The sequence below is a fragment of the Nicotiana tabacum genome, chromosome 4 (genome assembly GCF_000715075.1).
Source record: "Nicotiana tabacum cultivar K326 chromosome 4, ASM71507v2, whole genome shotgun sequence".
In the NCBI taxonomy this organism is placed as follows: domain Eukaryota; kingdom Viridiplantae; phylum Streptophyta; class Magnoliopsida; order Solanales; family Solanaceae; genus Nicotiana; species Nicotiana tabacum.
Window position 1 is genome coordinate 676778 of NC_134083.1, and position 72089 is coordinate 748866.

The following is a 72089-nucleotide window of genomic DNA, read 5'->3' on the forward strand; positions in this document are numbered from 1 at the left end:
TTACTCAGTCAAAGGCCCAAACGTCATCCTTTATCTATCACAATCACACCCGTATTCCACTACCAGGGCAGCATTCTATTTTTTTCTAGATATTATTAGTCCTAAACTCCTTTGAGTTCATTCAGGCTATACTGAACTTTCTATAACTTAGAGAAACCATTAGCTTTCTTGTTTTCATGGGCTTAATCCCGAGGACTTATCCATTTTTGTCACCTTCTCACTCGCCATTTCTCGTTCTTACTCTTGTAATAAAACTTTGTCGCTTTACTATACTTTAGCTTGGGACCTATACATTATTCTCGGCCTTCCTTCAACTTGCTTGCACCATAGATTTCCTTATGTTATTCTGGAACAACAAGCGAGACATCGCATCGTCTCTAACTCTTCTTTACTCTCTTAACTAGATCTCTCGTTACTTAGAAACCATAGGCTGGAAGGTATGCCACTGACGACGCTACTATCATTCCTAGATATTGAACCCTAGTGCTTCTAGCCTTCTATCTGAAGCATGGACTATTCACGATCTTCTGCCTTTGAGTATATTGTACGTTGTTCACCTTTACCTTACTTACCTTAAAATCTCGCATCGTATCTTCTATCTCTTTCATGACCTCCCTTTCATCTAGGTGTAATTCACGTCATAACTTGAAGCTCTATTATAGTACTTGCACCTCTGGTGCATACACAATCCGGTAGGAGCTTCGTACTGACTTCTTAGGAGGCCGGTACTTTTCTAACCGGCTTTATCGTATGGCCGTTATAGAATATGGTTGTTGTACTATCCCTCTTAAACCTCTGACATTAAGAGTGACCCTGTAATGTGCTCAATCACGATTTCTATAATTTTTCGGGTCCAATAATTAGATTCCTGATTTACTTCGTTGATGTAACTCTTTAATTTCCTCCTTCTTCTGATCAGCCTTTATGTAGGCTTAAGCTATCTCCTGATCTGCGGTTCATAGTATTAGTTATTATGTTTAGCCTTTCATGGGTGCTGTGGAATATCCATGATATAATCCTTTAAAAATTCGATCTATGACCTGGGCTCAATTCTTTCTTTTAACTTATACCGGAATCTTCCACGGTTGTATATGGTACATGTATAAAACTCCAACTCTTAAGTGCATCCATAACGTAACTAACTTCGGATCATTGATCGAATAATTCCTTTTGTTCCTTCTTAGCTTTCTTTAAACGTAGGCTTTTACTTTTCCTGGTCTTCCTTCCCCCTTTCGTGTGCATACTTAGCTTATCCTAGTGCCCACGCATATTGGAATTCCATACAACTCATATGATCTTGGATATCACTTCTGATTTTACTTTCCGTTTATTAGCCACGGTAGGTGCCATTTTCTTATGGAGTGCATACAATGTTGTTGTGAGACTGTTGTTATAAGACCATTCCCTCCTTAGGTTACTGAGCTTAGGTTGAAGCCTTCTTCCTTACTTTCTCAACTAGTCTTTCATTGTAGTACTTAGGGAGGACCCTCTGACTCTTGTAAAGTTGCGAGCTTATTACATCGTATACCCGATAGAATATTTGATGTTCGTACTCACATATAATTATCCTTAGTTGCTTTCCTCCACGCTCACGTGCTCGTACGGTATCTTCTAAACTGAAGTTTTGATTGTTTTCCCAGTGGGACTCTCTTTTATTTCCATAACACTCACACGGTATCTTTAACTACCCTAACTCTTATCTGAATATTTCTCAAGGTCGCGATGTCATATCTGCGAGACTGAATTCCCGATGTTGGGGTTCACTTTGTTTATCTTGCATGATCTATTGATTTGTCTGTATCCTCTCGTCTAGCCATAACTAGGCTCTTCCTTAATCAACTACTAACTAATCGTTGGCCCACTCTCATATCAATATTCCGCGTAATCTGTCTTGGGTTATTTCATTTGTCTTAACTTACGTCTCGTACTGGCTCCTTATTTATCAATAACATCTTGAGCAGGAACCCTAACTTCCTCTCTTTGACGTCGTATTTGCATAATGTTCTGGAATCGTAGCCTATATGTAGGTTTTGAATAAGTGCAATCTCATCCTTTTTTCATTTTTGTCGCATTCTTCCTTTACCATACCATAATTACTAGAACCACTTAATTCTGACTTAATGCCACATCACTGCATATTCCCCTCTTTAGGGGAGTACTAAGAGTTGGAGCTATGACGATCTACCTATAGATGTTTTACCTTTTCATCTTTGGCGTCCTTTCACATCATCGATGACCCTTACTTGCCTTGCGGTAATCCTTATGTAACAAGGATAAAAAAATTCCTTACTCACGAGGAAGGCACCTAGTATAACTGGCACATACAGTCCCTTAAACTTAACTTTGCTCACATTGCTTGCTTTAGGGAAGCGTCTTCCTGAACGACCATTCTCTGAATTTCTCATGAATCTTCTTCTGTTGTCCATTCTATTATCGCTGGAATGAAATCTGAAACTCTCATGATGCCGACTATTATCCAATCACTCAGTCCCTAATTCATGTTTAGTTTATCTTGTTCACCAGCCCATACTGATTCCTATTATTCTGGGGTCTAACTTTTTCTTCCGGTAGTTGCGTTGGAGTCATGAACTTATATATCGAAGTGAGGATATGACTTTATGGCCTATACTCTTTTGTTGTCTTAAGGCATGTCACCTCTCGTCTCTTCCTTCACTTGACTATAGATTTTATAATACTGTCATCTTTTGATCTACTGTTGTCATCCATGTATCATATCTTACTCTTAATGCTTCATTAGCTCTCTTCTTATTTCCTGCTAACATTTCTGTCTATCACTTTATTCTGAAAACTTCAACAAGATATTCTTTTGCTTTTAGCTCCCCTTTGCTCCATCCACTGGCTCTTCGGGTTGCCTAGCATTATCTCTCTACTAGGGACGGGAGCCATACTAAGATAATATTTATCCTTTCCAGGCTTCCAATGCCTATCTTTGTAGCACTCATATCTAGCTGTACTATTTTAGAGTGCGCCATTTGGGTGTCTCATAAGGAGACCTGTTAGCACATTTGCAATATCCTTCGGAAATGTCAACTAACGCAAACAATCAATTCACCATTTTGGGTTACTCTAACCCCAGCCAGATTCTGATATCCTGTCCTTTTCTTAATCTACACATGTTAGCCCCCAATAAGGTATAACTGAGATGGGTGTGGCCAATTATACATACCTCTGTTACTGTTGAGGGTAACTCACAATGCTTATATTTTTCTGCCGGAACTGTAATACTGATAATATTCATTAACTGGGTGCCTCGTACCCTTCTTCACCTTGCTTCTTTTACTTGCTGAAACTTGTGTCTCCATCCTTATTCCTTTTTACCGTAAGAGTGGATTGGCATTCTTGCCTTAGAGATCCTTATCAAGAAGCTTACACATCTTAGTATACACATGATTTGCTAAATACCTCATATTTATCCATCATAAGCATGATGCAAAATTTGAGTTCCTATGACTCAACTCTTCCACAGCTATATCTCTTACCAACCGTCTTTATGGATGTAGGCATCGTCGTATTATGAATAAGATAGAGTTAGGAAATTGAGCTCTATGACACGATCTAGAATAAGAAGAAAGAGTGACAGTCCCAAATACCCTGTAGCCTCCTGCTTATAAGTGTAGTGCACGACACACCCACAACCAAATATAGATGAACCCGGAGGACCAGGAAAAGACCTCATTTACGTCACGACCCGAACCGATAGGCCGATGGGCGCCTGGTACCTTACTCAACCGAGTACCAACATAACGTATCTTTCTTATTACATCATCATATACACGTGACATACGGGCCAAATAGGTCAACATCATCATTTATAAAATCAAAACATAGGCCGACAAGGCCGTACAATCTTTCACGTACACGACATATATCTACAAGCCTCTAAGAGTACATAAATGTCATAAAGGTCGGGACAGGGCCCCGCCATACTAGTCAGTATATATCCTAATCATACTGACCACATAAGCAACTCCGAAACAAATGGAGTGTACCAACATCTTCCGTTGAGTTGATCGCCTACTTGGAGGACTCTCGACCTGTCTATCGAGACCTGCGGGCATGAAACGCAGCGTCCCCAGGCAAAAGGGACGTCAGTACAAATAATGTACCGAGTATGTAAGGAATAAAAATTAGTAAATAATAGACATGAGAGAAACATGGAGTAAAAGACTCGACAAGTACGTGTGCATAGCTCTGTAAGTCATTTCATTTTTATAATGTCATGCATATGTATATAAATGTCATACCATGCATAGGTATATGCGTTCATATCATCATCAAGCCTCTGAGGGTATCTCATCATATCATTTCGGCCACTGTGGGCAAATCATCAACGTATACCAGCTGATCAGGTGGTGGTGCGTATATAACGCCATAACCTTTTCCCATATTCCATATACATATAATATACATATATACACGTATATAACGTCATCTGGTCATGGGTCAATGTATATGTATAAATGCATAAAATGCATAAGAAATACGTTAATAATATTTTCTCGGAATGTCATAAAAATAATATGCTTGTCGGATAAATTTTATCAAATACGTATTTTTCTGAGACCCATAAACAGAAGATATAATAATAATTTACATAGGGAATCAAGAATATAGACACCCCTAATATTTCTATGAATAGAGTCATTTATGGAAATTGTGCATTTGCTCATTTCATTCGTGTCATATAGATCATGCCAAAAGGAAAGAGGGGATAGCCTTAACATACCTGGAGTAGGGAAAAATCAGTATGATGTTCTTGAAAAAGGTTGCACCGTACTCCTTTAGAATTGCAAAATTTTACGTTGCTAATAATTCTCGTTGGATTATTTTTGATTGCAAGAATTCACGTTTTTTTTTTTGTGGGAATTTGCAGAAAATAGGTAAGAAGTCACGTTGCTAATGTGCTAACTCTCACATCTGGTTGGAGTGAGATTAACTTTTGTTCTTGCAAATGTTTGAGTTTATGAAGAAAGCTATAAGCTTACCTTGATTATTTTAAGGCTAATGAAGCCCAAGATGCCAAACTTTTAATATACCCACGTAAGTGTCATGTGTATGACATTTAAGATAGCCACCTTCCATTTTAAGTTGTGAGTCACTTGGTTTGCATGGGCGGATGCCACCTCATGCTCTTTAATACTTATCCAATATATCCCCAATTAATTAAGTAATATCTCATTACCCAATAATTAACCAACTACCCAAATAATTAAAAATTATCTCAATTTATTTAAAATACTACTCAATTTTAACATACCTTATATACCTTACTATCATGGCCATGTGGTACCTTGTATGGTACTAGTCCATAAATATCGGGTATTTTAGCTCGGGCCGTATTTTATCCCAAAATGTCAAATTTTGACGAAATTTATTTTCTTCGATTTGCTTACCCTCTCACCTTCACGAATTTACTCATCACTTGTTTGAAATAGAATAATACTTATAATCTCACAATAATCTCATTCCCGAACTTACGTCGATTACCTTACGACAAAACTTTAACATACGAAAATACGGAATGTAACATCTCATTTCCGACCTTATATCAATTTACTTATGGCGTACTTCCATGTACGAAAACATTGGGTGTAACATTTTGGCCTCCCTCTCAACCCTCTCCTGACTGCGAACCATCTCAATCTGACGAGCAATGTCGACAACCTCATCAAAAGTAGCACCAGACACTCCCTCTCTGGTCATAAGCAACCGCAGCTGATAAGTGGGGCCATCTATGAACCTCCTTATCCTCTCCATGTCTTTGCGAACCAACCAGATAGCATGACGGGCCAACTCCGATAATCACATCTCGTACTGCATCACAGACATATCACCCTGACGAAGCTGCTCAAACTGTCTGCGCAGCTCCTCTCTGCGGGATTGAGGCACGAACTACTCCCGTAAGCCTCCCACCAACTGAATGCAGCCCCAGAGAACTGAAAGATAGTGAACGAGACCCCACTGCTCTCCGGAATACCTGCTGTACGGAGTATCCTCTGACACCTGTCCAAGAAACCCTGTGCATCCTCTCCCTCTACACCACTGAAAGATGGAGGCTGGAGTCTCCCAAACCTCTCCAATCTACGCTGCTCATCCTCAGGCATAGCAGGAACCACATAGTCCTGAGCAGCTGTAGCCGGCTGGGTTGGTGGTGCCCCCGGTGTCTGGAATCCATGTACCACCTGCTCTGGTGTGCGGGTAGCGGGACTCTGAGCACCTCCCCCGGCCTGAGAAGTGGCTGCTATGGCCGGGACATAGACCGCCTGAGCAAGACTAGTACACGTGGTCAGAATCTGAGCTAAGGCCTCCTGAAAGCCTGGAATCACAATCAGGTAGTGCCTGAGCTGGTGCATCAACAACTGGAATCTGGTCCTGATCGGGGCAACTGGTGGATCTGTAGGTACTGCCCCAGCTGTTGTGCGGGATGCACCTCTACCCCTACCGCGGCCTTTACCGCGACCTCCACTTCTCGCGGCCCTGGCTGGTGGTACTGGTGGCTGTCCATCCTGCCCGGTAGTGCGAGTCCTCACCATCTGTAAGAGAATGAAACAACAGATGTTTAGTTACTAGAATCAACAGATTCGCACGATAAGAATTCAAGAATGTGGAGTTTCCTAAGGGTTCTGTAGCCTCTCGAAGATAAGTACAGACGTCTCCATACCGATCCGCAAGACTACTAAACCTGCTCATGACTCGTAAGACCTATGTAACTTAAGCTCTGATACCAACTTGTCACGACCCAAATACCTAACCAGTCGTGATGGCGCCTATCGTGGAACTAGGCAACCCGACATTCTCAATATGCTTTCAATATATAACAGAAGTGAGCTAAAGCAATTAAACTAACGGAAGGTTTACATAATAACGGGGTAAAAATCCAAAACACAAGTGCAGAATGATAGCTCGATATCGGGGTGTCACTAAGTCATGAGCATTTAATAACCAATCTAGAAATAGAGTCTACTACAGTTTGTGCCAAATGCCAATACAAGAGAGAAAAGATAACAAGAAAGGAGAAACAAGGACTGCGGACGTCGGCAGCTACCTCGTAAATCTCCAATAAATAGCTCGCGCACGAACTCAGTGACCGCCAGAACCGTACACACCTGGATCTGCACATGAAGTGCAGGGTGTAACATGAGTACAACCAACTCAGCAAGTAACAGAATTAAATAAGGAACTGAGAAGAAGTGACGAACTATAAATAAAATACAGATCATTTCAAAAGTTTTCAGTAAAGAGTGAACATGCTTTCAAATCCGGTGGTATGAGTCAAATCAGTTCGAGCTCAAGTAAAACAGATATGAATCTTCCAGAAATTTTACAACAATAACAGATAATAACTAAGTGCAACAATAAATAAAAGCAAGTACAGCCTCTCAAGGCAACAGTCACTCAACTTATCTCAACAGCTCATACTCTCGGCTCTCAGCCCTCAATACACACTCTCAATAGGTACCTGCGCTCACTGGGGGTGTACAGACTCCGGAGGGGCTCCTTCAGCCCAATCGTTATATTGCTGCGGCGCGCAGTCCGATCTAATATTATTGTGGCATGCAACCCGATCCAATATTGTTGCGGCGTGCAACCCGATCCAATAATATATATATATATATATATATATAAAGCCCGAAGGCTTGTTGTGGCGTGCAACCCGATCCATATACCTCACAGCTCGCAGCTCAGCACTTAGGCCCTATCTTAGTCACTAACCTCTCCAGCCCCCTCGAGCTCACAGAATATTATAATAATTAGCCCAACAGAGAATACAACAAGTATCAACAAGAAATGAGAGGGAACGGAGATATAACACACAAGTAAGACTGTGACTGAGTACAAGACAACAATTAGCGGTCAATTCAACAAGTATACGACCGTTGCGGGTCCCAATAGTGATATCATATGGCCTAAGCATGGTTTCTAACATGAAAGGCAGTCAATTGCTCAAAGACAAGGAAAAACAAGTAATAACAATGGCTACTCGACTTTACAGTTTCACGGGACGGACCAAGTCACAATCCCTCATGGTGCACGCTCGCACGCCTGTCACCTAGCATGTGCATCACCTCCAAATATTCACATCATACCAATTTTTCAGGGTTTCATACCCTCAAAACCAGATTTAAGACTGTTACTTACCTCAACCGCGCAGAAATCCTACTCTGAAAAGCCTTTGCCTCTCGAATCGGCCTCCAAATACCCCGAATCTAGCCACAAACCGTATGAAATAATCAATATTTGCTAAAATGATCAATTCCACAAGAAAACTACTAAAATATAGTCCAAAATCCGTAATCGGCTCAACTCGGGGCCCCGGGCCCACGTCTTGAAACCCGACGAAAGTCACAAAATCCGAAAGTCCATTCACTCACGAGTCTAATCATACCAAATTTATCAAAATTCGACCTCAATTGCCCCTCCAAAACCCCAAAATTCACTTTCTAATTCCCCAGCCCTAATCTCCCAAATCTCACCTCAAACACTCACCAACTAGGTGTAAAATCAGTGGGAAAATACCATTATTGAAGATAAATAGGCACAAGGAACTTACCTCAGTAATTACTCCGAAATCTCTCTCAAAATCCCCAAAATTCGAGCTCAAAAATGATAAAAATGGTGAAAAATCTCAAAGTGTTCTATTTATAGGTTCTGCCCAGACTTCTCGCACCTGCGGCTCCATTTCCGCATATGCGAGCAAAGCCCCGCTTCTGCGGAAAAATCCCTAAACACCGCCTCCGCTCTTGCGATCAAGTGACCGCATCTGCACTCTTCGCGGGTGCGGGAACTACATCGCACCTGCGGTCCAAACTCGCACATACACCCCTAAATCTGCTTCTGCGACCATCGCAGGTGCGGGAATTCCATTGCACATGCGTCCTCTGCCCAGATACTCCTTAGCCGCATCTGCGGCTCCTCCTTCGCTTCTGCGGGCTTGCACCTACGGTTCCTACTCCGCAGGTGCGGTTACACCAGTAGCAGCAGCTTCAGCTGCAATTCCTCAACTCTCATCAAGCCGTTAACCATCCGAAATCACCCCGAGGCCTCCGGGACCTCAACCAATCATACCAACAAGTCATATAACCCCATGCGAATTTAGTCGAACCTTCGAATCACTCAAGACAACATCAAAACACCAATTACACCCGGATTCAAGCCTAAAGAACTTCTAAACATTCAAACTCCACAAACGACGCCGAAACCTACCAAACTACGTCTGATTGACCTCAAATTTTATACATAAGTCAAAAATGACACCACGAACCTATTCTAACTTCCGAAAATCCAATCTGACCCCGATATCAAAATTTTCACTACCGGCCAAAATCGCCAAAATTTTAACTTTCGCCAATTCAATCCTAATTCTACTACGGACCTCCAAATCACATTCCAGACGCGCTCTTAAGTCCAAAATCACCTAACGAAACTAACGGAACCATAAAAATTCAAATCCGAGGTCGTTTTTCTACAAGTCGATATCCGGTCGACTTTTCCAATTTAAGCTTCCAATTAAGAGACTAAGTGTCTCAATTCACTCCAAAATCACTCCGGACCCGAACCAACCAACCCGGTAAGATATAATACAGTTGTAAAGCACAAAAGAAGCAGAAATGGGAGAAACGGGGCTATAACTCTCGAAACGACCGGCTGGGTCGTTACAGTAGTGAAGCGATACAAGGAGTCTTGGCCGGAAAATGCCATCTCCGACAAACTTTCTTCTCTTCTTTGCTATTTAATCACATGCAATGATATAAATACATTGTATTCTGTACAAATTCACTCAAACACATTGTATTTTTGTATAAATATATTTTCTTTTGCCTGTGTTTACGTATTTCGAAGGTCTGTATTTTTTTAATACATATTCATGCATATTGTACATATAATATGCATGAACACAGGATATAAACATTGAAAGACACTAAATACAAACATTAAACAAGAACAGAATATAAACAGTGAATACATTTAATTTTAAAATACAGTAAAATACACTAAATACAAATAGAAATACAGTGAATACAACCAATGAAATATACTGAATACAACAGTAATAACATATATTAGGAATTACTAAATTACTGTTAATACAATATATTTGAATACACTGAATATAAAATAGCGAATATAGTAAATACAAACATTGAATCTAATGAATGCAATAGTAAAACAAATTGAAACACACTAAATACAAAAGTTATATACAACTGAAAAATCATTCTAATTAATTGGGTTGATAATGAGGCATGTTAAAATTAATTTTGTTGAGTTATATTAGGAGTGTATGACGTTAATTGATATTATTTCCGTTATTAGACAGCTGGACATACTTATTTTTAAGGTGATTGTCGTTATTGTATTCATAAATGCATGACGCAAATATATATGAATACATGCACGTACAACTGGACTGCCCAGATTTTAGGCGTTTTTCGCTGCTATATTTATGAATACAGCAGCGCGAATACATGTGAATACATTCGCGTACATCAGGATTGCCCTGATTTTAGGCGCTTTTTGCTGTTGTACTCATGAATACATGGTGCGAATACATGTGAATACATGCGCGTACAGCTGGACTGCCCTAATTTTTAGGCTCTTTTTGCTGTTGTATTCATGAATACAAACAGCACGAATACAGCGAATACACTACCGTAACCAGTGGCGGAGCCACATGCACCAAAGGGGTGCGACACCCCTTCGTCGGAAAATTACACTGTATAGCTCGATAATGTTTTTTAAAATTTGTATATATACTATATAATTGCACCCATTGACTTCTTGGTGAGTTTGTTTCTTTATATTTTGACTCCTCTTAATTAAAATTTTGGCTCCGCTACTGACCGTAACAACTGAATAATAGCTATAGAAAATAATTATGTATATGATAGATATAGGAAGTTAATAGCCACTAAACAATAGTAGTTTCTGAAAATTCATCCTATTTCAATTGTGAATCTAATTCTTTGTCCATAAAACAGTCACATTTTCAAGCTTTCATTATATCCTTAAGAGCATACCCGCAATACTCTTTTTGCACGTCAGTCGGGGTGAATTTAGAATCAAAAATATTGCGACTCAACTTGAAGGCACCATTTTGTTCCTCGAACGCTTTGCTGCTGCACCACATTTCTTTATTCCAACAGATTACCCATTGCGCTTTATCCCTTAATAAGCAACTTTACCTTTCATTCCTGTTAATGTTTTGGTACAAACCAATAATTTGATTAAATAAGATAGACTGACTGAGGGTCATCAAAAGGTAAGACTTTAGATTACCCAATGAGAATCTTAAGAGCCAACATACATGTTTTGCTGGAAAGATAAATTTTTACATACAACTGAATATGTTTTTTTTATTATGAAATAATATTAAATATATTTTTGTGAAAGATATTTCAAATATGTATATTCCATAAAGAAGTTTTGTAGATGTTTGATTACTAGAAAGTGACTTCTCTCACTATAGCAGTAGTCACTGATTCACTTCGGCTGAATACATAGACAGCCCCTTAAACTTGTCCATTTTTTCCATCTAAACACTTAAACTAACCTCATGACCCATTAGGCACTCCATTTTACACAAATTGTGCCTATCAGACACAAGAAGCTGACATGGCATAGAAAGTGAATCTCACCTATTTTGAGCGCGTCAAACAGTTTTAAAAAAAACACTGATATGGTTTTCTGCTTCACCAATGTAGCCACCGCCATTACCTCATACCTCATTGTACTCTCCCTCATTGTTTACAGGAAAACTCCATTTCTTCATCCATAAAACCAGCCTAGTCACCCTCCTGATCTTCCTTTTCACAACCAAATTCCCTCATCTCAATTTCTGTTAAGAAGCACGACTAGTCCCATTGATTTTTCTCTTCTTGCTCTCATTTTATTTTCCTCAAAACTTACAAACCAACATGAGTATGACCATGAGTCCTCACTCTTCAATACCTTAACTTCACCAAAACAAACACACAAACAGAAGCCCAGCACACAAAGTTGCAAAGAGAATGCGAAGTATACACCTAGCAATAAAGAAAGAAAAATTTTCAGCTCATCACACTTTTAAATTTTCGTTTTACTTTCACAATTGTTGATAAATTCTTGTTGTTCTCTTTGGGGCTGGTGATGTGAGGTTTGTTGGTTTATTCCCAAAAAACTAACTCCCAAAAGTGTTTCTCTTAATTAGTTGTTTGTTATTCCATAACACGGTATTGTTAATTGAGTTAGAAGATGAAAACTTTGGCCAGAATCTATAGAACTTGATCATAATTTGGTGAATAACACACAACGATCCCGGCGGAGATAATCTTCAATCTGGTCTAATAGAGGAAAGTCTTAAAAAGTGAAAGAAATTTGTGTGGGAAAGATGACGATAGAAAAACAAATTATAAGCTAACAGAATAAGCTATAAACTAATTTGAGATTTGAGAGCAACTAAGGAAGAAGATGAACAGGGGAATAGAGTTGGAAAAAAAATACAGAATTACTCTCCTTTTTAATGCTCAATAGTTAAAAAGGACATTGCTTCAAAGTTTTTTCTGGGAAAGAGCCACAAGTCGGTTTTTCATTGGTTTTTTGCCATGTCACCGAAGGTTGAACGACACGCATACTCCTTCTTGTACTATTTTAGCTTCTTGTGCCTGATAGGCACACTTTGTGTAAAGATGGAGTGCCTAATGGGTCATGAGGTTAGTTTAAGGATCTAGATGAAAAAAAAAAGAGTAAATGATCAAAATGGTTCTTAATGTATAGGGGCTGGATTGTTTTGGTCTTTGATATATGACACTTAACTGAAATAGTCCTTAATGTATGTAAAAGATGGACCGTTTTGGTCCCTTACCCTAAAACTAACGGTGGAAAGTTAAAAAACTGTTCAACTTAACGGTACAATTCAATTTGACAACAACACTAGCTTTGTCCCACAAACTCCATTTCTTCTTCTTTCTTCACTTACGTACTGCCACCCCTCCCTTCATTTTCTTGATTTTCTTATCCTCTTCTTACTCTAGACACCGCACGCTAAATTAAAAAACCAACCCCCACTCTCCATTAGAGCTTTGACTAAGCTTGAAATAGATTACCTTTTTTATTTTTATTTTTTATAAGAAAACTTAAATGTCAAAGTTGAATTACATTTGAGTAATAACAACCTCCATTAAAGTAATCTCCTAGTGATTTTCACTAATACAGTGTAACCGAATACCAAGAATCAAATGGAGAAGATAAATTGGTGTATGTACGAATACAAAAATAATTGGGTGAAAAAGAAAATCCACAACCAGAAAAATGAAAAAAAAAAAACATAGCTGTAGATGCAATTTGTCTCGTGTTGTTGACAATTGCTAAGAAGTGAATAAACACCATTTCTTAGAACCAACAGTCCCGCATAATTTTTTTAGCCATCGAAAAAGTGGCAAAAAATTGGGAACGAGGAACCTTCAGTTCCAAAAAAGGACAAAAGGATCAGGATGGGATGTTTATCCAAAATCAACTTTGGAAAAATTTCAGGTGGGATTTGGGTTTATGATACCGGTATCAAAATTGGGCACTAACGCCGGTGATTTTTCAGCAATAGAACTGAACTTTAACCGCGAAAAATGGATCGGAGTATATGAGTCTCAACCTTCTGAGAACCGAACTTGGGAGCTCTCGTGCTTTGAAATCCATTAAGTTTGACAGATACATGTGGAGGAATCGTTAGTTCTAGGGTATGGGACCAACAGGATCCACTTTTTACATACATTAAAGGACTATTTCGATTAAAGGGTATATATCAAGGACCAAAACAGTCCAACCCCTATATCTTTATGTCCATGTATTCAGCCATTCACTTCCCATCCAAATATCTTTAAGTTTTAATTTCATATAACTTGCTTCAACCAACACTTTGACATTATTATCAATCTTTAATACTCAAAAAAATTCCAAAACACTATTCAATATGCTAATATTATTATTATTATTATTATTATTATTATTATATATTATTCCCCACAAATATTTTTCACTCTCCAACCAAGTACCAAAAAACCTTTTCTAGGAAAATGACTTGGCATACCAACAGCGAGTCTATTTCCATTCACCAAAATGATTGGTGTCATTTTTTAGGAGGGGGCATCAGGAAAGGAGTTATCTTTCGCAGTGACTAACCAACTGCAGAATAAATCCAAAGACGGTAGAAAAATAGGGAATCTTACCAAAACTAACCAAGCACATAAAAATTAAAAACCTAATTAAATAAGGTTATTTTTCTCCAAAAATTACACGCAAAGATCTCCTTCCATATTTTTAAGCGTGATCAACAACATTAGATGCAAGACGGAAAGAAAATTTCATGGATGAGGTAGCAAACAAGGTGATGAAATACAAAAAAATATAAACACAAGATTCCAAAAATCTAAGCAAAAAAGGATCTTTTTCAATGGATATGGTTGAAAATCATGAAAAACATATAAATGAGTCAATATACAAATTTTGAGTAAGATTGGAGGTGATTTGGTATCAAAATTCGTAGTTAAAATCGAGTTCAAAAAATATTTCTGCAACACATGTATCAAACATATATCACGCATGTATCACACACATGTATACATGGATATACATGTGATACACATTTGATACATATGTGATACATAAATGATACACAATGTGATACATATTATTTTTTCATGTTTCATCTTCTGTTTCGAATTTTCAATTCAAACCACTTCAAAACTCCACCAAATCATCTCAAAACTGAGATTCAAACTCCTTAAGATGTACCAATCTATTCTAATAACACTCACTCAAAAGAGCAAAAATTTGACCCTTTTTTTTGCTACAAATAGCTAATTGGCTATTATTTGTAACATTTGGCTAATCGTAGTAATATTTAATGAATTGGCCAATTTTTGTAATAAGCTACTTATAAATGGACATAGCTGGTAGTTTCCCAAAAAATACACAGTTCAGCCCATTCATGTACCAAAAACAACTAATAACAAGGAATCGGAGTAATTTGCAGCTATCAACTTTTTGATTCACAGTTCTATACGAACTTTATCTGGAGAGAAAACAATCAAAGCCACCAGACGCCAGTTTCAGGGCACACTACCTCAAAAGAGCAGAAACATGAAAAGGAAGCACATCCAGGATGATCAATTTTGAACAATTTTCCAACATCACACCTTCAATTGTTGAAGATTTCTTAGGGAGCACTTAACCTTGTTGAAACAAAACAGAAAAAGGAACTCCTTTATCTTCATTGACTGGGAACTCTGAAGAAGGAAAACTACTCTAACCTGCACATCTCAAATGTTTCAACTGATGACTCTGGAATGCACATCTCTCTCATAACGACCTTGATGAATCGGACTGTCCTTGCATAAGAAGAAGTTGCAGCTAGTTCTATAAAAGTAAAATGTTTTGATTAGATGTAGAAAGAACCAAGGACACTACTGCTTACAGACACTAAAAAAAAATTCATCAGCCTACTATAGTGAGTCAAAGCAAGTATGTGCAACCAAACAGTCCAACTGCATCAGAAAATTGGGCCTGGGCAGAGGGCATAATTATTGAATATTCTAAAATCAGAATGCTAGTCAATGACTAGGTTTATGGGATGTTTTTGAATGTTGAACATCCACAGAGGTAGTATCAACAAATGCTACCATACTTGGAAAGACACAGATAGTATCAGTGTATCAAAATTCCCAAGGCTAAATTGAAGTGCAACCTCCATTTAATAGGAATAGAGTTCCCAGCTTAACTGTAAAAAAAGATACTTCTCTAACAGTCGAAAGTAACATAATACCTTCAGCATAATAAACCAAATGCATTGGTAAAGTTCTAGATGTGCCTAAAGGCCTAGAACCTCAACCACAAGAATCATTGTGGTGGAATAAGTACAAAGAGCTATTGTGGTATAGGAAGTTACGGAAAGCAAAAGATGGTAAAATCTTTAAGAGTGCAACAAAGTTAAGAGAGAACCTAAGAAGGTTGCTACCAATGCCTTAGGTAAGACTCTAGATGACTTGTACCAAAAGTTAGGGACATGGAACAAGGAGAAAGAAACATAAAGCTAGCACGAATGATAGAGAAAGGTGTACAAACTTAAAGATGTGCCTAAAGGCCTAGAACCTCAACCACAAGAATCATTGTGGTGGAATAAGTACAAAGAGCTATTGTGGTATAGGAAGTTACGGAAAGCAAAAGATGGTAAAATCTTTAAGAGTGCAACAAAGTTAAGAGAGAACCTAAGAAGGTTGCTACCAACGCCTTAGGTAAGACTCTAGATGACTTGTACCAAAAGTTAGGGACATGGAACAAGGAGAAAGAAACATAAAGCTAGCACGAATGATAGAGAAAGGTGTACAAACTTAAACTATGATAAGTGTATTAAAGACAATTCCCCAAGTTTTGACTGAAAAAAGTGAGAGCAGAGAGAGAAGATATTATTATGATAAATTGCTCCACTCAAATCTTGGAGGATAACTTTAAAGATCTGCATACATCCACAGAAAAACTTTAAGCAGTGGTTGGAGTAGTTGGAGCAGCATGGCACCAAGCTATTCAACCATATATTACGCAGTGGAAATGGGCCAAACATGTGGAGAAAGAGTACTTTGAGTGCAATATAAGAACGACGAAGTCGTGCAACGTGTTATTATACCTATGACGTCATATGATGAAACCTTCGTACAGAATGATAGAGCATATGCCTATAACACTACAAGGATGATAGTGAACAATTCAGATTTATACTTGGTAGATCTATAACAGGGATTGCATCTTTGCAAAAAAGAGAAATTTAGAATAAAAAGTATCTCCACTTGATATTCATTCACCAACAGCAAACATATGATCCAGCACATGAATGTCTTTTGGGGTGTACTAGAGAAGAAAGGACTCATATTCTTTATATAATATTTATGCCATAATATAGATGCACAAAGGATCCATCACAAGGGTTAGAAAGTTAAGGAAATGCACAGGAATTTTCCGTGATTGTAGATTTAAATCAAAGCTCTGGCTTGAGCCCTCATTTGTTTATGGATAAGCTAACCAATGTATAAGGATAAGATATCATAGCGCAAGCTAGTTGCAGACAGTGTTTAAAAAAGCGATCGCTTCGTCGCTTTAAGCGAGAATCAAAGCGAAGCGAAGCGACAGCTCATCGCTTTTCTGAAGCTGAGGTGACTCGACCATCAAAAGCGATCGCTTCAACACCTGAAGCGAGAAGCGACGCAGAAGCGAGAAGCGATCGCTTCAGTCAAAAGGGGTCAATTTTTTTTAAAAAAAAATATTGGGTCTTTTTTATATTATACAAATCATAGACCCCAAAGTGACATTTCTTCTCTTCTTCTATTCCATCGAGCATCGATGTTGTTGCTAGGTTTCCAGAAGTTCGTCTAGCCTCTAGGTAATTTCTTCTTCTTCTTCTTCTTCTCCTTTTTTCTTCTCCTATTTTTCTCTCTTCTTTCTTCTTCTTCCTGCCGACTGCTGCTAAGTGCTAGGGCAGGCAGCGGTCCTTTTTTTTTTCCCTTTTATTCTTCTTATTTAGCCTTTATTTATTCATTTTTGTGTGTATTTCAGTTTATAAGCTTAATTATTATATTTTGAAATGTTGCTGCTTTGCTGATTTTAGTATATTAAACATAATTATTATTATTTTTTCCAGTTTTTTCCCTTTTTATTTGAAATGTTATTGATTTCAGTTATTAAATTTAATTTAATTAAGGTGTTGCTGATTTCAGTTATATATATATATATGTGAGAAGGCACGGGAGAAAATATGTTATTGATATTGGATGAACAATACAATACAAGAGGTCCTTATTTATAGCTATACTATACAAGGACATACTACTCTTCTACCAATGTGGGACAATACTACACTATATACATGCTGTAAACTAACACTCCCCCTCAAGCAGGTGCATACAAATCATATGTACCGAGCTTGTTACATATATAACCAATACGAGGACCAGTGAGGGACTTGGTGAAAATATCTGCAAGTTGATCATTCGACCTCACAAACTTTGTAGCAATCTCTCCTGAAAGTATCTTTTCTCTGACGAAGTGACAATCAATCTCAATGTGTTTAGTTCTCTCATGGAACACCGGATTTGATGCAATATGAAGTGCAGCTTGATTATCGCACACAAGTTCCATCCGACTGATTTCACCAAATTTCAACTCCTTGAGCAAATGTTTGGTCCAAACTAGCTCACATGTTGCCATAGCCATTGCTCGATATTCTGCTTCTGCACTGGACCGAGCAACTACATTCTGTTTCTTGCTCTTCCAGGACACCAAATTTCCTCCTACTAAAACACAATATCCAGACGTAGAACGTCTATCAGAAGGTGATCCTACCCAATCAGCATCTGAGTATCCAATGATCTGCTCATGACCTCGATCCTCAAAGAGTAACTCTTTGCCTGGAGCCAATTTTATATATCGAATAATGCGGACAACTGCATCCCAATGACTATCACAGGGAGAATTCATAAACTGACTTACAACACTCACAGGATAAGAAATGTCGGGTCTAGTCACTGTGAGATAATTTAATTTTCCAACCAGCCGCCTATAGCTTGCAGGATCGCTAAGCGGCTCCCCTTGTCCTGGCATAAGTTTAGAATTCGGATCCATCGGAGTGTCAACAGGTCTGCAACCTATCATCCCCGTCTCCTCAAGAATGTCTAAAGCATATTTTCTTTGAGAAATAACAATACCTGAGCTAGACTGGGCAACCTCAATACCTAGAAAGTACTTCAATCTGCCTAGATCCTTAGTTTGGAAGTGCTGGAAGAGATGCTGCTTCAGATTGGTAATACCATCCTGATCATTGCCAGTAATAACAATATCATCAACATAGACTATCAGATAAATACAGAGACTTGAAGCAGAGTGCCGATAAAACACAGAGTGATCAGCTTCACTACGAATCATGCCAAACTCCTGGATAACCGTGCTGAACTTACCAAACCAGGCTCGAGGAGACTACTTTAGACCATAAAGTGACCGACGCAAGCGACATACAAGGCCACGAGACTCCCCCTGAGCAACAAAACCAGGTGGTTGCTCCATATAAACCTCATCCTCAAGATCACCGTAAAGAAAGGCATTTTTAATGTTCAGCTGATAGAGGGGCCAATGACGAACCGCAGCCATGGATAGAAAAAGGCGGACTGAAGCCACTTTAGCCACGGGAGAGAAGGTATCACTGTAATCGAGCCCAAATATCTGAGTATATCCTTTGGCAACAAGACGGGCCTTAAGTCGATCAATCTGTCCATCGGGACCAACTTTGACTGCATAAACCCAACGACAACCAACAGTAGATTTACCTGAGGGAAGAGGAACAAGCTCCCAAGTACCACTTGTATGTAAAGCAGACATCTCGTCACTCATAGCATGTCGCCATCCTGGATGAGACAACGCTTCACCTGTAGACTTAGGGATGGAAACCAAGGACAAAGAAGATATAAAAGCATAATGGGAAGATGACAGACGATGATAGCTCAAACTGACATAATGAGGATTAGGGTTAAGTGTGGTCCATATACCTTTCCGAAGTGCAATCGGTGTACTAGGAGCAGGGTCCGCAGCAGGAGCAGGGTCAGGTGCAGGACGAGAACCAGTTGGGCCTGATGGAAGACGCAAACGACGATGATAAGTCAAGAGTGGTGTTCCTGTGGCTGGGGAACTAGGGGGAACAACACTAGACTCTTCAACGGTTGGTATGGATGAAACCTCTATGGTCGAAGGTGGAGGAGGAGCTATAGTAAATTCCTCAAAGGTCGGTATAGGTAAGACCTCAGATATATCATGGTGGTCAGCAGAGGTAAAGAAAGGTTTAGACTCAAAAAATGTGACGTCAGCTGACATAAGGTACCTACGAAGATCTGGAGAATAACAACGATATCCCTTCTGAACACGAGAATAACCAAGGAAGACACACTTGAGAGCACGAGGAGCTAATTTATCTTTCCCAGGGGCTATGTTATGAACAAAACACGTGCTCCCAAAAACACGAGGTGGAAGAGAGTATAAGGGCGACTGGGGAAACAATACTGAATGCGGAATCTGATTCTTGATAAGAGATGAAGGCATCCGATTAATCAAATAACAAGCTGTGAGAACTGCATCGCCCCAAAAACGCAACGGAACACGAGATTCAATTAGAAGTGTGCGAGCAGTCTCAATAAGGTGCCTATTCTTTCTCTCAGCAACCCCATTTTACTGAGGGGTATAAGGACAAGATGTCTGATGAATAATTCCCTGAGAAGTCATAAACTGCTGAAATTGAGAAGATAAATATTCTAAGGCATTATCACTACGAAAAATGCGAATAGAAACACCAAATTGGTTTTTGATTTCATTTTTGATTTCAGCACAGAAATTCTGGAATATAGAAAATAACTCAGTAGATCTTTCATTAAGAAAAACCAAGTACATCTTGTGGAAGGACTGAGTGAGTTAAGGTAGTAAAGGCCTTCTGATTCACGTCCTGTACCAATTGTCTGTCCCGTACTGCGGTCCTGCATAATAAAAGAATCGTCAATAAAATATATACCACAATGGAGGGCACGAGTCAAACGACTAACAGATGCAAGACTAAAAGGACAGCCAGGGACATAAAGAACGGAATCTAGGGTGATAGAAGACAAGGGATTAGCTTGTCCAACTCCTTTTGCCTTAGTTTGACATCCATTGGCTAAAGTAACAGTGGGAAGAGACTGTGAATATACAATATTTGACAAAAGTGATATATTACCAGAGATGTGATCAGAAGCGCCGGAGTCCATGACCCATAGGCCAAGAGTGCTAGACTGGGAAACACAAGCAAAAGAATTACCAGAAACAGAAGTATCAGTCTGAGCAACTGAGGCTACTTGTGGAGATGTCTGCTTACTTGCTCGATACTGAAGGAGCTCATTATATTCTTCTTTAGATAAAGAAAATCCTTGGTTACCTGGAGTCTCGGTCTGAGCAATGTAAGCATTTTTGGGTGGACGACCATGTAAGGAATAGCACATTTCATGAGTGTGTCCAAGTTTGTGACAATAAGAACACTTGGGTCTAGATCTTCCAAAACGACCTCCTCCTCGTCTATGCTCCATAGTTTGAGATGCCCGAACATCCATTGTCTGGGATGCAAGAACAGAGGAATCAAGTATCTGTGATGAGATCACTGGTGGACTTGGTGCTGCAGCAAGGCGGAGTAATCGAGAGAATAATTCATCAACTGTCGGGACAGACGGACTAGCCAAAATCTGGTCGCGTACTGAATCAAGATCATTAGGAAGTCCAGCGAGGGTAAGAACGAGAAACATCTTCTGCCGCTGCTCTTGTTGTTTTTCCACACTAGCAGAAACTGGCATCAACTTCTCAAATTACTCCATGACTGCCTGTACTTGACCCAAGTAAGTAGACATATCCAATTCCTGCTTCTTTAAGTTTGTCATCCGTGATATCACATCATAGAAGCGAGATATGTCATTAGTGTATAAGGTGCGTGCCTTTGCCCAAACCAAATAACATGTCTGGAATAGACGAAACAAGGGCATCAACTTGGAATCAATAGATCGCCACAAGATGCTACATAACTGAGCATCGATTTTTGCCCAAAGTGCTATTGCCTTTTCATCTCCATCGCTAGACTGTTTGATTAGATGATCTTGAACACCTTGACCTCTACACCATAATTCGACAGATGAAGCCCAAGCTAAGTAGTTTGAACCTCTCATTAAAGGTTCCGAGGTAATAATAGCACTAGAGCTTCCAGAACTCATGTTTCTAGACCCAAAAGCATCAAATCCCAAAGACATTGTTGCAAATTATTACCAAATAGGAGAAAGAATCAATTGTAATCCACTGAAACAGTGTACGGAAACACAGAAACAGAATACTGAAAAACTGTAGCTGCCGGAATCTACTGTAGCTGTCGGAATAGTATTGTAGCTGCCGGAAAAAGCTCTAAGTTGTCGGAATGAAATGAAAACAGTAGGGGTAGGATCGGAATTACCAGGCGACCCAACTGTTCTGAAGGAAGATTTTCAAAAAATGGCCGGAAGTGGTCGTACGCGCCGGCGCGTGAGCTTCTGGTGGCGCGTGGAGGCGCGTGAGGAGGAGGCTGCCGGAGTTTTTCACTGGGGTTTGGTCGCCGGACAGTGACGACTCTCGTGATAGTGTTGGATTTTGCACAACACTGACAGAAATGAAGCAGATAGAAAACAGCCTTAAAAAATACTGATTTCTCTTTCCCGGAATCGCTGGAATTTATGCACAGCGATTTCTCTTTCCCGGAATCGCTGGAATTTATGCACAGCGATAAGTCTCTCACAATTGCTCTGATACCATGTGAGAAGGCACGGGAGAAAATATGTTATTGATATTGGATGAACAATACAATACAAGAGGTCATTATTTATAGCTATACTATACAAGGACATACTACTCTTCTGCCAATGTGGGACAATACTACACTATATACATGTTGTAAACTAACAATACATATGTTATATTTTCAGTTTATTTCATTATGTTTGTCTCTTTGCAAGGTTTACTTTATATTTTTTAAGAATTGCGCTTCACTTCAATGAAGCGTGCGCTTCGCTTTTGAAGCGAGGCGAGCCCCTGTCGCTTTTTTGCGCTTCTCGCTCTCAAAAACACTGGTTGTAGATAGTACTGTGTTAATTGATGAAACCAGCTACCGACTCAAGCAAAATTAAACTATGAAGAACCACGCTAGAGAATAATAATTTTGCAATTAGTATTATCTGCACTCTAGTAGAAGAACCACGCTAAAGAATAATAATTTTACAATTAGTATTATCTGCACTCTAGTAGAAGAACCACGCTAGAGAACAATAGACAAGATCGTGATACCTAAATATATACTCCCTCCGTTTCAATTTATGTGAACCTATTTCCTTTTTAGTCCGTGCCAAAAAGAATGACCTATTTCCCTATTTGGAAACAATTTACCTTTATGCAATGATTTATAGCCACACAAAATATATGTGCCTCATTTTACACCACAAGTTCAAAAATCTTCTCTCTTTTCTTAAACTCCGTGCCCAGTCAAATGGGTTCACATAAATTGAAACGGAGGGAGTACAATTTTGGTATCTAGGCTCCGTACTCTAGTAAAATGGTTGGATAGATAAAGATGTTACGCAGGATAAAAATAGAAGGGCTAAAATGAAGGAATCCTATGGCAGTGCTATGCAATAGGAAATACCTATCAGAGTGAAAAGCAAGCTTTATAGAAAGGTTCTGAGACTAGCAATGTTATATAGAAGAAAGTGTTAGCCCTCTAAGGTCCAACATATAAACTAGATGAGTGCCACAGAAATGCAAATGTTTGGATTTGCAGTAATACAAGATTAGACAGATTGAAAATGATCATAGGCGACAGAAGGTACAAGTAGCACATATAGAGTAGAAGGTACAACTACCATACAAAGAATAAAACGAGGTTGTCACCGATCAATAAGTATGACACTAGTGACTGAAGATATTAAAATGGAACTAGATAGACCTAAAATCACATGAAAAGAGGTAGTATCAGAAAACCGGCAATCTAGATTTCATGTGGGCTTAACGAAATAGGAGATATCAACTAATTAGGATTGAAGCTTAGATAGTTGGTACCCTCAATCTAGGTCTGGTTTGGTAAGCGTCTTTTGGTCTATTTAGCTATTAGTTTGGTAGAGAAAAATGTCAAGAACTTTTAGTTTTAAGTTTTAAGAAACCCTAGTATTGGGATGAAATGGGTCCAAATAGAGAAACGAATTTGACTATTCGTATAGTTGGCCCTACTAGCTTGGGATTGAGGTGTAATCGTTGTTGTTATTGGTAAAAATTAAAATGATACTCCCTCCATCTTAGGCTGAATGACCTATTACTCTTTCAAGAATCCAACTTAATTAGTTATAAATAACGGTTCTTTTAAATATTTTAACATTTTAAAATGTGTGAAATTTGAAAAACTCGCATTTATCATAGTTAACGAACATCTAAACTTATGTCGAAATTTAACTTCACCGCATAGTGACTTTAACTCGTCAGATAGTCATATTAACCGTTGATAGTGCACAAGGACTTCCGTCATGGGAAGGAAGGAGCAAAACGTAACTTTACCTTATTTTGTTTAGGTGGTCTAATTGGAGGGCCACTAGCATTTGGTGAACTCATCCTTTTGGCAGGCACAGATCTTAGTGAGGACCTAGACTTGTTTGAAGATATTAGTGCTGAAGAAAGAAGAGCATCAACGGCATCACGTTGTTGTTTCCTCTCTGATATTGTATGATTAAGTTTTTTAACCTGATTACAAGCTCCAACTCCATCTTCTGCGTCCTTCTGCATAAGAGTTGCCTTAGCAGGCTTCTTCCAACCTCTGGTATCCCGCTGTTTGTCATCGCGTACCAAAGGTTCTTGACATCTTTCAGATGCAACTGATATTGAATGTTTATGGTTATCACTCCCTGACTTTTTTGAATGCCCCAAGTTACTCTCTAATGTTTCACATTGTTTTCCGCGAAGCCCATGAGCGTTCCTCTCTTTCCGGTGCTTTTTACTGATCTTTTCACAACTTTCACTTGATTCTGATTGATTTTCCCCGTGCTTTGTATTTTTTCCATCATAATTATCGAGATCCTTTTTCAACAAAAGACTGCTTTCATCTTTAGCTATTTGTTTTCCCTCAACATTTTTTCCAGACAGATCAGCACATATTAGAGTGTCAATTGGAGCTCCAGAGCTCGTGTTTTTTCTTTTCCTTTCCATCACATGCTTTACATTCTTATTTTGTCTATCAGCACGCTTACATGTGACTTCATTTCCTTTAACATGCTTCAACTTCCTTGAACAATTTTCTGGGTTATCTAAAGTCAAATGTTTCTCCAGATCAACTGAGTTAAAAGTAGAATTATATGGTCTTTTAAGTGCCATCACCAATTCTCTTTCTTTTGCATCCTTCACTAGAGCTGCCCAGCTTTGGTTCGTCTGCAATGTCCTTGTGTTCCCCATGATCCACAAAGAAAGTTTTGCCCTAGTCAAAGCAACATTCATCCGCCTTACATCAGCCACAAAACCAATACGGCCAGCATTAACCTGTGCTGCAGTCGAGCATGCCTCGAGTGCCCTCACTGTGGAGAGTATAACTATATCAATTTCTCGACCTTGAAAACCATCAACTGTATTGAACTCCATGTCAGCGGTGATAGAAGATCCAAATGCACTTGAAAATCGTGAGCGTAATAGAGAAAGCTGGCGCCGGTAAGGAGTTATAATACCAATTCTTCCACCAACAAACTCAGACGGGAACCTAAATATGGCACAAGATGTACAGCTTAAAAACAATGAAAGTGGAATTTTAGAACAGAAAACCAAAAGAAATGTACCTATTCTTGAAAAATCTTAACACTTCAACTGCAGCATCAGCCTCACACTCGTTGTAGAGCGACAATGTGCCAGATTTTTTATCATGGAGCTCCTTGCCATCAACAACATCAAAGAATACATAGGGACCAAGGCCCTTAGTCCCATGAAATGATGCAACTTTGCTGGACAACTTGTCTCCATTAACCAACTTACCATCATAAAAATGGAAAGAAGGAAAGCGGCATATCTCATGGTGCATCCTATACTGCCATTTACAGAAACCATTAGATGACCGATATTTTCTAGGTGCTGATAAAACAAAAACCAAAAAACCTGTACAACAACCAGGCACCATATATTCCTTATTTTTGTCATTTTGATAGACACGAAGATAACCGCATCTGTTAACACTTTGGGGATCGAAAAAAGTACAGACACCATATCCTTTTTTAAAGACAAACGATGCAATGCTTAACGGTTAGTGCTGACCAAGAGCAAACAATTTAACCAGCAGATAGCTGATCAAGAAAACTGCAACATGAAATTATTGGAAGCACCATCACAGCAATAGTTCTTTCATTTCACATCAATTGGCTGCTGTCTCATGCAACCTATAGTCATCTCAAAATCTTGGAGGTATATTTTGAAACTAAAATATATACGAATTACGAAGTTTGAGTGTACACTACCTGCTGCGTGAGCATGTTAACAGGATAACCAGCCCTTTGCAAGCGTTCAAACATGCTACATTGGAAGGAAAATTTGCTGGCGATGTTAGAGAGAACTGTGGCTGGAAGCTGCTTTGGATCACCCACCTTCAACACCAAAATTACTCTTCAGTTAATATTATTAACCTTCATTACAATTTATATCTGTCCTAAGCTTACCATGACACATCTAGTCCCCTTTGATTTTAAGAGCTGAAGTGGAATGAGGGAAGCAGGTTCCAGAGCCTGAAAGTTGCAAAAGGCAAATTACTAGGTAAACATGAATGGTAATCCATCCTATAAACATCAAATGGAGAAAGAAAAAGAAACCAGAGAAAAAGAAAGAAATAAACGAAAAACAATTCCATACTTGAGCAGCTTCATCAATCACAACTGCATCAAATAGGACACCCTCGGATGAACTGCTAAATCTCTGGCCGGACACAGATGCTGCACAAACCCCATAAAGATCTCCACCACAGCCACTCAGTGTAGTCACCACAATCTCAGCCTCTTTCAGTATAGCCTTCCGTAATTTATGTCTAAGAGCTTTTGCTTCTTCATTAGCTTTCTTCTCCCGTGCCTGAGCAGCAGCGAGATCCATGTATATTGATTTCTTTTTTTCATATAATATTCTCAGCTTTGCTTCTACTTCTGCATCAGACAATTCCTTTGCATTATCTGCTTTATCAGTGTCTCCCTCCAATAAACAGTTGGAATCAGAATTTCCATCCCGTAAACTAGCTCTTTTAGCTTCATAACATCTGATAGTATCAACCAACTTCTCAAGATTAGACCGCAAGAATGTTAAAGTATCCTTGTCGGCATCATTCTTTGAATCACTTGCATTCATTTTCTCCTCAGCTATGCGGTGATCAACAAGTGTATCAATGAAGAACGGCAATGAATTAGCATGAACTGTTTTTGCATTACCTACTCTAACGATATAAGGCTTGTACATCATCCCATCACTACCATAAAGACCTTCACTGGTTATTCTTGAAACTAGTTCATCTACTGCAGCATTTGATTGTGCACAGATGAGTATTCTTCTCTTAATACTGTTTCCCATTGGTTTATCATTCTCTAAATCCTCGTTAAGTTGTCTAGCCAAGGCTGCGTCCTGCCATGCCCTAGCAACAGCTGCAGCTTGACAAATCCGCTGTCTTGAAGCAGTGCAAGACATTCCAGTAGACTTTGGACCTTCACTTGATGATCTCCTGGTGTCCACTTGAGAGAAAGCAAGCAACGCACTGACAATGGCTACAATCACTCTGGTTTTCCCCGTACCTAATAGAAGTTGTCCAACAATGAACAGAAGAAAAAAAATTTGCATAGCACAATGAATAAAAAGAAATAGATAACAATAACACACCTGGAGGACCCTGTATTAGGGACAACTGAAATTCCTTTTTAGGATCAAAAGGTCCAATAGCAGCACTAATAGCTTCCAGTTGACTGCCATTATATGCCGATTTGAGGACTTGCTGCAAGGGTCTAGATAGTTTATTGAAACTCTCACTGTGATGTTTACAGAGATCGTAACTGCTGGGATTCAAGATAACAGGAAGCAAAGGGATTCCCCTAATAGCCGACAATGCTTGAAATTCTCTTACTTGAGAAGTTATGGTCATTAGACGACTAATGCACCATTTGCTTCGCTCAACGAGAAGCTTTCGAGCTCGGATCAGATGAGGTCTATTTTGCAAGTACACCCTGATGAGTAGGATACTTGATCTCTTCTTACAATCTTTTTCACGCTTTTCCACCTGCAAACAATCAGGATGCTTCAATACCACAGCATCCAGACATTCACATCTAAATGTCTAATTGATGGTACACGGTTTTCAAAGAACAGTCGAACAAACAAATGAAGGAAGAGGGGGGGGAGGTAGGATTTAAAAGGAGTTAATGCACTCATTAATAGTGATCAACAACAATACACCCCCCCCGGCCCCCCAATGTCCTAAAGACAGAAAACATATACTGAGTTTATGCACTGAAAAAAAAATCAACAGGTGTCATACCAAAAGCAACGAATTTCCTCCAGAATAGATAATGTAAACATCCACCAATAACTGGTCATAACGTAATGAAGTTCAACTACAGAAGCCTATGCAAATAAGAAAACGGTTCACCTTTCCAACCATGTGAATATCATGAGAAGAATTCCTCAGGGGCTGCCTTGTAAGCAAAATAAGATCATTTTCGGAGCAGCTTTTAGAACCAGCTGAATCAACATCCTCGTGAACACAGCGAATGAAGTGAAAATCATCAATTCTTTCGACTGACATAACAGAAAGACTGCCACAAGACATCTCTTCTAGAGAAGTTATCTCCTGAAAGGAACTCTGCAGTTGTGCTTTGAACTCCTCCAGTACAAGTGGTCGAAAAATTTCAACATAATCATCAGCAGATTGGAAACAAACAGGAACCTGCTTTAAATTACTCAAACTATCATTCTTTCCTTCACCTGCAGTTTTTAATCCAACCGTTACGAAGTAATCGAACTCTAAAATAGGTCTATACCAGTCATCAAGCCTCACAGCTTTAAATCTTTTCACTCCATCCAATCTCAAAACGTTAGACCTATTTTCAACTGGTAAGCTGAGTTGAATGACTTTCCGTTTTGGACCAGAGAGACTTGATTTTATGGAGAACGATTGTTGACGCCTAGCTGAAGTGAGGAAAGCTAACTCCCGATCACTTTTGTTTTCACTTACAAGCTCTTTCAGGACTGTATTATTAGTTTTCATAACCCGATCACCTTCCCCGTCATTTTCTTTGATACTCACACCTCCATCAGATGAGCTCCCTAGAGCAGAATGAAGCTGAGAGGCGATAGAACTATCTTCTTTCGAAATCAAATTTGTATAATTCAAACGGCACTTGATATCAGTTTCCTTGCTCTTAGGCTCTACAGCTTTTGATTTGACGAGAGAAGATTCCTTCCCCGCCTGAAGTGCATCTAATTCAAGTGGTATATCCAGATCCAAACAAAGATCAACTGGCTGAGAAATCTTCTTGGAGTCAATTCCTTTCACAGGATCAGAATACAAACCTCTTCCAGCAATATGGCCAACAGGTTTAGGATTAACGCTGACACAAGAATTAATATCTGCACTGGCAGAAATATCTGTTTCTCTTTCATCACCTGAATGAACTACCAAATTAACTCTTTCCTCACCAACTAATGTTTTCAAGTCCGGAACATGAACTTTTTTAACCTCCCCACTAAAAGGCTTGGCTGTTTCAAATAAATAGTTGTCAGCAAGCACAGATTCTACACCAGATAAACCTTTGGAAACAACGCTAGCTTTTTTCAAGTCAGTGGAACTCCCATCCACAAGTGAAACAGAAAGCCGAGCAGCTTGTCTGGTCAACTCATTCATTGGAATATTATCTGCAATCCAGCAACGTGGTAAAAGAAATTTTATCTAAGAAACTCATTATCATAATGGCACAACAGACAAGAACCCCCAGGATAACTTTACAAACAGAGTAACAAACTCACCACATGAAATAAGTTTCTCAATATCTGCAGCTAATGAGGCAGGGACACCACTGCATGATGCTTTAATTAGAATCAGCAATGAAATTAACGCATCTTTCCAATATCTGACCACTACTGCAAGTGGTGAATGCCCCCAATCTATCAGATTACGAAGACATTGTGTCACTGCAATATTAAGCACTGTAGTTGGATCATTGCAAAGCCTTCTGAAAACCACAGGAAGGGTCTCTAATAATCTGATGCAGGTCATCTGGAATAAGAAGAAAGTATGCTTCGTTTTAAAATTGCAGAAAAACTTTGGTTCAGAATTGCACATCAAAGTTTTTAGTCGTGAATAAAAGAAGATTTCTACATCCTCAGCATTCACATTTTCCAACAAAGTAGTCAGCTATTGGCCAAATGCATCTGGAAATCTTTCAAAAGTCTGTACACCACATTATTTTTTAATGAGATAAGTTGTTTCATTACTGGCATCAAGAAGATGCAATGTATACAGTCTGTAGGCCACATTTTAACACTTCAAATTCAACAAAATCAATCATTTTTTATCAGTACAGTAAAAATTCAACAAAATCAATCATCCCTTGTTTAATCTTTCTTTTGGTACTAACGAGTAATGAGATCTCATTTTCATAAAAATGAAGTGATACTTCGATAGAACTCAACATATAATTCAAATGTCGGACCACATCGAGGATAAGAGAGAGCATGGACAATAACACCAGTGTTATCAGAGGCGAAAAGCGCAAAAAACCTCTAAGGTCTGGTGGGACTTTAAGCGCAAAAAGCAAATAAAGCGTTGGCTTTAATGAAGAAAGCGCAAATGGAGAATAACTACAAATATATATGTGTAGTCCAAGACTAATATCTATAAGCATGAATACCAAATATATGGACAAAGAAATTGAAGAAAATTTACGATAAAGTAAAATATCAATTGTTTAGTGCCGCCTCTTTAGGATTACGCTCATTGGTAAGCAAAAGTATGTCTTAGAGTCTTAATGATAACACTGAAACGCCCGCTAAGCGAGGCGAAGCGCTCAACATGTTTTGAGCCCCAGTTTAGGGCTTAAGCACGGTTTAAGCGCGCCTTTGATAACACTGCAATACACTTCCACATATGTGACAGAAATTCATCCTCCACTATCCACAAAATAAGAGAGAACAGGGACAATACACTTCCATATATGTGACAGAAATTCATACTCAGCTATCCACAAAATAAGAAGAAAAAAAGCAGATCTAGACAAGTGTATGAAGCTGATGACTTAGGAGGTGGAGAAGGCTAAGAGCCACCCTGTGGTTTAGAAAACAATGCATTATCACCGCAGGACACTCGTGAAAATTTTGCACTTGTTATCCTTCAAACTTGTAGAAATAGTAAATATCGTTCCTTACCAAATCCCGGCTATATGAACCGTAAATGCTAAAAGAATAAACTCATTTTTTCCTTCAATCGAGAACTGCAATATTTAACGATTTTACTTTTTAAGCAAATATCTTCTTTTCATAAGTCAAATAAATTTATTGATATGCACCAAGATGGTGTTAAAAATACAACGCTCTTAAACACGAAAACGTTAGAATCCAAAAAAATCCTTCCTACTTCAGTACAACATGGTATTTCCTCTCTACACCAAAAAAATCAAATGAAATAAAAGAGAATTTTTAACATCTTGAGTTGAACTCTCCACTTCTTTAAAAGTTATTTTGTTCCTCTCTCCATATTAGCCAAAAGGACATAAAGTTGCAATTTTCAAGTCTTTCTTCTCTCTGCATCCAGCTGATTCATTCCAACATTCCATTTTCTCAACCACAGTTCCTTTGAGAACACCAACTAGAAGTTGAAGACAGAGAAGATAATGACCATAATTCTGAGGCAAAGCTGCAACGCATTAGGAGGTGATTCACTTCTTCCCCTTGGCTTTTGCACAATCAACACCAACTAACAACAATGTGACCTCCCCTTCTTAAGTCACCAGCAGTAAGAGTTACTCCCAACATTGCACACCACATGATAAAGCTACTTTTTTGTGCTTTTGTTTACCATTTCGACTTCCATCATCAGTTTGTTTAGATAATTCTAGATTCTGCGATAATGCCGTAAAGTTTAATTGCAATGTAGAGTACTCCCTCCGTCCCAATTTATGTGGCGGGTATTTAAGAAAGAAAGAAAGAAAGACTGACTTTTGAAACTTGTGGTCTAAAACAAGCCATAAATATTGTGGTTGTACAGCATCTCATTAAGGGTGAAAAAAAGGAAAGTGTAAAGTTAAGTTGTTTCTAAATAAAAAAAGTTATCTTTCTTTTTGGGAGAAATTAGCAAGCGAAGAGAAAGGGATACATGGAATATAACATTCAGCAAATCTTGCAAAGACTTGGATATTGAAAGGATGTTGAGTTGAGCATCCTAACTAAAATAGGTTTAATACATAGTTTACCCCCTAAGGTTGTACATGGATCCCCTTTAGACACCCCTCCACCACAAGAATCATTTTACAGAATGTATCTAAGACACCACTTTTTCTATGTGGCACTCACGTATTTTACACACCAACTGAGCGCGTGAAGAGGTAAAAATCTTGTGTCTGATGCCTTATTTAAGCGCCACAGGTCCAAATTTTTTTCCAAATTTTATTTTATTTATTTTAGTTTGGAAAATAGACCAATTTCTACCTTTAGAAAGTCACCACCATACATCTTCTCTTTCTTACTTTCATATTTTGCTCTTCTTTTACGTTTTTCTTTTTTTTTCTCTTTCTCTCTTTCTCTTTCTCTTTCTCTTTCTTTTTTCACATTCACCAAAATCCCATATGGGTTTCCACACCAAGAACGGACTCACCGTCGAAGATCATGAAATGGGTATTGAGAGCTAAAGCTCGGTGTATAATAAATTGAGGTTATTGGGAGTTTGTGGTTAATATTTCAGACGATTTGGTGAATTTGAGGTTGTCTGTTTCTATTGTTGGTTGGGTTTCGTTTAGAGTGTTATTGGGAGTTTGTGGTTAAAATTTCAGACGATTTGGTGAATCAAACATTGTGAGACCATTACATACACATGTTTTGAGAAATTGGTCAAGCACAAAAGAGGTGTGCTTAAGACACGCGTTGAAAAGATTTGGTGTGTAAAATGATTCCCGTGGTGGAGCGGTGTATAAAGGGGATTTGGGTAAAGAACTCAGGGGGTAAACTATGTATTATGCCGCTAAAATACAAAATGTTCACATCAACAAAAGTTTCCAGTGAAGGAGTGTTATGGTAAATTAATTAGGGGCAGTACAGTATTAATGATTAGCATTTGAAATTAATTTGGAGGATAAAAAGTTCTGACAAAAGTGGTATGTTTTGTTTGGTTGACAATGTGTTGTGGGGGAAGGAGGGGGAGGCAATGTTTAACTCAAGACAATTTTTAAAAAGACAGGTATATCAGTCTCTAAAATGTGTTTTCTATGTTTGACAGGAAATGACAATATAGATTAGTATTAGGGAGTATTATGAAGGGGTGAGGAGACTTCATAGAACATATTTCTTTTAGGGTAGCGAATGAAAACAGGATTAGTTTTTGGGCGCATAAGTGGTACGGTGAGAATGCATTTAGGGAAGCATTTCCTAATATCCATAGAGTATCTTGCCAAAAAGAGATGATAGTTCAACAAATTTGTAGGTCTCGTGAGGGGGTAGTTCATTGGGATTTGAGATTCAGGAGGAACTTATAGGAATGGGAGATGGAAGAATTCCACAAGTTGGTGGAGATATTGTATGGGTTGGATACACCGAACATTATATTTGATGTATGGAGATGGCGAGAAAGTAGAGATGGATTATTCACTGTTACATCTTTCTAATATAGGATATTAGGAAGAGAACGAATATATTTTCCCTCATTGCTCTATTTGAATTCCTAGAGCACTAAGAAAGATGTGTTTCTTTGCCTGGTTGGTATCGAGGGGAGTGCTTTTAACAGCAAAAATTTGAGAAAGAGGAGGATTTATGTTAGTTGGTACTTCACGTGCAAAAGCCCGGGTGAAAATGTAGACATCTCATATTGCATTGTCAATTGGTAAGTCGTTTGTGGAGAGTGGTCCTTAATTTGTTTGAGGAGCAATGGGTGATACCGGGCATAGTGAAGGAGGCGTTGCATAGTTGGGCTCATAGGAAGGGAAACAGAAGTCCAAGGGCATAGAGTGTTGCCCCCTGGCAATTATGTGGGTTATTTGGAAAGGAAAAAATAGAAGGGCATTTGAAGGGGTGAAATAAGATTTTGTGAAGTTGCAATGTAATCTTTTGTTTTTAGTTTCTTTTCTTTTTTTGGGTGTACTCATGAGGTTCCTATTTGTAACTGGTAAAGTTGTTACCATTTAACCAGGAGGTCACGGGTTCAAGCCGTGGAAACAATCTCTTGCAGAAATGTAGGGTAAGGTTGCGTACAATAGACCCTTGTGGTTACCCCGACCCCGCGCATAGCGGGAGCTTAGTGCACTCAGCTGCCCTTTGTGAGATTCCTATTTGTACAAAGGATTGGGCCTCTTTTGTTGAGACCATGCTAGTGTAGGTTCTCTTTTTTTGGTATACGACTTGTACACGGGGTTCTCCCTAATTATTAATAAAATCATTTACCTTATCAAAAACAGACAATATAGATCATTTGTGTTTGCAATGTCCTATAACATTAAAGGTTTGGGACATATATTTGTGCATCTTCGGGTACAATGGGTATTACTAGACTGTATGAAAGAAGCATTTGTTAGCTAGGAAAGGTGGAAAGTTGGGAAGTACAGAAATACCTGGAAAATTGTGCCACTTTCTGCTATTTTGAGCATTTGGAAGGATAGGAATCAGAGGTGTTTCGATGGAGTCCAACTCCAATTCATGTACTAAAGACTAGATGCTTATTGAACCTTTTCGCTTGGTGTAACCATTGTAATGTAAATAACGCAGTTATAAGCCTTACCTTATTAAAAAAAAAAATGTAAATAATGCGATTATGTTTTTGGATTTGTTAAGCTCCCTGAGTTTTAGTTAGGAGAAGAAGGATAATATAGGAGCCCCTTATTTTTGGTACCGCGATTGCATCTTCTGAATGAAAGGGAGTAACGGTAAAGTTGTCTCCGTGTAACATATAGGTTACGGGTTCGAACTGTGAAAGCAACCACCAATGCTTGCATTAGGGTAGGTTGTTTACATCACACCCTTGGGGTGCGGCCTTTCCCCAAAACCTACGTGAACGCGGGATGCTTCATGCATCGGAATGTTCTTTAATTGCATCCTTTGAATGCTAATCAATGAAATTTCAACTTTTGCCTTATCAGAAAAAAAGGGAAGCATGCCACATAAAATAGTACAGCAGAGTAACTCAAATTTCAATGGAGCGTAGTTTATCCATATTGAGCCCTATAAATGCCACTGTGTCAAAATTACCCAAACTTATTTACACCTTTAGCACTGCTCAAGTAGTAATCACATGTTGAATTGCTCCAATAAGCTTCATATATCAGCTCTTCAACCATCTCAACATGTAGGCCATTGTTCCTATGCTGCGCTTTTAGAAATCCTATAAATAACTAAACCTTCAATTTAAAACTCTAATATGAAGCACATATAAGCTTTCTTTGTTTGATGCCGCGGATATTTCTGGGGCTTTTTTATTTTCTTTAATTTATGACCAAGAAATCTGTTTGGGCCCAACCCTTCGGACCAATTGCAACCTCCGAGACTCGAGGCTAATGGGCTCGCCTTCACCATTTACATACTAGACTTAGTTTTCCATGCTTATTGATAGGGATGAGAAAATTAGAATTCCAAATCATATATGATTATGTTAGAATTTGGACAGACAACAAATGTATGGTTTTGAATAAGGTGAAAATCTTCAACCCATTAGGATGATTATTTTAAGGATATGGGGCCTTTTCTCTTTCATTTTACATAGAGTTGTATATGCTTGAGAGTTTAAATAATTTGTTAGGATTAGTTTCTGAAAACCTTTATGCTATATAAACAATTAATGGTCTTTTTCAAAAAATTCAACAACAACAATGACCCAGTGAAATCCCACTAGTAGGGTCTGGGAGGGTAGTGTGTACACAGATCTTACCCCTACCCCGAGGGGTAGAGAGGCTGTTTCCGAAAGACCCTCGGCTCAAGAAGACGAAAATAAGACGAAAAGAGGTAATATATCAGTACCATCAATAGAAACCATGAAACAAATAACAGCATCACCAGAACCAAAAAATAGATGAACAACAAAATAATAACCAGCAGATAAAGCCCGGCACTAAAAGGAACGAAAGAGTAGTGTGACTCAACATTAACCACTAACAGTAGTCTAAGACTAAGTCTTAATAGACTAGTCTCACCCTGGTGCGCCATAAAAAAATGCACAACTACCTCCTGCCCTACAACCTTAATGCTCGACCTCCACAACTTCCTGTCTAGGTTCATGTCCTCGGTAATCTCAAGTCACGCCATGTCCTGCCTGATCACCTCTCCCCAATACTTCTTAGGCCGCCCTCTACCTCTCCTCGTACCCACCAAAGTCAGCCGCTCACACCTCCTCACCGGCGCATCTGGGTTTCTCCTTTGAACGTGCCCGAACCATCTGAGCTTGCTTCCCGCAGCTTGTCATCCATGGGGGCCATTGTGGGTTTTCTATCCTTTCGAAAGTTTATTCATTGATCTCAGTCTTGTATTTAATCTTCTTTGACCACAAAGCATTGAATCAGTACTGAAAAACTGAAATTTGGATAATTTCAAAATGTTATCTTTATTTCATGTTTCTCCATCGAAGCACTGTGAGAACGGGAGGAAAGGCCATTGAAGAGAGAAGGGAGAAATGGGGGAAAGAAGGGGAAGTCAACGTGGCATCGAAATGGCTCCATTATGGATAAAATGAGTTCTGTTAAATAATAAGGGCATATGTGACACAATCCATTAATGGCAACATTGTTTTTAAGCAAGCTATTAACAGAGGGCATATGGTACTAATTTCACAAAGTTCAGGTGTATATTTGGACTTTTTGGCTTTTCTTATATAAGGAAAAGTTACTAAAAACAACGCACTCTTATACTAGATAAATATTTTGATACAAACTGCAATTAACAAGATAAAGTGATGAATATTTAATCATATAGTACTTTATACATGAGAATAGGTGGTATTCTAATCTTTCATGAGGTTTTTGGAGGCAAGAGGAACTCAAGAAGCATTTGACTGGTAGAAGGGGATGATTTTCTTTTTTTATCGGAAGCCTCCTATTTTATTATTAGTATCATGGTTTTCAAACAACAGAGGCACTCTCGGCCTATTCTGCACAACAAGAAGGTAACATACAATTCTTGAAATCATACAGCTGTAGACAATATATGTATCCAGGAAAGAAAGAAATGTCACGAGATAGTAGATAAACACGCTAAGATCCATACCTGAGATGGTTTTTGACCTATAAACACCTTCCCAGCTGCCAAGCACTTCTGAACAGAGATCCAAGCCATTTCTGAGAGTAGGCAACAAAATTTTTCCCATACAATGAAACTGACAACTGATTTATGTGCATCCATGTGTTCAGTTTGAGTTTGAAGCACTGGCTGCTTTAAGAATCCACCTTGGGAAGAAAATTTTGAGATACTAGAGTCCTCGGATGATTTTCTCACTAGAGGCTGGGTACATGAACTCCCTTCTTTCAGTAGTTTGCACAATACAAAAAAGAAATGATGTAAAGTCTGAAATTCTGATAGAACACAGTCCAACTGAACCTGGAAAAGAGGCAAGCAGAATTATGCCAGACAAGTATAACTGGAAGACAATTTGGCAGTTTTAGAAGACATGCAGCCAGAAGAAAAGGAAATCAAAGACAGTACAGGAATTGCACAAAAGAAATAGAGAATGGGTGCTATAAATTCCAATGCTGGCTAACACTCAAAAAGAGCAATTCCCTTCAGTATTAAATCTTACCAGCTTAAGAGCATGTCTGAACCCTGTAAAGGTAGCTGAGAGTGAAGATGGACTAGAGCAAAGAAACTGCAGTCCACTTGTTAGGCCTCGTGTGTTTGAAACTTGTTCAAGAATACACCGACCAACATGTCTAGCATTCTGCAGCAACCAGATAAGTTGGATACAGCATCAATCCAGAGGCAAAAGTTGGTAGGTAAATACACGAAAACTAACTCAGTTGTTCAAAATGGAACATTTTGAATGAAAATATTACATCATTGGGATCCACAAGCAGAAGAATCAAACTGTCACTCATCATGGGCTCCCAGGTCCACTGCTTCCTTAGCTCTCCTTGATCCATTCTGATGATGAAATGAGCAGTCAACCTGTAATAACCTCCAGAATAATCAAGAAAAAGTGTTTATATGAACATGAAATTCTTCCGATCACTAGCAAAACCTCATAATCAACAGCATTTAGCCATAGGATCAACTGCAAACCTCTTGAAAAGCCTAATTAGAGGTATACACTTTGTTGAGACCTTAATGGAGTTCTTAGATTCCACTCCCTCGACACCATCATTTGAACCAGATGGAACCTTCCAATTGAAAACATGAGAGATATCTGAAGCACAGGTTCTCAACCAATGACCAAGTGAAGGTGTCAAATCAGTGTCATTAACAGATTCTAGTAAAGAGAGGCGTGACAAAGCCCAGAAAACAGCCTTAGCAAATGATACTGGAAGAACCAAGGGATCAATTTCAACTAAAACCTCAAACCACAACATTGGGATGCACATCCAATCCCCACATACATCTGATGATATATCAGCTTGAGAACTAAATTGCTTCCAACAACTGTCATCATTTTCTTCAAAATCACAACCAAACAAATTTTCTTGGCCATCTTCTTCATCAAGCTGAAACGGCAAGCATCTTTCATCACTTGAAGCAAGTCCATACTTCAGAATTGAAGTTACCAGAGCTACAGCATCAGAAACTATAATAGTTTGAACAACATCAAATGCAGGTTGACGGAGAGAACTGTGAAGCGATGAATCCTTCAGAGAGGACACAAGAGAAGGTCCCCTGCAAAATTAAGTAGGACAATGCAAAGGTATGTATCAGGATCCAACATTTCATCAATTATTTTGGGTATATGGCTGCTTTGAGATAGCACTTTAGAATATATGTATATCGAATGATGCGAATTCCAACAAAGTAATACAATGAACTAGAAGAGAGGTTCATGAAAACACTATACTCAAGTACGCAATCGTTCAAGAATATGTCTAGATCCATTGCCCGGAATCAAAAAGATTTTTTTTTTTTTTTTTTTGATAAGGTAATAAGATTACATTACTGAAGGGCATAAGTAACCTGCATACAAGAAAATACCAAAAAAATGAGAAATCTCACAAAAAAATATGGTTCTCTACGAAAGACCCCCAATTTCTATGCTTAAAGGAATCCCATGGGTGCATCAAAACATAATAAGGGAAAAGAGGCTGCTCCTCAAATGTACAAAATTCTTCTTTATTCCTTCAAAAGATCTCCTATTTCTCTCTCTCCAAATGATCCACATAACCGCAAGTGGAGCGACCTCCCACGCCCTGCGTCTTCTCCTCCTCCTTCTGAAAGACCAACTAAACATTGCTTCTTTAACCGTGTGTGGCATCACCCACTGAAGGCCAAACCAACCCAAAACTTCCCACCACAAGCGAGATGCAATTTAAAATACTGTTAGTGATTAGGAGGGACTATTTCGTATTAATAGAATTCTGCAAATAAGGTAACTTATCTTAGAATAGGCGAATAACTCCAACAGGGTCACTTTCTATTGAGTTTAATGTTCAAGACAAATAGTTTCTTTCTTCTCATCTTGCATTTTAATGCAGTATCAAACATCCACAGAGTATCAGAATCAAAGAGAAATAACATCCGCAAATAGACCAATATAGTCAACGGAAGTTCTCTATTTTTTTACAAATGTGTGGTCACCGGAAAAGATTTTTTAGCAAGTTTAGGAAGAGGTTAATAAACTGCTTAAAGGTTTGGGCTTATCCTGTCTCCAAGTCAGCCTATACCAGGAGCTTTGTCTTGATGAGACATACACTAACCAAACAGTACTAAGTTTCGTCGCTGTACAAAACCTCACTCGCTGTCACTGTGACTGCCGCTCACTGGCGCACGAAATCGAGGTCCAAACGTTGTCTCAGTTATTGCCATGTGTACAGCACGTAAGCTATATGTCAGACTTGTCATGACACGTCAGGGTTTACCATACTGGAAAAAAATAATTGGACATATAACCTATATGCTCCAGCTTGAAAAGAAGTATCAAGCTTATGCCCAGAATTCATTGCACGAAATCGAGGTCCAAACGTTGTCTCAGTCATTGCCATGTGTACAGCACGTAAGCTATATGTCAGACTTGTCATGACACGTCAGGGTTTACCATACTGGAAAAAAATAATTGGACATATAACCTATATGCTCCAGCTTGAAAAGAAGTATCAAGCTTATGCCCAGAATTCATTGCACAAAATTTGTAGAGTATTCTATAATATGGTGTGTTAATTTAAAAGGATTACTTTGAAGTAATAGGATCCTTCTAATTAAGGTAACTTACCTTATTAAAGTAGGCTAACAACTCATATATAGGAAACAACAATATAATGAGTTTAATCATCTAGACCAGTTGTTTCTCTCCGGTCGTCTCTCTCTTTCATAAAATCAATGTTTTTGCTTTGCTTTCAAGGTCAAATAGACCTTGCGCAACTTCATTTTTAAATTAACAATTTTCTTCAATTAATGACAAGAATGAATAGCACAACTACTATCATATGCATCTTTAACATAATGCAAACTTTTTTATGAAGAGGGAATTGAACAAAATCCAGGTTTTACTTTTGAAAGGTCAGTAAGGAGGAAATAATGTGAAGGGAAAAGTAAGTAGCAGAAAGCAAAGAGCAAGTTCTTGGCCATGTTTGCTCGGGGTTAGTAAAAGTCATCGCTTCGTTGCCTAAAGCAACGAAGCGATGTGAAACAAGGGGTTATTGCTTCATGGATGAAGCCTTGCACTTCAGAAAAGTGTCTGCTTCAAACACTGACACACAAATTGATCCCAAGGAAAAGCGGTCGGTTCTTTTTATTTTCAAGTTCGAAGAGATGAAATAATATCAGTATTATTGTACATCAGATGCTGAAATTACTCAAAAATACAATTTGGTTACTGTAGTACTGAAGTCATATATTTTGGTATTTACTATTTCTAGTAAGTTGTGCGATTCACTTCAAAAAAGCATACGCTTCACATCACGCGTTGAGCTTCAAGCCCCATGGACCTTGTCTATTTGTTGCGCTTCTCTCTTTTAAACATTGTGTATGAAACACATCCGTAAAGTAGCCAATGCAAGGGACAAAAATAACAGTCAGTCAATCATATAAATAATTAACCTCTAGGTACATACCACATATGTGCACATTCATATGGTGGAGAAGGCGGGTTCATAGTATAACCTCGGTGAACTATGAGAAGAGCTATCTGCAATATATTGAAACTCGCGTAAATAAGACAGGACAAATAATTTAACACGCTTTGGGTTGATGACAAGATAATAACCTGGCAAGCCTTTTTTCTCATGAGCAAGCTGAAGTTGCTACTCACAGTAACTTGATGCAGGAGAAAATAAAGAAGATTCCTCCGTTGCTTTTCATGTTCACCATCTTGTAAAGCTTCAAGAGACTGCAGGGGTTTACACATAAGAGTGGAAAATGGTAACTAGGACCACAGATAGCATCAATAGAAAAAAGCACACAGCACTTAAATTACATAGCTGAGTGAATAACATGCCTGTAGAAAAGGCTGGAAAAGATCAAAGATTTCCTTATGGCTTTTTTCATTTCGAGTGTGGAAACACTGACCCAATAGTGTATTGCGCATCACACTTGGAGATAATGAAGTCTTCAACCAAAGCTTATATCCTTAACGAAGTGTGATTGGAGAAATATCAGGTATTAGCTGAAGGAGTACATTCAGAACCTTAAAATGGTATATATGGAAAACATACCAAGCATCTCAAACAATAATCTCAGACAATTAACTGCACAAGAAAATTCTGGTGAATCATCGCTGATATGGTTAAGAACGACACTCAGAAAAATGGGATAACGATCTAATATGCCTTCTTCAAATGCTGGAGGCTCCAAGAATCCAAGCCTTCAAGACACAGATAGATAACAATAAGAAAAAATAAAAATGATGAACACAATAGCTCATGCACGCGGGAACAGAAGCCAACTACTTCCTACAATGCTTTGATCCCAAGCCATACAGTTACTCGATCCAACTCAACCCTAGGCCTTGGATTCTGACTAGACAATGACAACACGTCTGCTGCCAAATAAGAAATGTACTTCTTCAGCAAAGGCTGCAAAGCATCCAAATCTGCTGATTGCCTACAATGAAAGACAAGAATAAAAACGACATCAATAAGGTGCGCACATATTAGTTACTACTAATGGTCTAGTAACTCAAAATAGAGGAAGTCTTTCATAAAGAATGGCTATTCTAAAAATACTTCAGGATGCTAATCTGTGATAATGCAGAAAAAAAAAATTATAATGGATATCAAGGCAGAAAATTAGAGCCTAGTTATTTTCATAATTTGCATAAGTGGGCTACAATGAGCTAACTGCACTTTTTTTTTCTTTTTTTCTTTTTTTTTTTTAATAACTACCTTAGTTATCTCTTGAACATGGACTATTTTACAAGCTGATCCTTCTTAGATTGGCACGGAGCAGCTTCTTCTCCGGTCTCTGGTTTTGCATGTGAGGAACTTGGGATCTGAAACAACCACTTCCTCAAGCTCCACCTGCAGAACCAAGAGGACCAGCTTGGTTTATTTAGAGAGGAAAATTCATTCAAAGAGGATGGAATTTCTATTAAAGAGTTCATTCAAGGAGGGTGGACTTTTTTTAAACGTTTCACTAGGACTTGGAGAAACAAGCCTTTTCACATAACTCCTCCTCGTGAAACACTCAATGGGTCAAGCCTCACTCATTTGGGCTCTCACTTATAATTCTTTGTTTTTCAATTAGGAGTCAATGGGCATGCCAGCCTATTGAAGAACAAGAAATTCTATAGTTTTCCTACATTATATTAATCACAGTTTCCCTAGATTGTTAAGATGAGGTTTTCCTAAAGGATTTGCAGTTGAGTGAATTTATCAAGCTTGCAGTCTTGTCCGAGGGCAGAGCTAATCAGGCAAGTCATTTGTGTACCTTTGTCGCCTTTGTGCTTTGTGAATAATATATACCTACTTGTCAAAAAAACTGAGTATGTCCAGACATGTTCCCTCCTCCTTTCTAGTTCCATTGTCCATCAACAATAAATCATCCACAGTGGTTTTGCAAATAGAATTCTAGTATTCTCAACCGGAAAGCCACCCAACCCAAAACTGACATTATTAGTGGTGCCTATGCTGTTTTTTTTTCTGATAAGATGCCTGTGCTGTTTCGTGATATGCTAAGGCAATATATCCCACATAATTACCAGCTTTGCTGTCCTTTAAAATACCCAGAAGTAAAGTGTTGAAATGGTCCTCTTCTTATTGTAAATTATGAATCCCACCGAAAATGGGTTTCTGGGTGGAAGAAGACACCTATCCTGCTATATGCATCTTCAAAAAAAGAAATGAAATAGTCCTTGCATAATTTATGGCAGAACACAGTGAGCAGTCAAGATAAGTTTTAAGTTGATATTAAAAGTTCTAGACACTCAAGGAGTCCTACAGATTTATATCTACATCTAAGTTTCCTTAGGCATGAGATTTTCTTTCATCTAAGGAATAATATTACAAAGCAATTTAAAACAGTTATCTAGTCAGGTGCAAACTACTGATGGAGAGGTGCAAACTACTGATGGACAATGTTAAGTCTTAACTGCAATAACATTTGAAGACACAAATCATCGCAGGCATAGCAATTTAAGCTAAAAGAACCTAGAACAAAGTACTCTTATATGGCACTAATAATAAGACATTAATATCAAATTCATAATTAGGGTACAAGGTTAAGTAGCCGAGCGTTTTCCTTGTTTATACCAGTAGTATTAGTGTACGACTTAAGTGTTAGTTATTTCATATTCTTAGATTTCCATATTACTCCTTATTTCTTTCGCTTCAATTTTCTGATTGGTTTGGGTCTACAGGAACCAGCCTCTCTACCTTCTCAAGGTAAGAAATATGTGTACACACTACCCTTTCCCAGACCCCACTTGTGGGATTACACCGGGTTTGTTGTTGTTGTTATCAAATTCAGAAAACTTTTTTTTAATAAAGTAAGTGATTTCAAATCAAATTCAGAAAACTTAATAACCTTATACTTCTCTATTGTCAAAACCATGTTTGCTCGACCAAAAATGACAACAGCATATACTATAATTGGCTAGAGTTACAAACCACAGAATATAGTTGCACGCGAAGTCCAATAGAAACAATACCTCAATTTACTCATGCGTCCAGCCAGCCGCAAACCTATAGAACGAGCTCTTCGGCCTTTATGGAAAAGTAATGCATAAACTCCCTAAAATACAAAAATGATATAATCAAATGAAGATGACTATAACAAAAACAGCTGAAGCATGACATGAAGTAGAGACATCAAGTCATAGAAAGGCAGGTCAAACCGGATACTGCTGGTGCCCACCCAAGGTCAGTTCATGAGATTTGTCGATTGCGTCAATGAATGTTTCAAATTCAATTGCCAAATAAGAATCATCTAACAAAATTGGGAACATCAAAACCTGCAGCTCAAAAAAGAGAGATCTATATCATCACAGAGAAAAAAAAATGACCACAAATCAAGACAGAATGAGAAAAAAAGGAGAAAAGAATGGACGGAAAGTAGGATCAAATCAGTCAAGTAACTTATTTTCTTCTGATAAACAGGATACTCGTGATCATTTACACCATCTAGAAGTAGAAAATCAACGTTTCATAAAGTTGTTCAGAATTAGGCTTGATTTTCATGTGTACTAGCCTGCATGGCTTATCAATTCAACCCAACATTCCACTTGCAATGCAGCCTTTAATGGGCAGCCGGTGCACTAAACTCCCGCTATGCACGGGGTCCGGGAAAGTGCAAATTGTAACCAGAGTACATCGGTGTTGGCCGTGTCATTTGCAATGGTATTTTGCATACTATTGACGCAGTAGCTAACGCACATCTAGAGATGATGTAAGTTGGATAGCCAGACAGTTCAAATCCGTCTTATTTAGCATAAAGACATATATTCCTTGCTCATTACCAGACAATCACTTATATAGAACCTGTGTGTGGAAAAAAGTTTTCATTTCTGCCGAGTTCAGTAGCATGGGCTTCTGACCCAAGTGGGGGCAAAAAAGTGATGGGACAAAACAAGTTTTGATTTTCCATCTCATGGAAACCCCTTTTCCCTCCACTTAGCTTATCCCCTACTAGACTAATGACAAGAATTTAAACTTTAACACTTAAAGTTTTTAGGTATTCTATGTCCATGTTGTTTGATTACCTTGTTAGTCATCCTTTAGTTACTTGATTATTTCCTGATTGTTGCTATTTCATTGGGTTTTGGATTTCCCATTTGTAGCTTTATTTTTAAGATTTAAGTACTACCCATTAAGGAAAGCTTTCACAGCACTTTTGCTAGCAGGTGTCAGCTGGTCTGGCAGTAAGAAGTTTACTAGATCTCCTAGCTATTTCCTTCATATATTCATGACTTATCATTGATTTTGAGCAGTTCTAAAATGAAGATATATTTGAAATTCGTATCTGGTAGCTCCCTCCTTTCCCTCCCTTTCTCTGCTTCTTCTACCTTGTGTCTCTCTTCTTCTTTCTCATTTCTTTTTTTTTCCCCGCAATTCTCTGCTACTGCAACAGCTTTTGCTAGTATATCTAATGCAGAAAATGAACCAAAAGATGAATAGGTGATTCATATGAAGGAAGAGGAGAAATGTGAATGGAAACACCTCAAACATGACGCTAACTATTTCTCCACTGTCATGCACAATGTCGTACTCTCCACATCTTATTCTGTTATTAATCTCTTTAAGGTGCTGACTGATTCTTTCTTCATCAAGAGTGTCCAACACCTCAAGAAGAGGACCAATGGAACTTGAGTCGTATTCTGTACTATAAAGCTCTTGGGCTTGATGGTATTGACATATGCATTGAGTGCACTGGCGCATTTCCCTAGATGTTCTGTCCAATAGGAGCTTTAGAGGAGAATCACTGCGATCATCCTTAAAATAATTATAGAAAGTTTCCAGAAGAGGTCCCATCAGGTCCCAGGAACCACACCAAATATGATTTTCTTCCGGCAAAAAGATCAAGTAGTTGAATGCATCTGAAAACCTGCATACAAAAAGGAAAACTGACTTAATTAAATTGGAAAGTATACAAACAATTGTTTTCTTTGTTTTAAAATGGAAGTTTGGCATGGTCTCCCTCTTTCGCTAGTTTAGCAAATGTGGACACGTATAAGTTACGAGGAACGAGAATTGGGAGCAAGAAAAAAAGAAGAAGATGATGAAGAAGCAAACCATTCTTCTTTGAGCAGGCGGAAACGATGTCGCTTGAGAAGGTCTACAGATGCAATGTCGTCGTCGTCTTCGATGCCCCTCCATCGGTCCAACAGCTCTCTCCTTGTGACCACTTTCTTCGACATTCTCCCGATACCTTCGGCTGTCATAGCCCACCTTCAATTGTTAGGGTTTTCCAATGTTTGAAGCCGTGTAGTTTATAACTAAGTAAAATCTCCGCGATTTTGCTCACTGTGAGGGTACGAAAGAAAAGTATCCCGCCTGCCTGGCTTCGTATGACCCAAGCGGCAAAGGAAGAGCAATTGTGCAAAACACTCTTGATGCATCAGTAAACAAAAAACTTTAAATTAAAATTTTAACAAAAAGTTAAGAGATGAGATGCCGTAACAGTGAATTGTTGGATCCTATATGGTTATAAAATTGCTATGGACTTTTAGGGAGTGCACATCAACATATTTTCCAATTAATGCTTACTGAAATAATTCAATTATCATGCTTCAAACATATCTTTACTGAAACAATTCATTTAAATGAATTGCAGATCTTTTCAAATTTATTTTTAATTTTATGTATTTTATATAAGAGGTCTTTATTTTTTATACACAATAAATTTGAAAATAACACATAAGAGATTTGAATGTTCATTTCTTCTATTCAAATTATAAGTGGCCATAGTCATTTCCTCTTAAAAGTTTGTCGTGTATAATGGTCAGACATTTATTCAAATTATGTCATACGTGAGATACCTAATCATGTTAGTCATGTAATTGTCAATTTATTGTCCACAAATTCGACATACATGTGGTATATTTACTTCTCTAGTATAAAGTATATTTGTATACATACTACCTTTTTTTAAATATTTTTTTAGAGAATTGCATCAAATTATAATCCACCACACTACGTTGCTCAAGTCATGTTTTAGAGCGCATATGTTATGTTCTTAGTCGTTAACTAACTACACGTGCGGCACTTGACAATTTGCTCACGATCTTGCACAACTTGCTCACGTTCTTGCTATGCCAAGTCACCCTTACTACACTCAAGATCGCTAATGTCACGACCCAAATCGAGAAACTGTGACGAGTGCCCGAGTGCTACATATCGAACACCCTTAAGCATATGTCTAAGATATAAATATGAAATAATCACGTGAATAACATACGGGAGGAAAACATGTCCAATAGACATATATACATGTACATGCGGAATACGGTAGGGCGAGCCGACAAGGCTGCTATAGATAACTATATATCCAAAATTAGAAGCCGATAAGGCCACATACTTTTCAACTATACATGACTGTCTACAGACCTCTAATAGAGTGTACAACTGTATAAAGGATGGGACTGTGCCCCGTCGTACCCATATCTACATACCAAAAGTATCGTACCAAAACTCAATAGCAGCTCCGGATCAAATGGAGCACACCAACTCTCGATGAGCAAGGATCCTAAGATGGGGGACCGTCAGCCTGTCTACCTGCACCTGCGGCATGAAACGCAGCCCCCCAGACAATAGGGGTGTCAGTACGAATAATGTACCGAGTATGTAAGGCATAAAAATTAGTATATAATATACATGAAAGAAACATGGAGTAAATGACTCAACCTGTAAGTCTGAATAGATCTGTGAATTATGAAACATTTATAATGTCATGCATATGTATATAAATATCATATCATGCATAGGTATATGCGTACATAACATCATAAAGCCTCTCAGGACATCCCATCATATCATCTCAGCCTATGTGGGCGAAATCATAAATGTATTCTAGCTGATCAGGCGGTGGTGCGTATATAACATCATAACCTTTCCCCATACCCCATATACATATACTATACGCATATATAACGCCATCTGGTCATGGGTCAATATACATGTATAAATGGATGCAATGCATAAGTAAGTCAATAATATCTCTCGGAATGTCATGAGACCCATGAACAGACAATATGAAAGTGGGACATATGGGGAATCCAAAACATAGGAACCCCTAATACTTCTATAAATAGAGTCATTTATGAAAGTTCAACGTTTACACGTTTCGTTTGTATCATATGGATCATGCCAAAAGAAAAGAATAGATAGCCTTAACATACCTCAAGTCGTCAATGCAACTCAACAACAAGCTTATGACAACTAGCGCGCCAACACTATAACAAAGAAATATGTTTACAACTTAGATGGCGGTGGTATATCACGTATCTCAAATGATAACTCGATTCTAAAATAAAACGGGCATAATTTCCCCTTATTTCACTGCTCCCTCAAGACTACTATAGGCGAGATACAAACATAATACAATCAGCAACTCAAAAACAACTTAACTACAATTCGGGACATTCAATACAACAAAAACCCCAAATATACCATAACATACCCAATCAATAAGTTATCAATTAACGTGAAATTGCAACAACGAGCGATCAGCCTACTACCCTAGCATATGTGGCATTTCTCCGCGCCCTTCATCCTTCCAAACTCCATAAATCAGCAGCACAATAGGCCAACACGAGTGGACTATAAAATAATCCACTAAAAGTGAAATAAATCGAACTCACGACTTTCGATCACCGTCCCGTGAGTTCTAAATATTAGAAAATAAATTTATCAACCTTCCTTGATAATTAAATACTTAAATATAGAAATTAAACATTTTATTAACTATTAAATACATTCCAAAACTCAAACTACAAAGGCGATATAGCGATACTTACGTCGTAGGGATCGTTCTGATGTTATCGCTTCTCGATTTCGTGCCGAGATGTTAATACTCTTTGAAACACTATTAGAGAGCTCAAGGACAGGTTTTATGGTGTTCTCTGATCAGGATCTATGTAGAAATAAAGATAGAGGTGAGTTAAGACATATATATCAACTTTTGAAAAGTCAAAGAGGTGCTAGCTTGGCACTCTCTCATTCGCCCATTTTCCGACGCTTATATCTTTTTATCCGGATATCGTATGAACGAACGGTTAAGAGCATTGAAAACTACATTCCAAGACCTTAAATTTGGTATATAATATGTCCCAAAAAGACCTCATATAGTACACAAAATGTATTTCTCAAAAAGCTCTGTTACAAGGCAAATCCTTAGTCGGTTTTTCCGTAACTTAAATCCGTTTTTTCCCAAACTTTATATTTTTTTATCCAAACATCATATATAGTCATATTATAACTTTAAACTCATTTAAATCATGATTAACAAGTCTCATATTCATTATATGTCACCTTGGAATGCACATGGTGAAACACAATGGCTCTCTTAGACCTATTATCGGCCCTGATGGGGTGAACAGACCCAGAAGGAGCTCCGAGTTGGGTCTCCTCTATAACGGTACTACTACCAACCTGTCAGACAGAAAACCCAACAACACAAAGCCAAAGAGGGCCACAATCATCAATAACACCAATGGCCTTACATGACCAATGACAATAACTTACATAAGAATCAAATAACATATATGTACCTAAATACTATGATGTCTCAGTCCGATCCTCCTCCGGAAGCGGAAACAAGTGAGGATACCTAGACTTCATGTCTTCTTCAGCTTCCCAAGTCATCTCCTCCACATTCTTGTTCCTCCAAAGTACTTTAACTGAAGCTACGTCCTTAGTTCTCAATCTCCGAACTTATCTATCTACTATATGACCTAAACATCGTCAAATGGAATGACTTTAGAAGGATCTATAATACACTTGCGGAGCATAGACACGTAAAAAACTGAATGTAGTGACTCCGAGTTGGAAAGCAAGTCTAACTCATATGCTACTTGGCCTACTCTGCGTATGATCTTATAAGGTCCAATGTACCGAGGGCTAAGATTTCCCTTCTTACCGAATCTCATAACGCCTTTCATCGGTGATACCTTTAGGAATACCCAGTCATCTACCTAAAACTCCAAGTCTCGTCGTCGATTATATGCATAGGACTTCTGACGACTCTGAGCTACTAATAGCCTTTCCCGTATAAGCTTAATCTTCTCAAGTGCATGTTGTACCAACTCTGGTCCTACTAACTTAGTTTCCCCAACCTCGAACCATCCAATAGGTGACCTACACCTCTGTCCATAAAGTGATTCACATGGAACCATCTAGATGCTTGAATGATAGCTATTTTTATATGCGAACTCAATAAGTGGAAGATGATCATCCCAGCTACCCCTGAAGTCCATCACACAAGCCCGTAGCATATCCTTCAGTATTTGAATAGTACGTTTTACCTGACCATATGTATGGGGATAAAATGATGTACTAAGACTTACTTGAGTCCCCAATCCTTTTTGGAAGGACCTCCAGAAATTAGTTGTAAACTGAGCACCTCTATCTGATATAATAGATATAGGGACACCACGAAGTCGTATTATCTCATTAATGTAAAGCCTTGCATAATCATCTGCTGAATACGTAGTCATGACAGGAAGAAAATGGGTTGATTTTGTAAGTCTGTCAACAATAACCTATATAGAATCGAACTTACGTTGGGTACGGGGTAAGCCTATGATGAAATCTATATTAATCACTTCCCATTTCCAAGCCGGAATCTCTATAGCCTGCAATAATCCAACGGGTTTCTAATGCTCAATCTTAACCTGCTGACAATTAGGGCACTGAGCAACAAACTATGCTATATCCTTCTTTATTCTGTCCCACCAGTATATTCCCCCTGATATCATGGTACATATTTGTCGCTCCTGGATGAATAGAATAATGAGCTTCTCCCATAACGTGCTGGCGCAATCCTGCCATATTAGGAACACATAATCGACCTCGATATCTGAGGAATCCTTCTTCTGTAATCTCAAATGGTGTATTCTCCTTTTGAGGGGATGTATCTCTATAATGAGCTAGCATAGGATCCTCATACTGGCACTCCTTCACTTCAGTTACTAAAGAGGATGTTATTGTGTCCTCAATAGTAACTCTGGTATCACCTAAGTCCAATAATCGAACTCCAAGACTAGCTAGCTGATGAAACTCATGGGTTATCCTACACTTCTCTAGCTGTAAATATGACAGGCTACCCATAGATCTACGGATGAGGGCGTCGACTACTACATTCGCCTTCCCTGGATGGTATAAAATATCAACATCATAGTCTTTCAGTAGCTCCAACCATCTCCTTTGGCGTAAATTCAATTCATTTTGCTTGAAGATATATTGAAGGCTCTTATGATATGTATAGATATCAACATGAATGCCATACAAATAGTGCCTCCACATCTTTAGTGTATGAATCACCGCGACTAACTCTAAATCGTGGGTCAGGTAATTCTTCTCGTGCTTTCTTAGTTGTCTAAAAACATAAGCTACAATCTTACCATGTTGCATGAGTACACAACCCAATCCAATGACCGAAGCGACATAATAGATAGCATAACCATCGGTACCCTCTGGGTGTGTCAGAACCGGTGCTGAAGTCAATCTATCCTTCAATGCCTGGAAACTCCGCTCACAAGCATCAGTCCACTGAAACTTAGTTGCCTTCTGAGTCAACTTTGTCAATGGTGCTGAAAGAGAAGAAAAACCCTCTACAAATCTCCTGTAATAACCTGCCAAACCCAGGAAGCTACGAACCTCCGTCGGTGTCGTAGGTCTAGGCCAAGTCTTCACTGCCTTAATCTTCTGTGTATCAACCCGAATACCCTCACCTGAAATAATATGTCTAAGGAAAGCTACAGAATTCAACCAGAATTCACATTTGGAGAATTTTGCGTACAACTTCCTTTCTTGTAGAACTATGAGCACAGTATGCAAATGATTTGCATGCTCATCCTCTGAACGAGAATAAACTAAAATATCATCTATAAATACAATCACGAACATATATAGAAAGTGTCTAAACACGGTTCATCAAGTCCATGAATACTGCTGGGGCATTGGTCAAACCGAACGACATAACACGAAACTCAAAGTGCCCGTATATGGTCCTGAATGCTGTCTTCGGGATATCTTTATCTCTAACCCTTACCTGATGGTACCCTGACCTCAAGTCTATCTTCGAGAAACACCTGGCACCCTGCAACTATCAAATAAATCATCAATCCTCGGGAGCGGGTACTTATTCTTGATTGTCGCCTTATTCAACTGTCTGTAATCAATACACATCCGCAAGGAACCATCTTTCTTTCTCACAAATAACACAAGTGCTCCCCACAGTGATATACTGGGTCTGATAAAGTGCCATTCTATAAGGAGGAATAGATATCGGTTGAGTATCTGGTAATGTGTCAATAGCAAACTCAATCTCCCGCTCTGGCGGAAGGCCTGGAAACTCATCGGGAAATTCATTAACCACCGGGATAGATTGAAGAGTCGGTGACTCTGCTTTCACATCCTATACCTGAACTAAGTGATAAATATATCCCTTTCTGATCATCTTCTTTGCCTTGAGATAAGGCTAGCAAGTGGGCCGGTCCAGGCCCGGGACCGCGGGCCAAACGGCTAAACGGGCCAGGACTGTTTGGTCCGGTTTTAGCGGGCCTGGTCCGGTCTCGTGGGCCGGTCCTATGATTTGGGCCTGTCAGGCCCGGGACCGGTTGGCCCGCCAGGGCCCGGGACCGGCCCGGTCCCTTAGCGGGCCTAGCGGGCCCAACGGCTTTTTTTATTTTTTTATTTTTTAAAAAAAAAAATAGCCGTTGGGCTGTCAAAAATAGACGTTGGCTATTTATGAAATAGCCATTTAACCCCTCAACTTTGTTTTAATCCCAAACTTTTTGTAATTACACTTTTTCCCTATTTTCAACTATAAATACCCCATCATTATTTTATTTTTTCTTACAAAATCATCAATCTATCACAATCTCTCTCTAATTTACTTCTATAATTGCTACTATTGCTTACTTTATTGTTATAATTTGTGAAACAATTGTGAAGTTGGTGAATTGAAGTCTTCAACGATAATCAATTTCCAACAAGTTGTTCATCAATTCGGTAAACTCGTTCCAACTCTTAAGTTTTAATATTATAATTTTGTTTGTTTTATTTACTTTGCTTGATTAATTAAGATGGCTTATTCCTTAAAAATATGTTTAGTAAAAATAAGAAAAAATCGAATAGTGGTGAATCTAGTGGCAAATATGTTCCTCCTCCACTTCCCCCGGCTCCCCGACCCAAACATGTTACCCGTCCTACACCTCCTATTCTTGATAGCGATAATAGTTTATTACAATTTACCGAGAGTCAATTTTGCCATAATATTGCACCCGGTGAATAATTAAACCATGAATATATGAATGCTCTTTATGGTAATCCAACTATTGATGAAAATGATGATGAAGAAATAGATTTTGATGAAACGCAACCGGATGATGATACACCCACTAGTCCTGCTCCTGAAGTTAACCCAACTAATAATAATCTAGATGATCCCCCGTCTGACCCTCCTATTAGTGCCCCTACTTTTTCTAGACAACCTCCTAAACGGGCAGAAACATCTCTTGTTTGGCAATTTTTTACTCAACTAAGAGAAAAAAATAGGGCTAAGTGTAAAACTTGTGGCAAAGAGTTAGTTTTTCAATATGTTGGAAGTCGGGGGGGGAGGGGGGAGGAAAGTTTGACTAGACACATATTGCTACACCCTCAAGATAAAGCTAGATATTTTCGTATGAAAGATTTGACAGAGGGGACAAGTGCACCTAGTCAGGCTGACCTTAGTACCGGGTCAAATCAATTTCAACCAGGAATTAACACTGTTACCGGTGGTATTTTATATTATGATCCAAAAAAAGATCGGGAAGAATCGGCAAAAATGGTCACTGTTATGTGCTTACCCTATAATTTTCCTTCTAACCCCCACTTTGTGCATTATATTAGAAAAATTTATAATCCTACTTATAAAGGTTTTTCTCGCACAACCGTAAAGAGTGATATTTATAAATATAAACATGAATATGAATAATATTTGCGCTATTTATTTACTCATATAAATTGTCGTCTTGCTATTACAACTGATATTGGTAGAAGTGGTAATGACTGTGATTACCTTACTGTTACCGGTCATTGGATTGATGAGCATTGGATAATGCAAAAGCGCATTATTGCTTATAGAATAATTAATTCACGTCACACATGGCAGTTTATTTCTAGCACGATTGCGGATATTTGTAGATATTTTTGCATTAGTGATAAAATAATGTCAGTTTCAATGGATAATGCTACTAGTAACACAAATGTTGTAGCCTTGCTTACCACTATACTAAATCCTGTATTTAGTAACATTTTTCATGTTAGATGTATTTGTCATATTTACCATTTAATTGTGGGTGATGGTATGCGAATTTTAAATGTTGAAATTGAAAAGGTTAAAATGGCTCTTAATTGGCTTTTTTATTCAAACCGTAGAAGTAGACTTAGAGAATATTTTAAAAGATGCGATGAATTTGGCCTAAGAGAAAGAAAGGTTCCTAAACCTTGTCCAACTAGATGGAATTACATGTATGAAAGTTTAGTTGTTGCATATGAATATAGAAACCCCATAAACTCAACGTTTAATGCTCATGTAAGTGATGATGATGAGCACCTTACAAATGCAAATTGGGCTAATGTTAAAATACTTGTAAATTTTTTAGAAAAATTCCATATTGCTATAAATAAATTTTCTGGGCAATATTATCCTACTATTTCTAACTGTTTAGTTTATATTGCAGAACTTGCAAATTTGTTTGATCATTTTTCAGAGGGTGGGGAAATTTATCAACTTGCTATTGATTCCATGAGAAAAAGTTTAAAAAATATTTTTTCCATATTCCCCCTATTTATGGTATAGCTGCATTATTAAATCCTATTATGAAATTAGGAGGTCCTCAATTTTGGTATGAAACTGTTTATAATGGTTTATCACTTGAAGATGAGGAGTTGTCTTAACTTCCGAACGCAATAGCCTCAATTAAAATAAATGTTCAAATTATTTATAATGCTTATCAAGTTGCATTAGATCATGCTAGACCAAATGTTCCAACTCCTTCTTCTTCTAGTTCTCAATCATCTAAAAGAACTGCGGGAGTAAGAGCACTTAGTGCTTGGACAGGGTTCAGGGGTTCTCAAGGTTCTAGTACTAGTAGTTTTTCACAACTAAATGAGCTTGAAATTTATTTGTCACAGGGAATTGAGGAAGTGAATCCCGACGGCTCCTTTAATATTTTGGAATGGTGGAAGGACAAAGAAAAACACTTTCCCATTATTTCAAGGATGGCCCGGGATATTTTAACTATTCAAGCTTCAACAGTGGCATCAGAGAGCGCTTTCAGTCAAGCAAGACTTCAACTCGGTGATTATAGAGCGTATATGAGAGAGAGCTTGGAAAAATCAGTACTTTTCAGAGATTGGATCCGTTCGGAAAGAAGAAATTTTGGACTTGCTGAATCACAACCAGAGGTAGACGAAGCTTACGAAGAAATGCTAGCTGAACTTGCGGAGGATGATGCTTCACCTGGAAGCGGTGATGAGCAAGCTTCATTTCCGCCACCACCAACGGAAATTCCTCCGGACCTTGAAGGATTTATGAAATTTGTAAGAGATACCATATAAATTAATATGTAACTTGTATTTTGGCACATCTTGATTAGTTTTTTTCTTCTTCTAAATGATGGTATTAGCACCTTGTTGTGCTCATTCCATAGGGGGGAGGAAGACTAAGAAAGATATTGCCATGGTTTTTAATGCTATAATAAAAATAAAACGCATTGATTTGAATATCTCTTTACAATATTTTTGTCTTTTTATATATCTTAAGCTATACATATAGTATAATATAGTATAGTATAGTATATATATATAAGCTTATATTTATACTATACTATAGTCTATACTATATATACATCTCATAAGATATATAAGCTATATTCGATATACATATATATATAAGCCTATATATATACTATCGAATACGGCTTATATACTATAGTATAGTATAGTATAGTATATATATACAACTTAAGATATATAAACTATATTCGATATACTATATATACATATATATATAGTAATACCTGTATATTATTAAAAGTAATACTTGTATTATTAGGTAAAACAAAAGGTGCTTAAGGAGGGTAAATGGCTTTAGTAATATTGCCACTCCCGTCTTTATAAGATCTTTCTAAAACTTTTATAAAAAGTGGTAAATATGTGGTTATAAACCAACGAACAAAATTCATAATTTGATTATGTAAAACACAAGTTTTATAAAATTCTTGAGAAATATTGTTCAAATCCTCTATAAGTATCAAAAAACCAAGTTTCAAACTGGTTCCATTTATCACTGAAATTTTTTTTTGAATATAACCTCAAGCTTGTGACCCGGGACTAAAATCAATTTGGTATGGAATCATTTAAACACCATTTAGTTCAAAATCCATCTCGGACGCCGAAGGAATATCCTTATCAGAAATATTATCACTATCCTGGACAATATTTGTCTGGGGGTTAATCTTAACCTTTTCAACAGGTTTAACCCTTTCAACTGGTTTATCACCTACTTTAGTAGAAATTGTGTGTAAAGATACAACACGATTTCTAGCTGGTCCATAGACTGGTTCAACAGGAGAAATGTGTTGAATATCAGGCAACAGTCTATGATTGGTAAAGGAATGTCTATTATAATTAGAACTAATAGTAGGCAACAGTCTATTATTGAAAAATGACTGTCTACTATAAGTGAAACTATTGTCGTCAAACTGAATGCAAATCCTACCATCCGGATTTTGAGTAATATGAGAATACTCAGTATTACTGACAGCATCAGTTATCTGACTGGGGGATATGACCGAATCCAAAGTCCATGTAGTTGGAAAATTAATTTCCTCCCACTTAATAGGTCTCCTCGTGGTGACCTTAGACTTTGCAAAATTCGTTTTCACTAAAATAGTCTGATTATATGTATCATATAATTTACATCTGGGGTTTAACGTAGATAGCAATTTAAAATAAATCCTATATGATAAACATATCAGTTCAGAACCAGGCGCATAATTATAACCATGCGTTTTCACATTTAATGTTAATGCATCTAGTATATTAATATCAGATGAAGATAATTGCATATTGGGTTGAGTATTAAAATATACTGGGCCGTAGGCAACAGTAGATTCAATAGAACCCATTAGAGACTGTCTGAAATTCAGATTTCTAGCATCTCTAAGAGCGGCTAAAAACGTCTCTGGTAACCCTTTAAGGGTTAATGGTTTAAAAGCAATTTGTACCATACCAATATGCAAATAATTATACTGGTATTTATAAACATCTACATCATGCTTGTTTAACAAACGAATAGTCTGTTCAGACGAATTCAAAGCCAAAGATTGCTCGGTTGTTTAGAAGAGAGTTTATCAAATCATCCATAATCATAGATTGTTCTAATAGGGACTTTAGGAATAGTCCATTTGTTTAATAAATCAAGATTTTGAGGTATATCTACATCTTCCAATCTAGTATTTTTCATACTAGTTTCTCCTAAATCCATATTTCAGAAACATATCTATGTCGAATATTTTATATCTATCTTATATATGCCATTTTAACAGGATCAAGTGGCGGGCGGTAATCCGCTATGCCTTCTCAATTAAACTAAAACAGAAATCACCGTTTGACCGGGAACTGGACTTGTTTCACACCTCTCATCTGACATTTATATGTCTGGAAGGTTTCCACCTATTAAAGATTTCTATTTTAACATACTTGAGAATTCTTAATCTAGCTAATTCAGTACCCTTATATTTAAAGACTGGCTATAATCCGCACAATCAGTAAGGATATAAGAATTGAAATATACTTGAATTTTATATATAGTTTAATGACTGTATGGAAGGTTAAAACCTTTACTCAAGCAAGGGGTCTGTCGTAATATAATACATACTTTTATTGAGCACATGTGTCTAGCAGTTCTAACCGTGAAAGAAGATGCCCTTTTAACTCCTTTATCGGGCTGAGGTTCACGGCTGGCTAGACGAAGCCACTAAGGCAAAGCCAATAAGAGCAGTGTTATATTAGACTGTACCAACCATCTTGACACCAAGTCAAAACTCTATATATAAAGTTCATCTATATTTAAATAGATGCCGTCTTTTTCATGGTTTATATAGGAGACAAGTTAGATACTCAACATAGATATGATGTCTCTTAGCCGGACATCATCACGGCCAGAGAGAAGAGACTAGAAGAAAAACTAACTAAGAAAGAAATATGTACCTTTTGGCCAAGATGCAAGGCCCTGAAGATGAAGAACTGAAAACTTTATTTACTTGTTCTTCTGTTACAAAAACTAACTTCAAACTACTAACTCTTAATTACACTTGAAGAGAGAGAGAGAGAATTCTAGAGAGAGAGGGTCTTGGTTCGCTTTCCTTTCTTCTGAATGAATGAATTCTATAAATAGAAAAGGAAAGGAATCTATGAACAGTAAAAAATGGGTCCCGTGGGTCCCAGTAACAGTGTTTCTACTGTTGAAACAGTGTATCTACAGTTGATGAACAGTGTATCTATTGTTTGAGTGGGGTCCAGCAGCTTCACTGTGCTGTGGGTCCGACGGCTTCACTGTTCTTGTGGGGTCCAACTGTTTCACGTGATGGTCTCTTGTCTGTTTCTTTCATTTTGCGGATGAATTCTTTCGCATTTCGCAAATCTTCATCAGAAAGTATTTTTTCTATTTCAAAGGGTTGGGAATCTTCAGCGATATCATCGTTGCTGGTTTCACTCTGCATAGAAGTGTCTGATTTCTCATATTGATTAATGGAATGAAGTAAATTTCTTTTGACTTCTTCCAAGTAGTTGTTAATCATTTCTGCTTTATCTCCTTCTTGAAAGGAAATCCTTCTGGCAATATGCCTCACTGAGCTGTCATCAATTACCTCTTTCTGAGGTTGGCTGGAATATTCTTGGATTTTTATTTCGATTGAATCCAAGAGTTCTTGACCATATAAAGTCTTTGTTTTGGGATCCTTCTTCATTAACATGTCCCAGAAGTTGTTGTAAAAAGTCCTGTATAAGCATGGGACTTGTTCTTCGGTGAATCCGACTTCTGGATTCCATTTGTGTATCCAGGGAATAGAGAATTCCAGAAAGAAATAAATCTGGTTAATTTTATCTGGGTAACATATATGATCTGAGTGATATAAGTTGTTTATAAAAGGAGAAATTTTTATCCATTCTTTGTATAACCTGAGAAATGGATCTGGTAAAATTTTTACTGTCGGACCGTGGTATGACCACCAGTTCAGAAACCAATTAGGAACAGCCTCTGCAAATATCTTTGCACATACTTTAATAAACCAAGTATGTTTGTGTCAATCATTATTGTAGTATAACACTTTATCAAATGCCTGGATATAATCCCAATAGGTAAAATTCATTCTAAATTTGTTAAGGCTTATCTGTCTTTCTTTCATTGTGGATATACCCCAGTCTTCAACAGATATAATCTGTTTAATTATAATCTTCGAGAAGTTATAAACGTTCTCGTCTGTGCTATACCCAGAAGAGTGCTGAAAATCTGCACTGCCAGTACTGGTTAGTATTGTTTCATAATATGAGCGGATTTTGTATGACTCACCCGGATAATATAATCCATTTATTAAATACCTTTGGAATATCTTCCACGACTCTTCTTTTCTCTGAATGTCAGAGTTTTCTAAAAGAAATATCATTTCCTTTTTTGACACTTTCTCATATGACTTGATATCATTATTGTCATCTTTTGTGATGGAAGCAAAAGTATCACTTTGCTTGGCAGAAATATCTTTCTGTTTTTGCGCAGTCAAATAGGCCTGCAAATGTGCGTATAACGGATTATCTTCTGGAATATCTTCCAGATGGACAGATGGTCCGATCGATGATTCTTCTCTGAGAGATATCCTCTCATTGGTTAAACTCTTTCTTCCCATTTGTATAACTGGGGAGTTTGATGAGGATCCGTATGATGATCCTGAAGGTGATGATCTTCCTCTGGACTGTGGGGATGATCTTCCCCAACCTCTACCTCTTCCCTTACCCCCCGGGGGGATGATATTTGAAGTATGCTCTTTAAATATTTGAATCTGCCAATATCCAAATTTTAAATCAAAATTTGAAAATATATTGGCATCATATAATCTAGACAATAAATCTCTTTTATTAGGAATAGGATATATAACCTACTTCAAATATTTATTCAAGGGTTTATAATTAATGACTAATCTAGGAACACCACGTTCCTTTTCAGCTGCGTTATTAACATAAAAAGTTGTGCAAGACCAAGGAGATTTTGAAGGTTTTATCAAACCCTTTTGTAGCAAACTATCAATCTCTTTTTTGCAAAATTCTACTAATTCTGCGTTCATCTGACAAGGTCGAGATTTAGTAGGAATATCATCCTCAGAGAAATTATTTTCATATGGAAGAGTGACAATATGCTTTTTTCGATTCCAAAAAGCACTAGGATGCTCAGCACAAATATCAATAGCAATCTGCTCGGAAATCAATTTGATTTTTTCTTGTACTTTAGTAGAATTTAAAGTATCAAATATATTCATACTAAACAATTCTAATTGTAAAGAATCAACATATTTTTGCTTCATATCAATTAAAGCATTAATATCTCTAGTTACTGGGTCTGTAACAAAAGTATAGCTTATCTCTTTATCCTTATAGGTAGTAGTAAAACCTTTCGAGTCTATGCTAGTAAAAGGATAAATAGCGTTAATAAACGGTGTTCCAAGTATAATAGGAGGGTATAACTGGTTTTTTACCAAGAAAAAAAAGTGAGGAATACAAATTTTATTCTGACAGATACCCGTATTAGGAAGCTTATATTTTATATCTAAAGCATGTCCAGATGTAGATCTAACCATATGAGTAATTTTTTGAAAATATTTTGTAGGTATTAAACCTTCTTGAATGCAGCTAACATCTGCTCCACTATCAATCATGGCAATGTTTGTAATAGAAAAACTATTATCAATGAGAATAGTTCATTTGATATACCATTTATGAGCAGTAATAATTTGCATCATTCCTAAAAACATATTATTTTTAGGATTAAAACTAATAGGTTTTTCTTCAATATCAATTTCAGAAATACCTTTGTTTTTATCATTAGATTTCTCAGCTGGAGAATTAATTTTCTCAATCTGAGTAATCCTATGATCACAAATCATTTGATTTTGTTTAAGAGATTTGATCTCTCGTTTCAAGTTTTCAACTTTAATTTTTAAATCATCGAAAGAAGAATCTCTTGCTGGAGTTGCATTTTTGGTTAACAGACGGTTATTAACCTCTAGTAAAGAATAAGGTGGAGAATATTCAAATTCTTTTTCAAAAGGTTTTACAAAACTAGAACTTGAATTAGAACTTGAACTAGCATCCAAATTAATAATTTTTTCATGAAGTTTTTCATGAGTAACTTCTTTTAAAAGTTCTATTACATTATCAGATGTAATAGTTTTCATATTTAAATTTTTAAATTGTGATTGTAATTTATAAAATTCATCATCACAAGCACATGTATCACCTTTGCAAGTTGTACAAGTATTATCAACATTTTTATCACTATCAGATAAATCAAGTAAATCTATTTCAGCTTCGGATTCTGACTCAGAATAATAATCTTATTCTGATCCAGAAGTGTATAACAAACCATAAACCTTATCACGTAATTCATCGTCTAGTCCTAAGGTTTTCAGCTTTTGAAGCTTACAATTCGGAGCTATATGGCCAAATTTACCACACTTATAACACTTAATGTCAGCAAGGTCTCTCTCAGACCTATTTTTGGTAAATCTAGTAGCCTTTCGATGGGCTTTCTTAGCCTCTCGTTCTTTTTTGGATCTATATCTAGATCTCTTTCTCCTATAAGGACTGTCTTGGTTGGGGTATCTATGATACTTATGTTTCTTCTTCTTATGAGTAGAAGTCTCGGGTAGACCGAACTGAGTACAAAAATCTCCTAACTGTGATTTTTTCCTAAGCTTATCCATTTTAAGCTGTCTGGACAATCTTAATTCATTGCACAAGTTTAATCCTTCCCGTGTGCAAATTTCTATCAACTTACCATAGGTATAGTCTCTGTATGGAATTTCACCATAACTACCTCTTAGAACCTTCTTAGCTCTTTCAGCAAATAAGGAGAGAAGACCATATATAAACTTAGCTTTCCAATATTCAATCTTATTCTCTGGTAGTTCCATCACTCTACTCATAAAAGTGTCTTTATACCATCTAAACTCACCTAAGGTCTTACATCTAAGGCCATTAAGAAGAGTACGGACAGTCTCATTCTGATTGGTAAATCTACCATTAAAGTGTTCTAAAATAGTAAGAATAAGGGTATAAACGGCATCTTCTCTGTTTGCCACTAGGGCCATGCCTAAGTTATCAACTCCTTCGTCGATGGCTTTAGCGTTAATAATCATTGCCCTTTCTTCGACAGTCAAATAATTGTCCCACCAGCCACGAAGTTGGCCAGTAAAACCTGCAACAATCATTCTGCAAATATTCCTATCTGTATTCTTCACACTTTTACAGATAGTTGCATACATAAGCATTCTATGTACTAGAATAGTTAACTGCCTATCAGTCAAACCATCAAGATTCCATTCGTAAATTTCGGAACCACTGTAAGACGTATTAGTATGATTCCAATCACGTTCCTCTATTAAAACATCTTGAGGAGTAGGACGATTGTAATAATAAGTCTGCATTCTAGGTTTATCAGCATACCAAACCCTTTCAACAGGTTTATCACCTACTTTAGTAGAAATTGTGTGTAAAGATGCAGCACGATTTCTAGCTGGTCCATAGACTGGTTCAACAGGAGAAATGTGTTGAATATCAGGCAACAGTCTACGACTAGTAAAGGAATGTCTGTTATAACTAGAACTAATAGTAGGCAACAGTCTATTATTAGAAAATGACTGTCTACTATAAGTGGAACTATTATCGTCAAACTGAATGCAAATCCTACCATCCGGATTTTGAGTAATATGAGAATACTCAGTATTACTAACAGTATCAGTTATCTGACTGGGGGATATAACCGAATCCAAAGTCCATGTGGTTGGAAAATTAATTTCTTCCCACTTAATAGGTCTTCTCGTGGTGACCTTAGACTTTGCAAAATTCGTTTCCACTAGAATAGTCTGATCAGATGTATCATATAATTTACATCTGGGGTTTAACGTAGATAGTAATTTAAAATATATTCTATATGATAAACATATCAGTTCAGAACCAGGCGCATAATTATAACCATGCGTTTTCACATTTAATGTTAATGCATCAAGTATATTAACATCAGATAAAGATAATTGCAAATTGGGTTGAGTATTAAAATATACTGGGCCATAGGCGACAGTAGATTCAATAGTATACATCTTAAGATATACTATATATACATCTTACTATATATATATATATATATAGCTTATATATCTTAAGATGTATATATATCTTAAGATGTATATATATCTTAAGATCTACTATACTATACTATATATATATATAGTATATCTTAAGATGTATATATAGTATATTTTAAGATTTATACTATGTATATAATATAGTATATATTTATATTTTAAGATATATATATAGTATATAAATCGAATACAGCTTATATATCTTTATTACTAATTTTTTTCTCTAACTTCTATAAAAAAAAAATACAAAGTTTATGTTGGTCCCGTTTAGGCTCGTTTGGTCCCGTTTAGGCCCGGGACCGGCCCACTTAATCCAGGACCGTTAGTTCGTGGTCCCGGTCCCGAGCCGGTTCCAGCAATAAGCCCGCGAAGCTCGGGACTATTTAGGACCGGACCGCATAGGACCGGCCCACTTAGGACCGGGCCCGGCCCACTTGCCACCCTTACATTGAGATGGGAAATAAACCTACCTCTTGGCGATGCAGTATTATCTTTCCACTCCATAATTGGCTCCCTTGGAAACTGGAACCGAACCATCTTTGATCTACAATCAACGTTAGCATAACAAGAAGCCAACCAATCCATATCCATTATAACATCAAATTCCACCATATCTAACTCAATTAGGTCTGCTACTGTAGAACGAGTATGAACTACTACTATACAGTATTTATATACCTGTCTAGCTATCACTGGATCCCTAACAGGTGTAGATACCTCAAAAGGTTCAATCAACTCACGTTCTATCCCAAACTTACTAGCAACCAACGGAGTGACGTACGATAAGGTGAAACCTGGATCAATTAATGCATATATATCATATGAGGAGACTGATAATATATCTGTAATAACATTAGGTGATGACTCATGATACGGTTCTGGGGACCGCTTGAGCAAGATGCTCCACTTCTGTCTCTACCACGACCAGTTGGTGCCTGTGAACCTTGCCTAGGGACCATATTGATGATGACTAACTAGCTACAAATCTCGTTGGCTGAACTATACCTGCACCACCTCTCGTCGGACAATCTCTCATAACGTGCCATATATAACCACAAATATAACAAACACCCAACCCTACAAGGCATTGCCCAGCATGCTCCTTACCACACTGAGCACATTGTGGCAAGGTTGGCCTCATCTGACTTGACTCACCCCTATACTGAGAAAGGTCCTGGAACTCTGACTGGGCCCTGAATATGTAGAATGATCAAATCTCCTACCGGCAAACTGAGCGGGTGCACTAGCCGATGGCTGGGCTGGATACCTCAGGTACTGTTGCCTCTAACCACCTAGAAACTCACCAGAAGGACCTGAAAATCTCGCTTTCTAACTCTGACCCCTATCATGCTCACGATCGGCCCTATGCTTCTGCTTACGCTCCTCTAAACCCTACGTGTATGCCTGAATACGAGAAATATCAATGCCTGGATGAAGTGAGACCGACATACAGTCATTAAGCAGGTATGGCTCCTCGAACCGGTGAACCCGATCCTCCATCTTAGCTACAATAGTGGGAGCATACCTAGCCAAAGAATTAAACTGAAGGTTGTACTCCCGAACACTCATATTACCATGTCGAAGGGTCAAGAACCTATTAACTCTGGCCCGTCTAAGCTATGGTGGCAAATAATGACGAAGAAAAACCTCTGTAAACTCCTGCCATCCTCACCTCTAGACAACTCCCAAGACTCGTACCAATTAACGGCAACATCCCGAAGTCTACAGGAAGCTAGTTCAACTAACTTGGTCGCAATGGCCTTCATTACTCTCAAAGTCCTCTGCATCCTATCGATAAATACCTGAGGGTCCTCGTTTGGATCTGCTCTAGTGAATATCGGAGGGTCCAAATTAATGAAATCACAAACCCTCGCACCGATGGCCCTATCTGCATGACCAATACCTACCTCTTGGCGCCGAGCCTGTGCGGCTATTAATCGAGTCAATAGCTGAATAACATCTCTTATCTCCTGACATGGTGCATATGGCTGAGGAGCTGGGGGTACTGGAGCGGGCGCTAGAGCTGGTTCCCCTCGAATATCCTCCGGAGAGGGTAGGGTATGTGAAGTCTGAGATGGAGTCTCACTATGTGACTCTCCCTTAGTCTCATCATCCACGGACTTGCCCTTCTGGGTGGCTGTAGCCTTCTTGGGCATCGCTGAAAACATAACATATCGTTAGAAAAATGAATTCTTATATCGCACGATCTAAGATAAGAAGGGAGGGTAACATCCTATATGTCCTGCAACTTCCTATTTATAAGTGTGGTGCACAACACACTCAAAAATAAGACTCTACTAGACACGGTCTATAGAGAACCCTAAGATGGAACTGCTCTGATACCACTTTTGTCACGACCCAATCCGAGGGCCTATGACGAGTGCCCGAGTGCTACCAATCGAACACCCCTAAGCATACGTCCAAGATATAAACATGAAATAAGTGTAGGTCATGCATAACGTCTAGAAATAAACTACTGATTCATATGAACAACATACGTGAAAAAACATGCCCAAAAGACATATATATATATATATATATATATATATATATATATATATATATATATAGGAAGCCGACGAGGCCACATACTATCCAACTAAACATGACTGTCTACAGACCTCTAATTGAATATACAACTGTATAGAGGACAAGACTGGGGGCCGTCATACCCATATGTATACAAATGTATCGTATCAAAACTCAATAGCAGCTCCTGATCAAATGGAGCACACTAACTCTCGCAGAGCAAGGATCCTAAGATGGGGGACCGTTAGCCTGTCTACCTGCACCTGTGGCATGAAATGCAGGACCCCAGGCAATAGGAGCGTCAGTACGAATAATGTATCGAGTATGTAAGGCATAAAAATTAGTATATAATATACATGAAAGAAACATGGAGTAAATGACTCAACCTGTAAGTCTGAATAGATCTGTGAATTATGAAACATTTATAATGTCATGCATATGTATATAAATATCATATCATGCATAGGTATATGCGTACATAACATCATAAAGCCTCTCAAGACATCCCATCATATCATATCATCTCAGCCTATGTGGGCGAAATCATAAATGTATACCAGCTGATCAGGTGGTGGTGCGTATATAACGCCATAACCTTTCCCTATACCCCATATACATATACTATACGCGTATATAATGTCATATGGTCATGGGTCAGTATACATGTATAAATGGATGTAATGCATAAGTAAGTCAATAATATCTCTCGAGATGCCATGAGACCCATGAACAGACAATATGAAAATAGGACATATGGGGAACCCAGAACATAGGAACCCCTAATACTTCTATGAATAGAGTCATTTATGAAAGTTCAACGTTTGCACGTTTCGTTTGTATCATATGGATCATGCCAAAAAGAAAGAATGGATAGCCTTAACATACCTCAAGTCGTCAATGCAACTCAACAACAAGCTTATGACAACTAGCGCGCCAACCCTATAACAAAAAAAATACGTGTACAACTTAGATGTCGGTAGTATATCACGTATCTCAAATGATAACTCGATTCTAAAATTAAACGGGCATAATTTCCCCTGATTTCACTACTCTCTCAAGCCTACTATAGGCAAGATACAAACACAATACAATCAGCAACTCAAAAATAACCCAACTACAATTCGGGACATTTAATACAACAAAACCCCCAAATATACCATAACATACCCAATCAATAAGTTATCAATTAACCTAAAATTGCAACAACGAGCGATGAGCCTACTACCCTACCATATATGGCATTTCTCCACTCCTTTCATCCTTCCAAAATCCATAAATCAGCATCACAATAGGCCAACATGAGTGGACTACAAAACAGTCCACTAAAAGTGAAATAAATCGAACTCACGGCTTCCGATCACCGTCCCGTGAGTTCGAAATATTAGGAAATGAATTTATCAACCTTTCTTGATAATTAAACACTTAAATACATAAATTAGATGTTTATTTAACTATTAAATATATTCTAAAACTCAAACTACAAAGAAAAAGAGAGGCGATATAGCGATACTTACGTCGTAGGGATCGTTCTGATGTTATTGTTTCTCGATTTCGTACCTGGAATGTTAGTATTCTTTGAAACACTATTAGAGAGATCAAGGACATCCCGTCCATGTGAGACGGTATTAGTAATTTCCGCTCGACTTGAACATACAATATGAAAGTAGGACATAAGCGGTGGTCTCGATAACTAATAATATGCCTTGGTAAGCCCAAATACTTCTCCACGTTCTTAAAGAATAGCTTGGCGGCTTCCTTGGCAGTGCAAACCTGGTGCGGCAGGCATGAAGGTGGCATATTTAGAAAATCTATCCACAACCACCATAATAGTACCATAACCATCAGACTTCGGTAGACAAGTGATAAAGTCCATAGTCACGATGTCCTATGGACGCTCTGCGATTGGTAGCGGTTCTAAAAGTCCTCTGGGTTGTTGTTACTCAACCTTGTTGTCACGACCCAAACTAATGCGCCGCAATGAGTGCCCGAGTCCTACCTGTCGAACACCACTAAGCATTCGTCTAAGATATAAACCTGAATAACATCTGCTGAATTACGAGAATAACATACATGAAGGAAACCTGCCCAAAAGTCATATGTACATATACGTGCAGAACACGTAGGGCGAGCCGACAAGGCTGTTGTACACAACTATATATCCAAAACTGAAGGCCGACAAAGCCACATACTATCCAACTATACATACTGTCTACAGACCTCTATTAGAATATACAACTATACAAGGACGGGACTGGACCACGTCATACCCACATATGTATACAAGCATATCGTACCAAAATCAAAAGCAGTTCCGGATCAAATGGAGCACGCCAACTCTCATTGATCAAAGATCCTAAGAAGGGGGACCGTCAGCTTACCTACCTGCACCTGCGGGCATGAAACACAGCGTCCTCAGGCAAAAAGGGACGTCAGTACGAATAATGTACTGAGTATGTAAGGCATAAAAATCAGTACATAAAAGACATAGATGAAACATGGAATAAAAAAAATCCACCTGTAAGTTTGAATAACTTTGTAATCCTGAAATATTTATAATATCATACATGTGCATATAAATGTCGTGTCATGCACAGGTGTAGGCGTACATAATATCATCAAGCCTCTGAGGGTATCCCATCATATCATCTCGGCCACTATGGGCAAAATCATCAACATATACCAACTGATCAGGTGGTGGTACGTATATAACGCCGTAACCTTTTCCCATATCCCATATACATATATTATACATATATACGCGTATATAACGCCATCTGGTCATGGGTCAATGTAAATGAATGCAATGCATGATAAGTACGTCAATAAAATCTTTCGGAGTGTCATAAGACCATTATGCCTCTGATTAATATCATGAAATAGACGTTATCAACTTACGTATTTTCTGAGACCCATGAACAGACGATAGAATAATAAGACTTATGGGAAAACAAGAATATACGCATCTCTAGCGTTTTTATAAATAGAGTAATTTATTGAAGTTGTGCATTTGCTCATTTCGTTTGTGTCGTATAGATCATGCCAAAAAGAAAGACGGTATAGCCTTAACATACCTGGAGTAGGGAAAAAATCATATGATATTCTTGGAAAAGGTTGCACCGTACTCCTTTAGAACCGCAAAATTTCACGTTGCTATTGTGCTAAGAAATCTCGTTGGTTGAAGAAATCACGTTGTAGTGTCTTTGTAGGAACTTGTAGGAATTTGTAAGAAATTGTGTTGCTAATGTGCTAAAGCTCACGTTCTTGATTGTAATGTTGTGTAATGAATTGTAGGAATCTGATTGTAGTGGTTGAGAATCAAATGTTGTTTGTATTCAAAATCCTAAAAATGAAGTGTCTTTAAATTAATATATTAGGTTGCCACCTAATCACAAATGACCAAGGGTCATTTGTTTCGTTAGTGTCTTGCTGCCACGTGGGGTGGGGGAGGGGTCTTAATCTTATGCTATAACTAATTAATTAATTAGGTAATATCCCGCTATCCAATAATTAACCAATTACCCACGTAATTAAGAATTATCTCAAATTACTTAAAATTCTACTTATTTTTAATACACTTTATATATCATACTATCACGGTCATATGATATCTTGTATGGCACTAGTCCATAAATAGCGAGTATTATAGCTCGGACCGTATTTTATCCAAATCGACAACCTTCAACGAAACTTATTTTCTTTGATTCGTTTTCCCTTTATCCTTCACGGCACTTACTTATCGCTTGTTATAGATAGCATAAATGCTTATAACCTCAAGATAATCTTATCCCCGAGTCTACGTAGATTAACTTACGACGAAATATTTACGTATGAAAACACGAGATGTAACATCCTTCCCTCCTTAGAAACATTCGTCCTCGAATGTTTAACTCCCTGAGATCTATATAAACTTTGGCAGAGTCGCCTTTGTAACAGTACTACTGTTAACTCTTTCTATAGAAAACTCAATAATTCAATGCCACATAGGACCACAATTGTCACTCATGACAATGGCCTCACACGTCCAATGATAATAACTAATACAAGAATCCATACACGTACCTTAAGGCTGTGATGTCGCAGTCGGATCCTTCTTTGGAAGAGGAAATAAGTGAGGATATCTAGACTTCATGTCTTATTCGGCTTCCCAAGTCATTTCTTCCACATTATTGTTTCTCTAAAGCATTTTCACTGAAGCTATGTCTTTAGTTCTCAATCTCCGAACCTGTCTATCTAGTATAGCAATGGGAGTTTTCTCATATGATAGTTGTTCTGTGACCTGAACATCGTCAACTGACACAACTCTAGAAGGACCCCCGATACATTTTCGGAGCATAGACACATGAAATACTGGATGTACAGACTCCAAGTCCGAAGGCAAGTCTAACTCATATGCTACTTGGCCTACCTTGCGTATGATCCTATATGGTCCAATGTACCGAGGGCTAAGTTTTTCTTTCTTACCGAACCTCATAATACCTTTCATTGGTGATACCTTTAGGAATACCCAGTCGTCAACCTGAAACTCCAAGTCTCGTCGCCGATTATCCGCATAAGACTTCTGACGGCTTTGAGCTGCTAATAGCCTTTCCTGTATAATCTTAATTTTCTCGATTGCTTGTTGTACCAATTCTGGTCCTACTAACGTAGTTTCCCCAACATCGAACCACCTTATAGGGGACCTACACTTCCATCTATAAAGAGCTTCGTATGGAGACATCTGAATACTGGAATGGTAGCTATTATTATATGCTAACTCAATAAGCGGCAGATGATCATCCCAGCTACCCTTAAAGTCTATCACATAAGCCCGTAACATATCCTCAAGTGTTTGAATAGTACGCTCAGTCTAACCATCTGTCTGGGAATGAAATATTGTATTAAGACTTACCTGAGTCCCCAATCCTTTTTGGAATGACCTCCAGAAGTTAGCTGTAAATTGAGATCCTCTATCCGAGATAATAGATACAGGGACACCATGCAGTCGTACTATCTCCTTGATATAAAGCCTTGCATAATCCTCTACGGAATATGTAGTCCTAACGGGCAGAAAATAGGCTGATTTTGTAAGCCTATCAACAATCACCCATATAGAATCGAACTTACGCTGGGTATGAGGTAGGACTACAATGAAATCCATATTGATTACTTCCCACTTCCAAGTCGGAATCTCTATAGCCTGCAATAATCCACCGGATTTTTGATGCTCAATCTTGACCTGCTGACAGTTAGGGCACTGAGCAACAAAATCTGCTATATCATTTTTCATTCCACCCCACCAATATACTTCCTTTATATCATGATACATTTTGGTTGCTCCTGGATGGATAGAATAACGAGAATATTGAGTTACTCCCATAACCTGACGATGCAGCCCTGCAACATTAGGGACACATAATCATCCTCGATATCTGAGGACCCCATCTTTTGTAATATCAAATGGTGTATTCTCCTTCTGAGGGGTGGTATCCATATAATGAACTAACACATGATCCTCATACTGGCTTTCCTTCACTTCAGTTACTAACGAGGATGTTGCCGTATCCTTAACAGTAATTCCAATATCACCTGAGTCCAGTAACCGAACTCCAAGACTAGCTAGTTGATGAAGCTCATGAGCTATTTCCCTCTTTTCTGACTGTAAATATGACAGGCTACCCATAGATCTACGGCTGAGGGCGTCGGCTACCACGTTCGCCTTCCCCGGATGGTATAAAATATCAACGTCATAATCTTTAAGTAGCTCCAACCATCTCCTTTGTCGTAAATTCAATTCCTTTTGCTTGAAGATATACTGGAGGCTCTTATGATCCGTATAGATATCAACATGAATTCCATACAAGTAGTGCCTCCACATCTTTAGTGCATGAATCACTGCGGCTAACTCTAAATCATGGGTTGGGTAATTCTTCTCGTGTTTTCTTATTTGTCTAGAAGCATAAGCTACAACCTTACCATGCTGTATCAATACACAACCCAATCCAACGCTCGAGGTGTCATAGTAGATAACATAACCATCGGTCCCTTCTGGGAGCGT

At 38.0% G+C, this 72089-nt stretch overlaps 1 protein-coding gene across 3 annotated transcripts; it reads right to left on the reverse strand.

The window, feature by feature from the left end:
• Positions 1 to 14909: 14909 nt before the first annotated feature.
• Positions 14910 to 46635, reverse strand: LOC107766927 (uncharacterized). 3 transcript variants are annotated; one of them, XR_012708418.1, is made up of 22 exons: positions 46137 to 46635; positions 45564 to 45948; positions 44243 to 44359; positions 44057 to 44139; positions 41866 to 42012; positions 41625 to 41773; positions 41408 to 41538; positions 41177 to 41299; positions 41025 to 41098; positions 38053 to 38640; positions 37827 to 37938; positions 37574 to 37711; positions 37045 to 37374; positions 29623 to 29872; positions 28247 to 29511; positions 27484 to 27877; positions 26479 to 27398; positions 26289 to 26354; positions 26091 to 26216; positions 25422 to 25661; positions 24160 to 25345; positions 14910 to 15408 (listed from the first exon to the last, which is right to left on the reverse strand). XR_012708418.1 is itself a non-coding variant. In XM_016585827.2 (22 exons), the coding sequence occupies exons 1-22, from the start codon at positions 46283 to 46285 to the stop codon at positions 15403 to 15405; spliced, it is 6984 nt and encodes a 2327-aa protein (XP_016441313.2). In that variant the 5' UTR covers positions 46286 to 46635; the 3' UTR covers positions 14910 to 15402. The 3 variants fall into 3 exon arrangements, 2 of the variants coding, with proteins under 2 accessions (XP_016441313.2, XP_075107304.1); XM_016585827.2 differs by having other exon boundaries at positions 25422 to 25666; XM_075251203.1 differs by having other exon boundaries at positions 15270 to 15408; positions 24343 to 25345; positions 25422 to 25666.
• Between the last annotated feature and the right edge of the window lie 25454 nt (positions 46636 to 72089).

What these genes read in the sequence shown, in the direction of transcription:
- LOC107766927 (XM_016585827.2), bottom strand. Translation starts at nt 46,285, where the DNA reads ATGACAGCCGAAGGTATCGGGAGAATGTCGAAGAAAGTGGTCACAAGG. An exon ending in TGGCTTGGGATCAAAGCATT is followed by an intron (nt 41,774 to 41,865) that starts GTAGGAAGTAGT and finishes TGTGTCTTGAAG; the next exon opens with GCTTGGATTCTTGGAGCCTC. An exon ending in TATGAATGTGCACATATGTG is followed by an intron (nt 38,641 to 41,024) that starts GTATGTACCTAG and finishes TTAATTTTGCAG; the next exon opens with GGGACCTTCTCTTGTGTCCT.